Consider the following 72,089-nt stretch of genomic DNA (forward strand, 5'->3'; position numbering starts at 1 on the left):
GTGAAATAGTTGAGGGGTGAGATGGGACTAAAGAAGAGGAAAACTATCATCATCGTTCCCACAAGTCATCTTTCCCAGTTGCTCCATTCTATCCAGTTTGAATGACTTTGGGTGGCATTGCAGATTTGGAAACTGAAAAGGAAACCTAGAGAAATTAGTTACATATGAACACTAGCAGTCATGAGCTGGCTTTTCATATGCTTGGCCAAGGCCATTCCCTTGCCACAGCAGGCAACCAGAAACTTCTAGAGCCAGTTGGGTCTGACAGCCAGTCCCACCTGGATTATTGTACCTTTCACTATCTGTGCGGGCGGGGGGGGGGGGAGGTTGTTTGACCTCTCTGGTGGGGTGGTAGCATCTCTCAGGGGAAGGTGATGATGCCCATTTTTATGCATTTTGAGGTAGAATATATAATATATATATGGAGGGAGGCTGTGAGGAGCCACACATGCTTGTTACGTAATTGAAAGTCAATAAAAAGTTTCCCATTAAGTTTATTTTACTAAAAAAATTAATGTGAACATACTAGATTTTTTGAAAACTTCTCTTACAGCTTTTGTTATACTACTATCAGAACATGAACATTTTAAAAAATATGGGTAAATACTTATTAGACCCTTGACATGGAAAAAGAATTTTTTTTTTTTTTTTTTTTTTTAGTTTAAAGGCAATGGAAAATAGACAAAACCTAGATTTGATAATGTAACATTTTAAGCTTCTTTATGGCAAACGAATAATACAAATCAAATTAAAAGGCAAAAAGACCAAGGAATAAATTTTCTTTTAAAAAAGATATATTTTTAATTGACATTAAGGGGAATATATTTTGAACTAAAATGATAAGCAATATGTTATTACACTTAATTTTAAAAAGCTGAAAGTTCTGAAAAATATGCTAAAACCCTCAATGTAAAGAAATGAATAGAGGAATAACATTGCATAGAAATAGAAATGAAACTTGTTAAGAAAAAAGCGTTCAATATTAGAAGTTTAAAATATGCAAATTAAAATAACAGAAGTTTTTGTTTTGTTTTGTTTTGTTTTGTTTTTGCCTATTAGTGTGGTTGGGAAGACTTGTGTTATTACATTTTTAAGGAAAGGATGTGCATTTCTAGTATTTCATGTGTACACACAAACACAAACTATAAAGAAATACAGTTTGTATCATATTTACAGTGTATTTCTAAGAGGTAAATCATGTATGTTCTATGACTACCAACATCTACCTCTCCATTTTACTATTGATAGGTATCTGGGTTGTTTTTGTTTTAGAGCTTATAAGCAATGCTGTTGTGAACATCTTTGTGCAGCTCCTCTCATTCACAAGTGCACACGCTTCTTTAGGGTTTGAACCTACAAGCAGAGGCTGTGTCCTGTGGTACATGATGTTCAGTGGCTTTAATGCTAATGCCAAACATTTTTCCAAAGTGTTCCTATGGATTTATATTCACCAGCAGCTCGGGAGAGTTCCCACTGTGGTACATTTTAACCAACACTTGATATTATCAGTCATCGCTATTCCGACCTGTTGAGTGGTTGGTACTGGTGTCTCAGGAAGGTTAGCTGCATTTCCCTGTTAACTAATGAGCCTGAGTACCTTTTCTTATGTTGACTGGCCTTTTGTGGGTGCCTTTTTAAGCCTCTTATCCATTTTAACACGTGTTACTTTTATAAGCAAAGAAAATTAAACAAACAAAAAGAATTGATCACTTTCTGCTCTGCCCTTAGTCTACTCTACACAGGCCATTTGACTGAGTGGTGACAGACATCTTAAACAGATGTCCAAGAAGGGCCCCAAGCTTAAGCAGAAATTGCTTTAACTGTTCCTTTCTGGAGTTGTTTACCATTTTATCCAGTGCTGATTGTTATGTATGTACATATCTTACATCTTCTATTAGATGATCCACTCTCAAATGATGAGAGCTTTCCTGTCTTACTTTTATATTCCTTATTATACTTGGCATTGTCCACTGCACTTGATAAATAATATGTATATATTTTTTGATGAGTTCTAATGGGTGGCCTTGAGGAGTATGTAGTACTTTAAGCAATGGTATGCAAATTCAAATAGTCTAATCTACACTCTCATTTCAAAGGTGACCAGATGGAGGTTTGGAGACCCATGCCATGAGTGACAGGCCAAGCCAGGTCCCTTGATACTTCATCTCCTCCCCTTTCCTTATAACATGCTACCTTCTATGAGATGAGAAGACCAATAATGAATGATAGGCATAGTCACCCCCAAATTAACACCATGGAAACTCTTCTTACTGAATATTTTTTGAAATCAAAAGAATAAATTGACTTAGGAGAGGCACTGGAACTGCACTTGCACCAAAAGATGGTATCAGTGGTCATGCACAGCCTTTGTCATTGGGTTTTTCTCTAGGATGAGGTTTGTTGCAAAGACGTCTTAGGCTCTTAGGAGAAATGTGACTCCCCCGAAGACGAGGAAGAAGAAGAAGAAGAAGAAGAAGGAGGAGGAGGAGGAGGAGGAGGAGGAGGAGGAGGAGAAATGTGTCATTGTGACCAAGATATAAGCACAGACAACAAATAGAAAGTGGTGAGAAATGGCAATATTTCAGGGTAAATTGGAAGAATTTTTGGACAGTGGGAAAGAGTCTAAAAGACCAGTAGTGAACCATGCAGCCTATGAAAAGTGATAAATTCCTGCACTCTTCAATAATCTGTAATAGAGAGAATAAGGAACTGATGAAATGAAAAAAAGAAAAAAGTATATATATAATGTCATGCTGCTTACAGCAAATACAAGAGGCAGCCCTGCTCAAGTCCAGGCCTAGATCCATGCCCTCTCCGTTCCCCAGAGGTACAGCAAATGTAGCGAGTGAGAGCCCTCAACGCCCATGCCATGCCATGTTTCTCTTTCAGACCCCTGCTGGGTTGGCTTCCTCCCTGGAGAAAGGGAATGGGAGACCAAGCAGGAGGTTCCTGGAGGCCACATAAGGCCCTCTAGCAACTGACTCTTGAAGAAGAGGAGAGGTCAGGTCAACCTCCTGTCCTATTAACTTCCATGAAGTCATTGTCATTTCAGTAGGGACTTTCCCAAGGGTAGAAGGTTCTCGTGATTCCTGTCTGGAAACCTTGAAGGCAGCCTTTGACCTCAGGCTTGATGTGGGAGAAATAAAAGAGGATTCATCGTCCCTGTCCTCCAGCTCCAGGCAAGGCATGTAACCTAAGGTGAATTTAAAAGAAGTCTAGAGAGCAGCATAAAAACTCCGAGGTTTTTATTTTTTGTTTGCAATATTGGGGATTGACCCCAGGGCTTCACATGTTAGGCAAATGCTCTATCACTGAGTTACACTCCCAGCCCCTATAATTCCAAAGTTAAGCATGATAAAGATGTGACTGAGGTTCCCTTGAAGGTAATACCTATTGGAATTTACATAACATCAACATGTAATTGCAAAGGGATTTCATAAGACGCTGGGAAAAAAAAGAGAGATTTTCCTCCACTGGTCTTGGTATTCACGGAAGCTGCTTTGTTTCAGCAAAGAGGTGCCTGCTGTGACCACAGACTATCCAAGTAAAGTGAAAATGACAGGACAAATTTTAAAGCATGAAAGAAATCATTCCCACTTTTATTTGGTGAGAATTCATCAAGGAGCATCATATTTAGCATCTTTTCTCTTTTTACTTATAAATGAAAGAATTGAGGAATGAACTTTAACCTAACCTGTTTTTTGAGAACCTTACCCTTACACTGGGAACTTTTGCAAATGCTTAGCCATTTTGTAAATTAAACTGGTTTCTCATGACAGTGACCTAAGTTGAGAGAGGAGAGACTGGTCTTATGATTCTTTGTCTTTCCCAACATGCGAATGAGGTAGCAGATCTTTGATAAATCTTGTTTGCTGACTGTGCAAAAGGAATGGTTCTTTATGCAGCTTGGAAGGAAATGACCACAGAAAGGAGACATTAAGACTCCTCAAGTCCATTTAAAGTACAGAATGTTCAGGAAGAGGGGTGAAAGTACATTCAGTTTGTTTTCAATTCATAAGTTATCCAGCTTCAAAAGCTTTATCTATGTATGTATATTTTTTTGCTAGCACAAGCAAGATATGCAGGCTTGAACTTAGGAGTAATAATCTTTGTTTTTTTTTTTTTTTTTAATCTTTTACTTGATTATTCCCAGACTTTAAGTTGAGGATTTTAGGACAAAGTCACCTTTTCACTGTGGTCAACCATATCAACTCTGAAGTAGTTTTTGACCCACTCATTCATTTTTTCCTCCAATGATCCTTCAGGGGATTGAAAAACCTTTAAATTCCACTAAAGATAGAGAAATGCAATAGCATGTGAAGCAGTCCACATCTCTGGTAAAGAGAAGGTTTTTTTTTTATTATGACTTGTTCTTCTCAGCTTCTTCTATCCAAGGAGAAAAAAAGTATGTAATGAACAAATAAAGAGTCCAGTGCTAACCCAACTCTCATTTCTTCTCATTTCTAAGAGTAGGATTTAGAAGGCCACCAGATCATTGGCCCCAGCCATTCAGTGGAAATCAAAGCCTGTCTCCTGTGTATGGATCCTTTTCTCTCTTCCCATCTGCCTGCCAAGCAAGTGATATGTGTGTGCATGTGTGTGTGTGTGTGTGTGTGTGTGTGTGTGTGTGTGTATGTGTGTGTACCCATAAACACTTGTGAATGAATGTGTGTGTTTGCTTTCTTTACTTCTTCAGCTAAAGGATTAATTGTCAACCTCATGTTTGGAGATATGTTTGATTGTTACCACTAGGTGTGGTCCTGCTGTTCCATGGGTGGAGACCAGGGATGCTGCTAATATCCTGCAATGCACAGGAAAGCATCCACAATATTGAATTCTGTGGCCCCAAATGTCAACACTCCTGAGGTTGAGAAGCCCTGAACTAATGGATTAGCTGTAGAGGTTTCTGGTCATAGAAAGGCATATGGAGAAGCCTTAAGTAAAGAACAGGTGGATACTTCAAGTTGTTTCTTGTAAAGCAAGATAGTGGGGGGTGGGGGCGGGTAGGCACATGGGCTTTAGAGCCAGTGACCTGAGTTCCCAGTGCAACTCTGCCACTCAGTAGCAGGTGCCCTGGACAAATTATTTAACTCCTTTGTACCTATTGGGGAAATATAATTAAAAACAAAATTTCCTCCCAACTCTACCTTACGAAGGTAGAAGAGAAAGCAAACAATTTTACGGTGGCGTAAGCATTAAACCAGAATGTGATGCATGTTCAGGGAACTCACTAAAGGGTTCATAAAGACAGAAAGAAATTTCCCTCTTTTACACATACTAAGTGGATCTAACCCGTTGCCTGCGGTAGCGTTTGCAATTTGGAGTCAGGTGAAGAGTAGACCCTAGTCTTCCAGGACACCCAGAGACTGGCATTGCTGATTACATTTCAAAGAGGCAGTTTCCAGGTCCTTGAGGAAACATTCCTGATTTATATACATTTGAAAAGGATGGTGAAATAAACTATAAAAAAAAAAAAACTGTGTGGGGCATAGAGTGTCTTTTCCCTTATTTTTCAACTGAGAGTATTTCTCAAGTTACTTGGTCTATAAAAATAGATAATAATAATATCTACTTCTCAGAGCTGTTGTAAGGACTAAAAGATTTAAATATGTTTTAAGACTTAGGCAAGTGTTTGTCACTCAATAAACCTTTGCTATTAATATGCTACATTAAGGCCTTGTGATAGGCAGGAATTTAAGATAGTCCCAAGATGCCTGACCTTAGAATTTGTGCCTTGTATAATTCATTCCCCTTTAGTGTGGGCAGAACCCATGACCATAAAGGGCTATGACTTACGATGAGATGACCCCTCAGTTGACTTTTAGTTCACTAAAGAGAGGTTATCCAGTGGGCCCATGAGAGAGCCTATGGAGGAAGCCATATGACCAGGAACTGCAGGCTCCTGTAGGATCTCACGGTGGCTCCCGTGGATAGCCCAGTAAGAGGGCTACCACCTCTGTCCTATAGCCATAAGGAACTGCATTCTGCCAACAACCATGTGAGTCTGACAAAGGACCCTGAGGTCTTGGGGAAAATGTACCTCAGGCAACCTCTTTATTTCAATCTTAGGAGACCCTGAGCAGAGGATCCAGTTCAGCTGGGCTGGACTTTGAACCTATAGAAACAATGGAGAAAACAAACGATTGTTGTTTAAAGTCATTAACATTGTGGTGCTTTGTTAAGAGTGGTAGCAACTGGCATAGACCTTAAAAGAAAAAAAAAAAAAGTGACATTTCAAGCTCTGTGTCACCAGCTGAATCAGTAGAAAAAACGTGACCCAGAAGTTCACCTGTCACAGCCTAGCTGCATGAAGCACCTCAAGTGCTTGTGGAGCAGGAAAACACATCAATAAACACATTAAACAAACCAACTGGGTGTGATCGTCAGGGCAAGTCCCTTTAGTTCAGTTTCCCTTCTATAGTTAGTAGAGTGAACCGGAGGGTGACTAGGTGGCTATGTTTACTGTGATTCTGAATTCTCTCAAGATCCCAGCTAGTGAATGTGGGAGGAGGAGGGAGGGCTTTGTAAAAGAGATCATTTTAAGCCTGAGCAAACAGGACGGAACATCTCATCTCCCCTGTGGCCTGTACACTTCTGTCGTTCCCATGAGAGCAGACCAAGATTCAGGTCAGGCAGGCCTCCAAACAGTTAGTGAGTTTGTCTTAAAATATCTTATTTATAGATACTCTCTTTCTTTTTTTTTTAATCTTAGAAGTTCAAGTCCCTTGAAATACATGTTATCAATCTTGGATTTATTCTTAGAGAATAAAGAAAGGTTTTACCTGAGGGTTCTGGAAGGCTACTGATGGGTCCAGGAACACGTTCTCAGATGCTAGCTGACTCCCAGTGAAGTCCTTTAGTTTTGGCAGAGCACCAGCCTTCTCAGAAGTCGATTAGAATGGGGATGTGCTGATTACCACACATCTCTCCCAAAGATTCTGACCAGGAAGATGCTGGAAACTGGGAGTAGGAAATTGGTTTCAGCGAGTACCTATCATGGTTTTGAAAGCAAACTTTCTGTGGGTTGAACGGTGAATAGCTCAAGGCTTGAATGAAGCATCACAGTGAACAGGAGATTACGTGGAGTATCCAGAAGGGTCCCAACAGGAAGCTGACTCCAACTCTTGTGATTAAATAAAGATATTTCAGTGAAGAAATTTTAGAATGTGGGCAGGTGTTGGGGAAACAGTAGGGATTATTCAGGCACACAGTGACTGGCAAAGGCAGGGAGTTGTTATAAACCACAGGAGTGAAGGAGCAAGGAAAGTATAATATTGTCACTAAATCCCCTTGAGCCAAGGGGCTGATAAGGACAGGCCCCCAGCAGAGGCTGTGGATAAGAAAGGACACAGCATGTGCCAGGGAAGCTGAATGGTAGAAGGGAGGGTAAGAGGGCACTTCCCACGACAGAACCCAACTGGAAGCCAGCCAACAAGAGAGCCTGCCCATATTACTCAAAGGGTGAGCTTCCCAGGGCACCGAGAAGAGCAGTAAATGATGAGAGACTGGTGGTCATGGAAAGTAATCAACACATTTTAAATCTACCTGATAATAAATCAATAGATAAATAAATAAATCAATAAAATCGCCAACATGAAGAATTTCTGGGCAATTAAGAGTGAACTGACCCAAAGGGAAACAATACCTACTACACAGATATTTAGTTGTATGAGATGCCCCAGGCCAGATGTCTTGGCACCAAGCTTGAAATGTGGAACGTATGAGGAATGCGAAACTGGAAAGCACAATGGAAGAGCATCTGCACTGTGCACCTGACAGGTTCTTCTTTCGCAGTCTCACTGAGAACTGTGAGCATTGCACCTGAGTACCTGTAAGAGCTTCCAAAGACACCTAGAACACTTCTCTCCTTGGCACGGCTTCAATGGCTTTCTTGACTAACAGTATTGCTGAAGCTCACTGCTGCCCTCTGGATAAAGCAAACCAATGTAACCAACACAGAACACGCATCATGAACTGCTGTGTCACTATGAAGAATCAGGAGGCATCTATGTCCCTCACTGGATTGTGACCACCATTAAAAAAATATAGCCAATTAAAAAAAAAAAAACCCAACTATGTCACTGCTTCAGCTAATAGCACAGCTGAGATATAGATTAAAAAGGAATTTATCTTTTCTTTAACTAAATTGACTTTCCTCTCAAATCTCTGCCCATTGGTAAATATAGGAAAAGCTAAGTGGTCAGTCTGATTTAAAGTCTAGCACTCCTGTTATTTAAATGGTCCCCTAGGCTATCCTAACTCACTCTTGGATAAAGTTGCTCAGTGACTCAATTAGCCTGGCCTTACCCCTGCATGTTGAGCTAATAGGAAAGGTGGACTCTAAGAGTAAGTGTGGAAAAGAGGTGACTTACTCGTTCCTCCTGTGCTATGGCGTGTGAACAGTCCCCAGGCAGGCCTCTTGATGGTTCATGGATTGCATTGACTGGAATTTGTGCTCTTCAGTGGGCAACTCTGTGTTCAGAGGCTGATGTTCTGCATCTCTTCAGGACTTGAAATCTGTAGCTGGTAAACTCTGGCTCCAGATTTTTTTTTTTAAGTCTTATGTAGCTAATGAGCTACAGATTCCCAGATTTCAGCTTATGTCTTCCCTCTAACTCCTTGGCTTGGCCGTCCATCTGCAGCCGTTGGTAGGCGAATAGATAAACTGTGTGCATCTGTCCATTCAACCTGGCAAAACAAAGCACCACAGTCTGGGTGGTTTAAACAAAAGACATTTGTTTTCTAGTAACTCTGTTAGAAGTCCAAGATCAAGGACCCCACCAATTCAGTTTCTGGTGAGGTTTCTCTTCCTGGTTAGATGACTGTCTTCTTGCTTCATTTGAATATAACCTTTCCTTAGGATAGCAAGCTTTCTGGGACCGCTTCTTAAAAGGACACCAGTCCCATTGGATTATAGCTCCACTCTTATGACCTCATTTAACCACATTTACATGTTTGAAGACCTTATCTTCACATACAATAAGTCATAAAGGGGGTTAGAGCATTAACATAAGAATTGGGGGGACACAGTTTAGTGTAAACATTTTGAAAATCCAGATAATGGAATAAAGAAATGAGCTGTCAAGCTGAGACATGGAAGAAACTTAAGTGCATGCTACTAAGCAGAAAATGCCAATCTGAAATGACTGTACAACATATAATCTGAATTATAGGAGATTCTAGAAAGGTATGGACACAGTGCAAAGATCGATGGTTGCCAAGAATTAGGGGATAGGGAGGGATGAACAGGCAAGCACAGAGGACTTTAGGGTAGTAGAAAGACTCTGTATGATATTGTAATGGTGAATGCATGTCATTACACATTTTGTCCAAGCTGTAAAATATACAGAACCATGGGTGAGCCATGAGTATACTGTAGACTTTGGGCAAGCACGATGTGTCAACATAGATTCATCAACTTTAACCAATGTAGCACTCCCTGAGGGATTTTAATAGTAGGAAGGATGTGTGTGGGCTGGCATTAGACAAGGGCTAGTTCTCTGTATTTTCTGCTCAATTTTGCTATGAACCTAAAACTACTCTTAAAAAAATAGCCTATTTATAAGCAAAGAAAATATTGTGAAGAGAGGCTCATGAGAGCATAACTCTTGGTGTTTTCCCTAAGAGCAATTGTTAAATATTCACTAATTTAGTGTTCATGGGAAGAAGACATTTTTTTCTCTAACCCCCACAGTTTCATAGTTGAAACAAATCCCTGTGCTAAAATACAAATCAATAAGAGAAAAATAAACAGAAGTTTATTAATGTTTATTTCAAGTACCCTTGGGAGTCACCTGGGAATGAATGTTTGTCAAAGAGGTGGCTTTGAATTTCTGCGTGCATAACATTTTCAACAAAGAGCAGTGAATTTTTGGATAAGTGACAAGACAAAGATAAGGAATTTGGAGTTTTTAGGAGTAGCATTTTTGGGGAAAATGAATAAATGGCAGATGAAGACTAGTTAGTAAAACTAACTAGTGTAGATTCCTGGGGTACAATCTCTAGGTTCCCAAGGGTCCAAAATTGTCCGCGGTGGTTAGCTTTCTTTTCTCTCTGGTACAAGTGGGGCAACTTTGTGTTTAGAAATCTATATCCTGGTTTTAGGCAAATAGAGTAGGGAGAGAGAGTTTCCCTGCATCTTCATCGTCTTAATCGTCTATGGCTCAACAAAACCTCAATTTCAGGGCAGTGTCTTCTGGTCACCCAGTAGCGACTGTAATGAATATAATTCTGGCCAATAACACAAAGACACCATATAAGTGCCCACATTAGTTGGAAAGTCAGAAAGGGCTAGGGAACACTCATTTGGATAACTTGCATCTCACCTCGCTTCCTCCTTCTCTTCTTCTTCCCACTTCTTTGGGGTGGTAAGTGGCAGCGGGTGGAGGACAGTTTTATGTTTATAAATCTTCGTCCTGGTTTTAGGCAAATAGAGACAGTCCCTCTTCCCCGCCACACACACTGACCTTCGCTAACCCACTTCCTGTTCTTGAATTCCCTTATGTAAAACTCTGTGATGTGGTTGGTCAGTCAGACACATTGGTAAACTAAAGACATGAAAACGATCTTTTCTCAAGATATTAGGCAAGTTTGTAAACCCAACGTCATGCTGCAAATCCTATGATGCTCCTCCAGAAGAGATGATCACCCTCTCTCCCTCTGGAATCCTTCTCTAACAATCTCCCTGATCTCCCTAAGGACCCCTCCCTGGCTCTAGATATTTCATGCCAAAGAGCAAAATTGGATGTGCAGGAAATGCCAGAGGGACACAGTTCATTAATTGCTTGTAACAAATATATCATCCTGATTTCCCCTGATACCCTCACAGAGCAGAACTCTGCACCTACCTAGGATAGGGGCTCGGTAGGACTGGAATGAACTGGAACCTGCCACGTGTGAGCTATGAGATGGGGGCCACACCCCCAAACTACAGGTGTGAATTTGTATCTTCTCCCTTCCTTCTTCCTCCTCCAGTTGCCTTACTTTAATGACTCTGTAACCAGATAACCCTTTAAGGGGGAAAAAAACCACAGATGCACAATCATCTTGGTCACTGATACCTTCTCCCTCCTTTTTTAGAACGTCAGCCCCTCCCAGGAACTAGCAACTCTCAAGGAAACACACAGTTCTCATCGAATATCTTCACAAGCTTTCAGAAGGTGGGTGGAACTTGGGCTAAGAGCCCCCGGACAACTTGAAATGAGGCTGCATTCTATGAGTGAATTCCAGAAATCAGTACACCAGACCAGCACAGCCGTAAGAGTAGCCCTGTTGACTGCTGTGGGTGAATTTAATAGAAAGTAGTAGTATAATGAAAAAAAATCAACTGAAATGAGAATTAATCAGCAATGGACAAAGTCTGAAAAGAGATTCAAGAATGCATGGGTCTGAGTGCAAGGAGCTCTAACAGTTGCTGTGTGTTTGGTCTTTCTGGCAAATCCATCTTTAATATGGAGATGGACATTACAGGCTATCAGTGCCTACTGCCATTGTGCTGTGATTACCTTTGTGGGCACACCACACTTACCAAGCGATTTAGTGTTAATGTAGCTTGGTTAAAAGGATGGAACTGGCTACTCGGTCCACCTTGAGTACAAAATTCTAAATTAGTATTCTACCTTTATATATCATTATCTCCTGGGATTTGTTGGAGTGAGTAAGCATCTTATTTCTAGCCAACCTGAGGACACTGAACGAGATCACATTTGTACCTAGATTATGATTATGAGCCAGATTTTAAAGAGCAGTGAGTTCCACAAGGCAGATGGCGATTGGTAGGGTCTATTTGGAGGCTTGTCAGTTTCCCCACCATCTACTATAACTTTTCCCTTCTTCTTGAGTTTTCTCAGGCTCAGGAGTTATTAGGTAATGCACGAGAATGATGTTTCCTTTGCTAAATGATTGTATTGCTTCTTGCTGCCAGTCTTGTTGGAAATACCCTGTGGCCTTGTAATCCCACAATATGGGACACTTCTGCTTCTGGTGAGACAGAGCTCTCAAGAACAATGTAAAAGTAAATTCATCAAAAATTACCAATAGTTTTACAACTGCAGGAAAAAAGTTTCTGGGGAGTTTGCATTTAAGAGGAACTTCTACCCCTATTCCTGTCCCTCCCACCCAGTGTTCCTATCTAGATGGGGGACCCTACTCACATGCTAGAAATGTGGGATTTCTTTTCTAAGTTTTGCCATATTCCTTGGTATCAAATAGAGGTGGAGATTGGTCAAAAATTAGGTTAAGTTTTTTTTTACTTGAAGAGTGGACAGAAGCTACCATTTCTACCTTGGAATTAAACCTGGAAATGAATGTGAAATATACCCATCCAGATCTTGGTTGATCGCCTTGGCCATTTTCTAGCAACTCTTCATTTCGTACAGATACTAGTGTTAGACCTTTGCATTTTGCTCTGGTGCCATGAGGATACTTGAATGGAGAGAAACCTATTTTCTTTCTTGAAAAACAGAAAGAATAGCATGCCACCAGCAAATGTTAACCACACATATTTCAAATACGATTCTGATCCTGTAACAAGCATGTCTTAAAGGGACTCGTCATTTGTTATAGGACTCAAAAAGTCCTACTCTTGATGATATGGCTCTCATAATACTTAACCATTCTCCACAGAGATTTTGGTTGACATATTTTTTGTTTTATACTAGAAACAAGAAATAAGCCAGTCAGGACCCTTTTACTTGAAAGTTTTCCTACCCATAAAAGTTGTGAAGATCATTGGCAAAGGTCAAGTTTTATGTTTTGCCTGTCATTTGACTATGATAAGTCTTGTGTCTTTGTACAAAAAATAGCATTTACAAGAATATTATATAATAGTTCCTAAATAGGAAATTTAACATGATCTGGAACCATTTTGATAATGGATAGTTGGTGGACTCAAATACATATTTATATGGGTTCATACTAAATTCTAGTTAATTGAGAGTTACACCTTATTTCTTAGTCACCTAAATGAGAAGATGGCACATGGAGCAACTGCTTTTTGTCCTGTGATGGTTTGCTGCCAGTACCCTATTTCAAATTTGGAAAAGTTCTGAGATGTCAACCTTGGTGACCCCAGTGATAGGAGCTAGTGTTTTTCCCTTCACTCCCTCCCCACAACACCCCATCAGTAAACCCAGTACTAAATGAAACATCTCTCATCAGGATGATATCAGAGGACTCTTTTTGAAAGTAGTGATAGTATCCATGTAAATTTTATTTTTAGAAAAAATATTTAACATTGATGGAAAAGGGGATGATGATATCCCATTTTGTTTAAGTTCACAGTTGCTGCCATCTGCAGTATAATTAATGCTTGTACTGACAATTTTCTAAGGCAAAAAATCCTCCTGTAAAGTACCTGATGTGCTAAGCAGAGAGGGGAAATCTCTCCTGTCCTATGAAATATGATGTTAACTTATTCTTATTTTAATTAGCTGAACAAGTTACTACTGTAACACTGATGTGAGCTTGTCTTTGTGTTAATTTGTTCAGATCAGAAAACAATGCACTTTGATCTTTTGGAATCTATGGTTCTGTAATCAAATGCCTCCTAGATATTAAACAATTTTAGGCTTATTTTGTGTAAAGAAAACTTTACAAAGGCAATACAAGGAAGTTTTAGAAGTTATAAATGTATGTTTTCAAAACACTCATGGTTTTCCCCTAAATATGGTTCTAGTAAATGAAATAACTTACATGCTTTCTGAACTAAAGAATTAGCCAGCAATCTAATTAAACAAAATAATGCATGATATTTTCTATGACATATTTAAAAAATGTATTTCTGACTTTCATTCAGTTCAGAACTGTATTAACATCTCTTGACCAGCATTTCTAGGAATAAGAAGAATTCTTCTGGCATGAAAGAAAATGTATGTGTGTTTTAGATCAAACTTTAGATTCTCAAGTTTTTGGATCCCATGCATGTATCATTTATCTGCCTCTTTATATTCAGACCCAAGAAGAGCATGTGGGAGGGAGTTGGAAATGACTAAAGGGATTTGGTTTGATTGGTGAGTCAGAGGCCTCTGAAGTCAAGTTCAGATCCCCTGGAGAAAGCTCTAGGTTGACATGGGACAGAAGCCTCTCCTCTGGATCTCTATATTGTTCATCTGTCTGTGTGGTGGGCACACTGCCAGCCTATGCTCAGGTCATGCAGGGATGTTGGTGTTTCTCACAGGAACACAATCATATCCCAAAACTTGAAAAAAAAACAAAAAAACAAAAAAAAACTCATACCTTTTTTTAAAAACTTTGGAAACATTACTGAATGTTTAACACGAAACATTATCAACATGAATGTTAAAATTGTATGGATCTAAGGATTGGATGTAGTTTATCAAGTCTACTACTTAATCTGTGCAAAAGTAACAACTTAAGAAAATAAGTTCGGTGATTTCTGTCAAATTCCATGGTTTGTAACATCCAGCAAGAAGAAGCCCATGCACATGAAACTCTGGAATATCATAAGCAACTCCTTAAATGGTGACTTGTGAAAGAGCTCAGCTTCTGGGCTCTACATGATGAATGAACAAACAAAACTGGAAGGTTCTGGAAGGCAGAGCCCACAGAGCTTCCCACAGCCTGCAGGTGCAGAACGGTGGAGAACACAGGTGCTCAGTCCTGGAGGAGCCCAGCAGGGGCCACTGCATTTGGAAGTGTTGCTGCTTGGGCAGACTCTGCCTCATTCTCTCACTACTTAGCACTGTTCAGCTGAGAAGGGGATAGGCCTGGGAGAGAAACCCAAGGAAATAAACGCAAGAAGTAAAGCTGCACCACCTTTCAATGCAGGAAAGTTGAACCGGGACAGTTGGTGAGGCCCCCTCCACCTTCCATTCTGCTTCTGGTTGTTAGTGGCAGCCCCACATCCTCTCAGGCCGCAGGCTGTGGAGGAACTGCCAGACATCCGTAACTAGTTCAGACTGGGTCTGAATTCCCCCAGGAAGTAGGGCCCTGCACGTCTCTCTCTGTGTGTGTGTGTGTGTGAGAGAGAGAGGGTGGGGTGAGGAGCACTATCACCCATCAATTGCCTGAAGTCACAGTTCCTGGAAAAAAACGGAGGAAGTAGGTGGCTTGTCGTTAGGGAACTCAGTTTGTAGTGAGCTTTAGGTTGTAAATTATGTTTGGGTGGAGAACATGCCTTCCTTTGGTTCTCATATTTGTGGGTGCATTTAAGGCAGAGGAGGACACAGATGGCTTCAGTTTATCCTCCTTATCCACTGAACTTTTGTGTGGTAAATAAGAATGCAGCAAAGGCTCTTCCTGCTGTGAAGTGAGAAAGTTAAAGCAAAATGAGAGCAGGGGTGCAAAGGCTGGAGGCCGGAAAATGAACACACTTCCACCACCTTCACCCACCACCGCCACACACACTCCTGTGCACCCCTGCACCACCATCCATGCTCTGGTTCCCAAGAATCCAGAGTTACATAAACATACCCTTCAAACTCACATTTAAATGCATTTAATTTGCAATATTAAGTATATGCATTAAATGTACAGTTTGGCAAGACTCGACAGATCTAGACACCCAAGTAACCACCATGTCATACAAGATAGAGAAATTCTCCATCACCCTAACGTTTGCTCGTGTCCTTTGATGGTCGTTCCCTCACTTCTCTTCACCCCAGGTGTCGTGCAATCCTTGACTTTAGTCAGCATACATTAGATTTTCCCATTTTAGATTTTCAAATGCATAGAATTACATAGTGTGTACTTTTTTGTGTTCAGCTTTTTTTACACATAAGGGCTTCAAACCATCTACATCGTTGCATAAATTAGTAGTTCATTCCTTTTACTTAGCAGTATCCCAGTGAGTAGATGTTTTAGTCAGATTTTTTTGCTGCTGTGACTAAAAGACCTGACAGGAATAATCACTTAATCATGACAGTCAATTAATTTACTGATTAAGGCTCTCATAACCCAATCATTTCTCCTCTAAACCTCGCACTGTCTCACACATAAGCTTTGGGAGGACACCTAATCTCTAAACCATAACAGTGGACATACCACATTCATTTTTCCACTTATCTCTTGGTGAATATTTGTCATATTGTCAGTTCTGGGCTTTTTTAAAAAATAAAACTTCTATGAACATAGGAGTAGCAGGCTTGGTGTGGATACATGTTTTAATTTCTCTTAAATACTTCGGAATAATAATGCTGGATTATTTGATTGTACTTTTTTTTATTGTTGCTTACATGTTTTCTATTGCATTAATTTCTACTCCTAATGATTGCCTTCATTAAACTTTGGGTTCAATTTGCTTTTTTAATTTTCTGACTCTCAAGGTGAAACTTGAGATAATGGACTTAGAATTTTCTCATTTTCTAATGTAAGCATGTAAAGCTATAATTTTTTCTTTAAGACTGCTTTGACTCCATCCACAAATTTTGATATCCAGGCTGCTCTCTTACCCAGTAGTGAAGGACCATGAAAATGAAGATGCAAATTGAAATCATGCAAAGTGAGCTTAATAATAAGTGGGGAAAAAATCACAACTGTCATTTAAAATTTTTGTTATGACTTTAAAGACTCATTGTGTAATAAACGTGTAGGAAACATTTTAAAAATAGAAAAACTACCAGAATGCAGTCTGTAAAAATAAAAGATTTTAATTAAAAAAATGGCAAAACTAATGTTTTTTCATTTAAATTTTTAATTTGTTCTAATTAGTTACACGTGACAGTAGAATGCATTTATGCATTTTGACAAATCATACATAAATGGAGTATAATTTCTCATTTTTCTGTTTGTACATACTGTAGGACCACATGGGTCATGCAGTCATATATGTACAAGAGGTAATCAAATGTTCTATGATTTTAAATACTGGATGCATTGAGAAATTATTTCTCTTCTTTGTAAAAGATTAGCAGGGAATGGATTGAGTTTCAGCATTTCAGTTTGGAAAAATGAAGAATTCTGAAGCTGGGTTGCGTTGACAGTGGCACAACAGGCGAATGTACCTGATGCAGCTTCACGCCACACTTACAGTGGTTGACATGGCAACTTTTACCTGATGCATGTTAACACAATTTTAAAAACTTATCAGGAGTCATTTGAACAGTACTGCTGCTTTCTTGTGGTGTAATTTATGATACAGTGTAAGGAGTTTTTTCTATGCCTCTATGAATTGCCATACTCCTTATTTTTAAATCAGTGCATTGTAATTAGAGATAGTAGTGGGGCATATTCTGCCATATTCATACATGCATATAACATATTTTGAGCAATCTCACTCCCCAGTACCTTCCTTTTCCCTCTTTTCCTCCCTCCATTGGATCCATTTGCTCTACTCTGCTGATCTCCCTCCTATTGTTGTTGTTATTTTAATTGGTGCATTATAATTATATGTGAAAGTGGTACTCATTGTGGTACGTTTGTACATGAACATAACAACTTGGTAGATGTTGTTCCCCAGTGCTTACCTGTGTCCTCCCCTTCTCCCTCCCTCTTGATCCCCTACTCCATTGGTCTTTCTTCTCTCTAGCTTCCACCTATGAGGCAATACATCTTTGATTTCACTCAGCATGATGTTCTCCAGTTCCATTCATTGATCATGGACAACATACTGTCATTCTTTATGACTGAGTAAACTCCTGCCTCATACTTTCTAAGTGTGGATCAGCTTCCAACATTTTATCCTCTGCACTTTCCATAGTGTAAAATATCTGACAGTTCTTTTAATGTAAAGTTTTTGCTGGTGTCAATCCTTTTGGGACATCTTTATTCTTTTTCTCAAAAGCACCCTCCTTGTTTGTATAACTTGCACTAAGTGTCTCTGACTGGCAAGTCTAGTCTCTCAAAATGTGATGATATTGACATTCCCATGCTAGTTATTTTTTTTCCAGTAATTCCATTTACATTAAAGTCAAATGTTTCACTTCCAACATTACATTTTTTTTTTTTACTTGCTGCCTTTTCATCTTTCTTGGCCAATTCTCTCTTTTAATTATTCATTTTGGTAAAATATATGTATGTTTATTAGTGAGAGACAGAGAGGAAACAGCTTTATTTTATGTGTGTGAACTGAGGGTATGAGATGCACAGCAACCAATGACCACAGATTGAAGAACTGATGTGACTTGTCACTGATCATTACATACACCTGTTTCTGGAGTAGTGCTTCATTAAGTTCTTCTGTGATGGAGTCAGTTATAGTTGATATACTGGGGTAACTACAATCTGAGCCATATTGTTGGAGGACTGTGTTAATTTGGTAACTGAAATCTGTACATCTTAGAAGCTTTGCAAAGCAAGGAAAACCTTCACTGTGTTTTATTTCTATTCAATTCTTTTAGATTAATGAGTTATTTGGAAATGTGTTGGTTAATTTCCAAATATTGGGAAATTATTCCAGATATCATTTTATTCTTACACTTTATTTTAATTCTCTTTTGGGCAGAGGACACATTCTGCACGAATAAAGACCTTTAAATTGTTGAGATGTGTTTTGTGGTCTAGCATATGGTCTATATTAACAGATGTTCCATTTACACTTGCAAGATGGTGCTTTCTGCTGTTATTGGGTGTAACATTCTGTTAGGTCAAGTTGGCTGATAGTGTCGTAAAGTCACCAGATCTTTACTGATGTCCTATTTTTATTTTTCTATTCAAGTTCTGAGGAAGAAGTATATTGTGTAATATACTATAAATGTGAATTTCAATATTTCTCCTCACAATTCATCATTTTCTGTTTTGTGTATTTTGAAATCTATGAGTAAGTATTTCTCGGGTTCTTATACCCTACTGTTGAATTGGTTATGTTATCATTGTGCCATGACTTTTTTGAGCCCTGATAAAACTCATTCTCATTTTCTTGTGAAAAATATTGACATAGTATCATTTTCCCCATCCTTTCAACTTTTCCGTATCTTTGCAGTTAAGGGTATTTTCTGTAGCAGTTCATAATGGGTTTTGCTTTTTATTGTACCTGGCAGTCTGTTTATTTTATTTGGGGTGTATATGAATGCAAAAATGTGAAACCCAAATGTAAAATAGAGACTACTTATATTGAATGTAAACTTTCTATAAGTAGGTTTAAGTCTACCATTTTGGTACTTTCTATCTGACTCATCTAGTCTTTATTCTGTGGCCCTCCCTACTCTTTTCTTGCTATCTTTTGGATTAAGTACTTAATCTCCATAATCGGCTTACTTACTGTACCTCATTTTTTGGTCTAGTTTTTATATTGTGACCATGAAGTTTCTCACAATCTTTGAATGTTTTATCATTTCATGTTTAATGTAAGACCCTTACAATAGTATACTTCCATTTCTTCCTTCCTATCCCTTTTGATGTGTCATTCTTTGTATTTCTGTGTAAGTTATAAACCCTGCAACACAGGTTGTCATTATTTTTGCTTTAAGCAATTTTCTCTAAAGAATTTTTGTGTTTTTGAAAAACAAAAAAAACCCTTATACTTACATGCTTGTCAATTCTAGCCTCTGTTGGCATAGATTCAACTTCCATCTATTATTTTCCTTTTAGCCTGAAGAATTTTAGAGCTATACTCTCTCTGGGGACAGTTTTTTCAGTTTTTGGTTAAAAAATAATTTTGGAAGATGTTTTCACTGGGTATATAATTTTAAGTCGGCAGGCATTTTATTTTACTGCCTTCTTACTGTTTATGATGGTATTTCTTATCATTGTTCCCTATTTTTCCTGGATGTTTAGAAAATTTTTTCTTTATCACAGATGTTTAGCAATTTAATTCTGATGTTTATTGGATGTGTGTGTGTTTGGGGGAGTTGTTAGGTTCTTGGGTCTGAGGATTTATAATTCTCCTCAAATTTGAATTTTTTGGATGGTATTCAATGCATATGTGTATAAAATGTTTATATGTCTTCTCACTGTGTAAGACACCTGTTATCCAGTAGATTGCTTGACAGTGTCTTGTAGGTCACTGAGCTCTGTTAACTTTTTCATCTCTTTTTTTTCCTCTGTGATTCAACGTGGAAGATTTATACTGCCATGTCTTCATGTTCACTGATCTTTCCTCTGTACTGTCCAATCTGCCATAAATTCTGGCTAATGAAATTTCATTTTGCATGCTATATTTTCAGTTCTATAATATGCACACTGGCCTTTTAACAGTCTTCATTTGTCCTCATTACGTTTATATTTTCCTTTAGACAACATGAGTATAATTATAACCATTTTAAAAATCCCCCTATGTTAATTTTATTATCTATACTGACTGGTTATTCTCTCCTGATTATGGATCATATTTTATTACTTTTATTTTGTATACCTATTAATTTTCATTGAATGCTAGACATTTAAATGCTATATTCTTAAGTGTTTGAATTTTCTGTCTTTCTTAAGAGAATGCTAAATATTATGAAGCAGGCAACAAATTACTCAGCATTAACTTGATTCTGAATACTTGTTTTTAAACTTTGCTAGCATAGGTATAAAATAGGCCTTATTCTAGAGTTATTCTAATCTTACTAATAAGACATGGTTCTTACTAGTAAGACATTATTGAACTAGATTTCTTCCTCCTGGCTGGTAGGAATCCACATTTTTCCCAATTGGTATGAGCTTTCAAAGTTGCTCACCTGGTAGTATCTGGCAGTCATTCTTGGTACAGCCTCGTGGAAACTCAGCTTACATAGAGATTAACATTCAGCCAAGCATTATTAGGATAAGGGGATCCTTGAAGGAGTTCTTTCCTTATGTAACTTCCCCCTACAAATGAGCTATCTCAGACTTTCCAGGGCTCTGTATTCATCTTCTCTGTTCAGAAAGGCCACCAACCTCTACCTAAGATTCCCCCTCCTGTGCTCTGCAAATTGCCTCCATGCGGAAGTTGGAGCAACCAGAGGGTCACCTTGTTTGTTCCCCTTCTCTCAGTTCAGAATTACGGTTGAGTCAAACCTGTTGTCCAATGTCTAAAAACGTTAGTTTCATGTGTTTAGTTCATGATCTTTGTTGTTTATTGTGAGAAGGAAATTGGCATAATAGTTCATCCTTCATAGGCAAGAGAGGAAGCATATTATGTATTTTTTAAAGATAAGTTTTCTTTTAAAAAGCTTAACTTAAACTGTTTTTCATCAGCGTAATGAATAGTCCCCAAATTCCCACTATGAACCAAATGGAGAGCAAAGCAGATAGCCTTCCCTAGTCCCCTTGTACTTACAAACTAATATGCATTAACCAGATGATCATATAAATATTGAACTATGACTTATGATAAGTTTTGGGAGTGAACAGCAAAGGGTGAAACAAAAGCTAATTAACCAGGTGATCATTTAGAATCAGTCCCCTGCAGGGTGCTTTGAGTCAGAGACATGTAAGCAAAGGCTTAAAGGAAAGGTAAATGTGAGCTAAGGAAATGGTAAGGGCAGGAGGGCTCCAGGTAACAGATAGTAAACTAAATTAAGCAAATGAGATTCTAGCTTCACATGTTTTAAGCGAATTAGATGAATGAAGGGGGACATTCTGTAGTCTCTGGAGTAGGCTGGCTATGGCCATAGTTACCTGGATGTAATGAGGAGCTGCTTTTGAGTGGGGTGAGTGACACACACTAGGTCTAGCATCAAGGTTGAGAGCAACCTTGTGTGTTGTGTGTGTTTAATGTGTGGTATGGGGAAGGGGTGGAGAAAGGAGAAGGTTTGGGGGGAAATATTAGGAGAGATGGGAGAAGAAACTTAGGAAAACAGAATATCACTCTAAAATATGTCTCTTTGATCAAATTAAAGAAAGGGAGGGAGATATTGATTGATTTTAGGTAAAGGCAAATTAAAAATAACAAAAGAAGGAAACACGCCCCCTATTTTCCTACCTTTCTGCGTAAAGATAGGATGTAAATTCACCTTTACTGGGGACAACTCTGCACTCTCTTCAGGCCAGAGATGGCACCAGAGGCATCTACAAGCCAACCTGACTCCATTAGTTTCCTCTCCTCCATTCATCTTTCCGTAGTTTCCTGCTCTTGGAAGCCTAAGCCTTCTCTCCTTTGTCCTGTCATCTCTCTGTAGGTTTATTGTCTTTGTTGAAGATGTTCTGCAAGCCAGAGTCCAAGCTGCTGCGCTGAGATAATGTTCACTGAGGTTTCTCCTGCTCGGCTCACACTTGTGTTTCAATGAACTCTTCTGTTTTTCTCTTGTTTAGCTGCCTTTGGTGCAAGGGTTTGTCTCAACTAAAACTCAGGGGAACTGAGTAAAGAGTCTATTTCCCTCCTGACAAAACTCTCACAGTTCTAATATACATATGTACTGTTGATACCAAAATTACATCTGCATGTTAATTTCATTTTACTTCCAATGGTGAGCTTCTTCACCTAATTATTTCTCAAGTACTTCAAACTCAGTATGTTCAAACTTGAACTCAGTAGTATTCTCACTCTTTAGCTAATAATTTACCTACTTGAGCCAGAAACCAGGCCATTGCTCTGCTCTGCTCTTCTCTCTCTCTCTCTCTCTCTCTCTCTCTCTCTCTCTCTCTCTCCCCTTATTGTGTGCGTCACCTCCCCAAACTCCTCTCTCCACCCTTCCTAACACTATTCTAATTGAAAATGTCATGAACTCTGGCCTCACTTCTTCAACAATTTTCTGACTGTTTTCCTGGGCTATTTTTGGTGCCTGTCAAATCTATCTTTCACCTTGTCCCCTGGGGTCTGAAAGGCAGGTACTAGAGAGTGATGTGGGCTGACTGACTATGAAAAATTGAAAAATGAGACCAATTCAAAGGGAGCAGCACCCCTCAGCTTCAGTCATTCGGGATTCATTTGTGAAATCTCTTAGGTTTTAGGTGTTTCCAACTTAAGTCTACTTGGACCAGACAAAAACGGCTTTAGAGTTTTGGCATCTGCTCACTGTCACTCCTCCTCTAAGAAGTCTTCTGTGGCACCCAGTATTTTCAGGATAAAGTTCCAGTGCCTTTACGTAGCGTGGTGATTTAATTCTCCTTCCTGCAATTTGGACTTTTTCCTCAGTGGCCTTTGTACTAGGAAGGTCTGGCCCCAGGGCAGAGGAGGATAGAGATATCTGGAAAAAAAGAAACTGTTTGCACAGTTTGGAGCTTAAATATTTAAAGTTCATAAGAAAACAAGGGTTATGGAAATCAGGTTTCCAAGAAACAGAAGGGAGTTTTGTCAGACCAAGAAATTAAACTTAGAGAGGACCCACTACAGGGTGATCACAGATCTGGAAGAATATAGGATATGAGGAAGCTTCTGCTCACACTAGAGGAACATCCCAAGGGAGTTGGGTAGAGGAGTGCAAGGGAGGCAGAAGAGAGAGGAGGATCCTCTGGGAGTGGGGTGGGGTGGGCAATGCACACAATTTTGAGGAAACACGAGAATGTTCTGGAATTCTATTTTACCAGAGATAGCTGGGGGCCTGCAGGCCTTTCAGAGAAACCCAGTGTTAAGCTGATGCTCCACCTGCAGGACTTGGGAGTGTATGGTTGGGAGGCTAAGGAAGGTTTCACCATAGCAGCCTTACCAAGCTCTCTGCAGCCATTGCTTGGTACCTGGCTCTCAAAGTAGGAGAGTGTAAGTCTGTTATGAGAGGTCAGTAGTAAGTCTGATGGAGTGCAGGAGATCAGACTCCACTCTCTGTATAGATCCTGACTCTGGTATCCTGTGACCAAGATGACCATCCTGCACCACAGCAGAAGCCACTGGGAAACTGGCCCATGACAGTTGCATCAGCAGCGAGTGGAGAAGTGGACAGTCACCTGATGCAGGACAACACATGCCAACCTCTCAGTTGTAGAAACTTTGGAAAAGAGCAGCTGAAGAGGTGTTCAAGAACAAATGATTCATGGCATTTGTTAAAGAGAGTAATGCAGGCTTTATTCATGGGGGAACAATGGAGTTAGGTACAGAGGCCTCAGCAATGGGGCCCTGCAGAGGGGGAAGAGATTGAGTCACCTCTGACTTCAGCAAGGACAAATGGAGACTTATCCGGAGGAGCAGGGTGGGAGTTTTGTATGGAAAATTACTAAGAGGAAACATCAGGGAGAAGGGGAATTCTTTTGAGACCGACTCAACAGAATTCTTGCCCAAGGCAGGCCAGGGTGATAAAATAATGAGGATGGGGAATGGCGACTGATACCAAAGCTTGGGGATTTTTGCTGAAAGGACAGAGTGGTATTCTACAAAGCCAGAGAAGGAAGCCATACATCAAGGTCATCTGAAAGAGACTCAGAGACCTAACTCACATATGGTGAGGAAAAGCCTTATTATCCGAGGGAGGAGGAGGAGAATTCTAAATAACCAGGTTGAAATAAAAAACCCACAGCAGTCTCCATGCTCCCTCCCCCACAAGGCCACATGTCATTCTCCCATGTCTCCCATTGAAGTTCCTGTTCATCTCCTTGGTGTCTGCTAATGTCAGCAGAAGGAAGTGCTTCAAAGGCTGGGAGCAAATGTCATTTGTCATTGCATTCCCAGAAATACAATGCACCATGCCTGGCAAGTAGTAGGTGCTCAATAAATGTTAGATGGATTTATGGATAGAAACATTCCAGTCCTTATGGCCAAACCCCAAAGGACAAAGGTAAAAGATTATGAATTTGATTAAAAAGGTCTAAGTAACACCACAGAAGCTTGTCCTAGTGCCTGAAATTCTGCCACCAGAGAGTTCATACAGAGTTAAAATGAAAGTCCTTGCTATATACATTAGTCCTTTGTTGACTTTAGCGCCTCATCTCAAATTCAGTTGGGTAGAGGCAGAGAGCAGAGTTCTGGAGGAGAAGGGGGCTATGCAGGACACGCTGGGGAAGGGGTTCCCCTGGAGCTGCAGGATGAGGCTTCTCACAGAAGCTGAAGGCAACTTGAGGGTACTCAGTCTGGCTGAGTGGGTGGAGAGCAGAGCTGATCTCGCCAGTATGTGACCAATGCATTCTCACCTGAACCCACACTTAACAGGGCCCCCCACTTACTTCTAAGCTCTGCTGTTACCATCTTGAAATTCCTAGCAATTTTTTTGAGAAAGGACCCTTTATTTTCATTTCATGTCTATTTTATTTTATTTTTGACTATATTGAAAATTGAACCCAGGAGTATTTTACCCCTGAGCTACATCTCCAACCTTTGTAAAAAATATTTATTTTGAGGGGCTGGGGTTGTGGCTCAGTGGTAGAGCCCTCACCTTGCATGTGTGAGGCACTGGGTTTGATCCTCAGCACCACATAAAAATAAATAAATAAATTAAAGATATTGTGTCCATCAACAACTAAATAAATTTTTAAAAAAAATATTTAATTTGAGATAGGGCCTTGCCAAGTTGCCCAGGCTGGTCTTGAACATTCTCTTGCTGCCCTAGACTCCTGAGTAGCTGGCAGAGGCCCCCCTCACCCAGCTAACACCCTGCATTTTCATTCTGACTTGAGCCCCCCAAAGTTGGTAGTTGGTTTTGATTGGGGGACACCAAAATGGAAGGAAAGAGCACAGAGAGAGAAGGTGGGAGGAGGCACAGGGAAGGTTATTCCACCTTCATGGCTTTGTAGCAGGTCCCATGGTGAAACCTGACCAGGTCAGAGGCAACGAGAACCTCAGAGTGGACACCATCACTGCTTCCTGTGTCTCATAATCAATCAAAACAGGCTTCTGAGATGTCGGGCAGGGTCTTCAGAGCCCTGTCACCACAGTCTCTGCCGTACCATTTTGGTCAGCCATCTGGTCTTGCCATGAATGGCTCAGTCTTCCTTCCCATGAAGCTGATGACCAAGAATGGAATGTCCTCTGCTGATGGCATGTCACTGAAATTAGTGATGCTCCAGGAGGTAGCCAGGCAGCAAGGGTAACCATAGTTGTGCTGTACACAAAGGAACAGTCACAGCAGAGATGCTGGAGATTATTCAATACACTTATCATAAGCTGAGCCCTTTGGGTAATAACAGTGGTTACAGCCTGCTGGGAAACAGCCTCGATCATTAGTATCCCGTCTAGGAGTCAGTAAAATACCATTTTGGTTAACGCACTATGGTTGGGTATGTCCCTCTGTCCCTTTTGCATGATTTGAAACAAAAGATGACAATCTGCTTTATCTCATGCACTTCCTCGATGCAGTCATCGTTAGCAATGTCACCTTCCTTCCCAGATAAGCGTTCTTCTTGTACAACCAAACGTTTCTGTCTTTACACATATTTTTTTTCTTTAGTACAGACTGCAACGAGAACTGCTCGAACACTTTGTTCAACCTTCTTCCCTCGCTAGCACAAGGCTGACAAATGACAAGTGCTGCGAGAAGGAAAGTCCCCTCTTTGTCATTTTATGAACATCTTTATAAGCATTTCATCTGTTTGGCTCTGTGCTAGACATGAAGCAAATCCAAAGATAATCCTTGTCCTCAGGCAAGTAATATAATATCTAGAACACATGGGAGAACACACACAAGTGTCTCCTCCCTGCCGCAGGGGGCCGCAGGTCGCAGATGCAGAGTGCAGAGTGCTGTTACAGGCATTTATTATGCTACAAACAAAATATGCTAAAGATCAGAGGAGATTTTCATTTTAATTTAAAGGGGTTGAAAGGAGACAGGGATTTTGCTAATCCTCAAATTAAACAACAAGACTTTTCTGGAGTAACTTGCCAATGCAGTACCAGTGGCCAAGGGAACGCCCATTCGTGGTTTATGTGTGTTCTGCGCCACGTCCTCTACAAACAGTCTCTCATTTCATCTTCACTAGACACTCCACATTGCCAGCATTGGATAAATATTTGTTTAATGATAAGGGATATGAATTAAAATGCTGTGCTCCCAAACAGAAATTTTATTTTAGATCTTTTAGTCCTATGGAAATTACTGAGTGTCTTTTAATCCTGTGGAAATTATTGAGTAAATGTGTTTTAGTTCCCTGGAAATCATAAGATTGAAAAAAAAAAAAAAAAAAAAGTAAGGATAAAGGATCACCTTTCTCTAATAAACTCCTCTCCTCTCCTCTTCATCCCCAAGATCCTTCTACTTAGGATGGAGAGAAAGAAGGAGGCAGCCGCGGGGGTTGATCTTGCTCTGGTTGGAACTGGCTTTTCGTTGTCCTGGAAGGTAATGGAGACCTAGATGCTTAGCTCTATGGTATTTGTTCCCTCCCACTGGGGGGATTGTCTGTCAGCCTCAGCTTGACCGGTACAGTAAAAGGAGCTCTGTATTTCCTGGAACACTCAATTTAACTTTCGAAACACAAGTTTTTAGAAAGTTATTCCTTATGTTGAATTAAATGCCTGTTTCTTTTTAATTCCTAGACACTGGCGTTGTACTTCTGGAGGACATTCCATCCCTTCATCTCTCCAGGGCTTCGCCTTGGCCTGCTAAGGAGCACTGTTTGTGGAACAATGAAGAGCTGGGAAGGGTCCAGGTTATGAACAAACAGGAAAGTTGGGATGCTGTCCCAGTCAGAGAGATGAGGCTTAGGAAAAGGGGCGCAGATTCTGGGGGAGGCTGACAGGTTCAAGTTTGAACATATAAGTAATTATGGTTATAAATCATGGGCTAGAAAAATCTACTACATAATCTGCAGTCAAGAAGGAAGTGATAAAAACAAAAGAATAATGAGATCATTTATGATGAGTGTGTAGTGAAAGAAGAGAAAAATGAGATCATTGTAGCCCAAAGCAGTTGTGTTGATGGAGTTATAATTGGCCAACAGGATTATGACTATAGTTTTAGTTATAAGAAGATAGAAGTTGATATTTTGCTGCTAAACCAATCAGAAAGAATAAGAATGTAAAGTTTCAATGAATGACTGATAAAGAAAAAAATGTGAAGTGAGAAAGGGAGAGTGTTACCAGACATTGGCCTGAACTTGACACCTAACCATATGGTGGGTGTGGTGGAATAAAAGACTTCATACCTAATGGTTGATCATTATTTGCCAAGTACATTCTTAATTATTACAACCTTATAAGGTGATGGGAATTGACATCTTCATCTTTCACAGAGGGCGATAAGTCACCTGAAGGGAACAAGGAAGCTATCTGAATTGGACTCTAGTATCTCACTGCTTCCCCAAATGCCATGCTGTTCCCTTCGATTTGGAGCCAGAACTCCCCAAAAAGTTACCAGTTGATAGAATTTAGGAACCTTCTGGTAATTTTCTATAACCTTAGTCCAGTGCATAGCTTGGTATGACTAACTGGAAGACAGGATGGATGGGTGCTCCACGGATGGGTAGAACAGAGGATTCTGATTGTTTAAAAAATTAAAATATGAAAGTCTCACTTCCTGTTACTCAGGTGGCCTTTTGTCTTGACCCGTAAGAACCTAAGTCAGTGTTCAGGGAGAGGGACTCCAAATAGAACTAAAGGACAGTTCCCTAAGATGATTAAAACATAGGATTGGGTCTCCCCAAAAATAAAGGTGACTCTCAGGATGGGGAGAGCTATTCTCTTCACCACAACACAGTCCAGAACCTAGCAGTGCTGGTTTTGTGAGCCCGGGTACAAATGCTTCATGTTTTCTGAGTCTTTTGCTCAGTTCTTCAGAGCACTGATGACAGAAAACTCAGAGGGGTGTTAATAACAGATGATAGTAGTGCTTCCTGAATGGTGACTTCATACAGAATTGCAAAAGGTACAGAGTACTCCTAAAACATACAAATAAAATTGAACTTAAGACTCTGTAACTCATTTAAGCCTCTGTAAGAGTCTCACCCTTCATTAACAAGCATCAGGAAAAATTGTGACAGGCTTTGAAATGGGCAAAAAGATTACTGTCTGACCTAGCATACCCTTCTGGAAGATCTCTGCCTTTCATTGTCTTTGAACTATCTTACAACTCTGTAAGTTGTGGAATACTGAGAGTAATGCAAATCAATCTTGCAAATTGTGTCACTGAATTTAATTACTGCCTGTGGATATGGACCAGTGTTTTTGATATTCATTTCAATCTCCCTGATAGACTGTATATGTGTCTGTTTGAATTTTCCTTTGAGCTGGTTTGAACGTCTTATCGGTTCCCTCATAAGTTGAGTTAATGAAATATAACACATGAGAGTCTTTTTTTTTTAATATATTTTAAGAGGTACGTCCTTTAACACAAAAGGATACTAACTTTAAGCTTGACAGTTTATGACATCACTATCTGATTATATTTTGTCTATTCCAGAAAACTGCTCAGTGTTTTATTTCCCACTGTACCTTCCACTGCACCTTTCTAAGGTAACATTTTGATATGGGGGCATGAGGTTCATGTGCCTTGTGGTGGCGGAGCAGACAAGACCTGAGGACCATCAGGTGTTTATTTGGTCGTGATACTGGCATACTTGTACAGAAGACTGTGGACCCAGGAATACATGTTGCCTGCCTTTTTCACTGTAAGTCTTGATGCCCCTCAACATGGCACATGGAAACTTCTAGTTACAGTGCATGACCTGTTTAGATCATGGGAAAGCTGGAGAGCTGCCTCAGATGCAGCTGTCTAGTCACTGTCCTTCACCAGTGCTGTGCTGAGGCTCCTCCGTGTCAACATGACTCTCAGACATGGCGTTAGGCCCAGAATGAGCTCAGTCTTTCCCTTACCCATATGGATATTTCTGCCCTTATGGAGATAGCTTTCAAGTCTTATCCTTCTACTCAGTCTTTCTCTTCTCCTTCCCTTCATCCATCCAGAGACTAGATGGACAGGCATTCCCTTTGTCTTCCTTTCTAATGGCTCCTTCCCCAAAACAGACACTGTGCTTTCTCAGATGTCACTTGCTTGGACCATAATGGTTGAGTGACTGTTGGGGAACATGAAGTATGGGGAACGGAAGTGAAAAACCAATTAATGTAGCAGCTTCAAAACATTTTCACTACTTTACAGGCTACCGAAGGTCTTGAAAGTAGACATCATCACAGGGAATCAGACTCAGCAGAAGAGAGAGAAACTGTGGAAACCACAATGAGTTGAGAAGGCTGAACAAGGATATATCTGACAACCTCTGGGACACCTCTTGCAAATTTGAAGAGAGTAGCATCTTTATGATACATCTCATGCAAAAAAAAAAAAAAAGCAATCATCTTGAACCAACACTAAGAAAGTCTAATGCTTTATTTTGAGATTTTGATGTTTCTAAAACCTGAGTTGGCCCCTTGGGAAAACTGCTTTTAAAAAAAAATTGCTGCAAAACCATATACTTAAAAAGTTTAGGAAGTCTACCAAGAATAAACATTAGCTCACTATTCCATAGAACTCAGTTTCTAGCTTCTCCTCATTAAAAGAAAGAGAGAGAGAGAGAGAGAGAGAGAGAGAGAGAGAGAGAGAGAGAGAGAGAGAGAGAGAGAGAGAGAAAAGAGAGAGAGAGAAAGAGAGAGAGAGAGAGAGAGAGAGAGAGAGGAAGAAAGAAAAAGGACATTTTGCTATTTCAGCCTTCTAGAACTTTGCCTTTTGCCTCTTAATACCAGAAATTAAAGGCAGAGATTATGATAGTATATGTACCCTTAAAAAGCAAGTAGTTTTCTTACAAAGTATGAATTTCCATCAAGCTTAGTCTACTTGGATGAAGTATGAGTTCAAATGCATCACACAGGGAAGGCTGTCTGGAAACTGGTATTGGGTATTTGAAAGCCATCTTTTCTTTTTTATCTCAAAGAAAATTGGCATTGTCTCTGTCATAGAAGATTTTGACTTTGGGTGGTAGCTAGGATAATACTTCTTTAGATGGTTCTGTAAACATGTACAGGTTAAGCATCTACTTACAGAATTCCACTGTAAAAATGGTGATGAGGGGCTGGGTTGTAGCTCATGGGTAGAGCACTTGCCTAGCCGGTTCAATTCTCAGCACCACATATAAATAAATAAAATAAAGATCCATTGACAACTAAAAAAAGTTTAGAAATGGTGATGAAACTGGCATTATATAATTTAAATAGAAAATGATTATTGAATGTAGCTTAACCACTATTGACCTAGACATGATTTCCTATCAAGCACATGATATTGTTAAATAAAGTTTTACACACGCACACACACACAAAAACACACACACACACACAGTCACACTGGAAATAAATGCTTGGCTCATTCTTTATGTAGAATGTATGTGTTGGACTCATCTTCAAAGGAAGTCAGTAGCAAATGGTTCTGATTACTAATGGTAAAGAGAGACACAGGAGTACTAGTTCCTTGGTAGTTTCTGCTGCACCAACTATTCCAGTTCTTATTCTATAAAATAAATGCAAATTTAGATCTTTATTGACTGTATCCATACATGTTTACACATTTACAGTTGTCCACATACATATCTCGCCACATAAGAGCATTAATTCTGAAATCTTTCTTGTTTGAAACCACAAGATATCTGCTATCATTTTCTAGCTTTCACAAGGATTTATTCTAAGCCAAACACCGAATATAAAGACAGAAAGAAGGAAATATCTGCACTTCAGGAGAATGTGCTCTTTTTAGGCAATGGCTTACTTTCCTGGAATTGGAGTCATTGTCATCTATAGTCCTTGTCCTCAAGTCTCTGCTCCACCATCACAGCCCTGGGTGAGATCTGCCTTTTGGAAGCTATGGGATTGCCAGTACTTAGCTCCATTTATTCTTGGTGACTACAGGGATAATAGTGCTCGATATGGTGACAATTACTCTATCATTTGATTCTTGGTGAGCCCATGTTATGGACTGAATGTTTGTCCTCCCCACCTTCAGTTCAAGTGTTGAACTCTCATCTTCAATGGGATGGTATTTGGAGGTACTTAGAGATGGAGCCTTTGTGAGATAATTAGGTTATAACGCTGGAACCCTCATTCATAAATGGTATAAGAAACCTTATAATAAGAACAAGGGAGATGTTCTCTTTCTCTCTCAGCCCCATGAGGATCCATCAAGTAGGCAGGAACCTGCAAGAGAGACCTCACTAGGAACTGGACTGGTCAACACCTTGATCTTGGACTTTTTTGCCTCCAGAACTGTGAGATATGTATACTTGCTGTTTTATCCAGCAAGACAAAGACAACTGGGCTCTTAAACACCATCTCATGAGACTAGTGCTCACTGCGGTTAGATGCTCCTCCTCAGATGATCTCATGCTGAATCCACAGCAATGGAAGAAAACCCACAAGGTAAACCCTCAACCTGGACACTCTCATTGATTGTTGGGACCCATGCTGCCTCAGGTGTGAGGACTTCATGGCTCCTAACCACAGCTCAAAACTAGAGGTGCTTTGGATAACTCATCAGCCCAGGAAAAGGTGAATACAGTGACAATAGCTCTGTGGTGTTCTGATTGCAGTTCATGCTTCTCAGAGAATAAAGGTGTCATTTTGAAGGATTTGGCAACGAGAGGAGCTATGTGGTCTGGTAGACAGGAGGCTGGTCCATCCATGTGCCGCATTTACTGAGTGTTCACCATGTGCCAGGTCGGGCCAAGGGCTTTGTATTCATTAGGCCATCAAACCCTCATAAGAACTCAAGGGAGGTGCAGTTGTCATTTTTACAGATGAGAACCTTGAAGTACAAATACATTTACTTGTTCAGGGTGCCGAGCTGGGGCAGTGCCCGGTTGAGAACCCCGCTGCCTGTTCTTCATCACCAAATTCCCTTCATTCAGTGAAACCCACTCTTACTGCTCACAGTGCTGCCTTGCGTGAGTCACTACGACAGCTCCTTTTTACATTCCAGGACTTATGGGAAGAGAGAGGGACTGTATGTGGGGAGTGTCCATTGGAAAGGCCCTTTTGGACATGGGTGTGCTGGACTCTAGAACCTGCTTCTTCTCATCAGTCCCAGGCAATGCTTCTACCCCTCCTTCTGAGACGCCCTTCAGGAATTGAGTTGCCCTTCGGGAATCGGGGTGTCGGCATAATCACTCCCTTCCTACTCTCTGCTTAGGAAATTGCTCAACATGTTTGGGATCCAACGTTTCCTTTCACCATTGCCTCCCCCACTGTTCTCTAAATGCAACTTTGTACCTGTCCCTGGCAGGCACAGAGCATGCACGAGGCACACAACTGTGACCTAAGAAGAAATGACAAGGAATCACGTGTTGCCCTTGCAGAAAGCTTTGCAATCAAAGTTGCCCACAGGGCAAATCACCTGTTGCCCTTGCAGATAGCATTGCATCAACAGTGGAAAGGAAGGCAATAAACTAGAGGAGACCGAAGATGAGGTTTCCGGGTGCCAGCCCTGGAGCATCTCAGATCCTCCCCTGCTTCAGAGAATGACTTTGCAGGAAGCCTTCCCTGGGGCCCAGGGCTGGTGTGTCTGTGGCAACAGAGGGGGTCTAATAGGTGTTTGGGGTCCCCAAGGTGAATGTGCTGAAGCAGCTTTTCAGGAAGAGCTGATAAATGCCTTCTCCTGCCCTCTGTTTCCCCCACCACACTCCAATCCTAGTTTTTTGGGAGAAAGATCATAGGGTTAGAAATCAAGGGAGGATAGTCTACAGTGTTCACCCCTTTATTAGCTGTGCAACTGTAGAAGTCGCTTGACCTCCCTAAACATTCATTTTCTCATCTATAAAATAAGAATTTTAATAATATATGGACTGACTACCTCTTAGAGTTCTGTAGATCAAAAAAGATTGTAAAACGAAAGTTCTTTGTGAACCAAAGCGCTCTGCTTGTTTAAGGAATTATCTTCATATACATACTTCATCTTCAGTGGGGGTGGGGGGTGAGGGGTTGCCTTTATAGCCTCTTTTGATATGTTTCAGGAAATTCCTGGCAGTCCTGATACTCGGGTGTAGTTTGCTTGTCTCTGCATTTTAAAATATGCTTGGGAGATTCTCCTTATAAATTTACTGTCTCTCTGTGGCTTCCATTTTTTTTTTTTCAGCATCAGTAAAATGAATGTATAATGTGCCTTAGGGCCAGTAAGTGAAAACCACATCCCTTTATCTCTTTCTTCTGAGAAGGAGGTCAGATTACAGGTTCTGTGAGAAAGGAACATCTTGGTTCCTTTTCTTGCTGAGGTCTGAGACCGCTAAATCATTCCCAGAGGTGCTTGTTGGTGCTAAAGGAGGGGTCATTCCCGTGGGCTGATGGAAGGGCAGGCAGGGTTGCTGCAGGTCAGCAATTTGTGAACAGAAACAACAGATTTGTTGCTTACTAAAACAAAGGGAGAGGGGCCATGGAAGAAAAGCTACTGGATTTGCCAGAGAGGGCAGGAGAACTTGTAGTGAGCTGGAGAGAGGACCAGGAGGACCCGGATGGAATCATTCCAGAAAGGAATTTTGGTGGTAGTTCAGTCATTTAGTCTGGGACCCCAAGATCATTAAGTGATTGAGAAGCAAGTTTAGTTCCTTGGATCATCCTTTTACTACTCCCTATTTCCATTAATGAGGACTTCCCTCTTGCTGAATTTTCTTCTTTCAGACTCATGTTTTCAATGATGTAAAATTAATTATTTTTTTTGCAGTAACCAATGAAGATGAGAGGCAAGTAGAGGGGAGGAAACATTTTTTTTCTCCTGCTCAGGTTCAGTACCTGGGCAAATTAAACTGACAGAAGTCAGATTAGTAGGATTTAATGTTTATTTCATATGCATAACAGAAGTGTCTCAGAAAAGAAATGAAAAATTCAGATTTGTTTGGCCCTTTAACAAAGGGCGATCATTTGGGGAGAAGAAGCTAGACAAAGGAAAAGGTGTTTAGGATTCTAAGGGTGATAAACTGGGGGAAAATAAAAATGGAAGAAACTAAAACACAATTTCGTAAGTTATGCTGGGCCGACTCAGGGTGGTCTCCAGTCAGATGAAATGTCTCCATGAATAAGGGTCACTCTTCCATTCCTAGCACAGGAAAGGGAAACCTATATGAATGGAAATTTATGCTACCTTTATGCCCTGCTTTTTATTTATTTATTTATTTTTTGGTCCCCTCCATAGGATACGCACCTTGTTTCAATTCAAGCCTCTGCAACTTATGTGGACTGCAAAGAAGAGCACAGGGAAAATGCATGCTGTGCCTCACCAGCTTCAGGGTCTGTATGTGGAAAGGTGGTGAACAGGAAAAGCTAACCCAGCCAGCAAATGCAAGCCTCACCAGCTGTTTGAAATCTGCCCTTGTCCCCAGAAACCTGAGGTTCACTGTCCCTCCTTAGACCAGGCTAGAGACCCAGTCTCACCCTGAAGGCAATCTAAAGACCTAGAGAAAAAAAATGACAAAATCTTTTAAAATAATGAGGGGATTTAGAGAGTTCTAACTTAACATCCCCCCAACTTTCCTCCCCCTGGGACACCATGTTTCCTAGGCAGGACCTCCATAAAAGGCCAAGCAGGCTGGATACCAACTGTGCTACTGTTACAGAGGCCTTTTTTCCACTGAGGGTGATAAGTGTCTTGAGTCAGGGGAATCTTTCCCTAGTGAACATAGGAGTACCATATGAATTAGCAAGTATGTTGCTCTGGAAAGTACAGGGAGAAGAGATAATGACTCCTTCCAGTGATACAAAGGAGGGAGTATACCCACACCATTCTTCTGGGCAGATTAAAATCATTCAGTCTGTGGTTTCACAACATTCGTGGAACATTGGCTATGTAAGTACAGCTTATCACTATTTCACAGATGGGAAAATGAGACACAAAGAGCTCCAACAGTTTTCTAAAGGAGTCACAGCAAGTAGGTAGCAATCCAGAATTTGAGCCCAGGTAGTCCTGGTTCCAATGTCCACCATCTTAATCAACTTATAATCCAAGACTGTACTTCATTTCAGTAAGGACATTATTAATCTGCAGAAATCTCTGGTAGAATAGGTTGAGGGAAAGCTGACTCCTGCCTAATTCTGAGTTGTTCAGCGAAGAGAGTAAAATGAGGTACCTCATAGCTGAACCCAGGCCCCAGTGCCTCACTTTTAACCCCAGGTGTGGATTTAGGTGGCTTGTCTTTTGTAGATAAGGCCAGAGTATCAGGGAATATAGACTGAATTTACTTATTAATGATGAACATAATAATGTTGTATTTGAATGATTATTTACAAAGTGCTTTCACATTTATTTCCTTGCTTAAACTTCATTACAGCTTAAGTAAGGAGAGCATTATCATCACTTTTTGTTTCTTTTTAATTTTTGTGCATTGCCGGGGATGGAACAAACCCAGGGCTTTGCACGTGCTGGGGACGCATCCTACCACTGAGCTGTAGTACCAGCCCAGAAAGCATTATCATGTTTTGCAAATAGGAAATTGAAGTTCTAAGAATTTCCAGAGGGAGAAAAGAGGAGATGACTCTTAACGCTGGTAGCCTGGTTCTTAATTCTAAACATTCTTTTTGCTACATTCTATATGGATAGCTATACAGAATGTGGGCATGGGTATCTAGTATTTTTATTCTATTTTGGTTGAAAATCATTTATCTTGAAATGCACTTTGCTGAATGCAGTGTGGATTTCTGTTATGTTTTGTTGTGATTTCTGGAGTAAAATTGGTCCAGTCTCTGGGGATTTATTGGTGACACAGGCCTCTCTGGGAAATGAATTTTCCTACTCTGTTTATTTTATGTGCTTATATGATCAGTTCCCTAAACCCTAAGACTCACTGTTGTCTGCCTCTGCTGGGACCTCTGTGAAATTTCCCCATTGAAGAATTTCAAGTTGGTTACCACCCTTTGCTTTTGGTTTTGCAGTCTTATACACCCTCTCAATGGCACACACAAAAAGAAATCCTCACAGAGGAAGCTCCGGGCCTGCTGGCGGCTAACTTCTCCAGCTCAGGGGTGCTTGAGTGACTAAGCCCCTCAAGGTGTTTTTAAAGTGTAGTCTTTGAATAGGAACTTGAAATTTCCTGTAGACTTCCAGATTTCCTGTATTGGTTTTGCTCACTCTCTCCCATTTTCTACAGTCATGTTCATTGCGGGCTAGAAGACTCAACATCAGAAAGCCTGAGTCTTCTTAGGAAGGACCAAGCAAACTGTACTTTCCCCCCCTCCCCGTTAGTATCATCTTGGTCATTAACTGATCTCTCTTCTCATTCCTCGCTATTTTGTGGAATGCTCCCATCTGCTTTTTCCTCACAACTATTGACATATCATTGAAAAAATAATCTGGGGGTCCTGAAGTCCTCTCCCAACTTAATTTCTTCTCAGAAGTTTAATTGGGGTGGGGCTCATTTCTAGTTCAGTGCGAGGCACCCAAGGGAACTCCCAGAGGACTTAGGAAATGCTGTTAGTAACTCAAAAAATTATACTAATTTAGTGTTACTCAAGTGTTTCTAGTTTGAAGTAATATAATTTATCTAGTCATCATAAAAGACACACGATGCCTCTTCGTGACCTGGGTTAAGATACTTGTACTACCTCCCTCTGGTTTCCTTACTTGCAAAAGACGAGGCCAGGCATGTTGAACTGATTACCTTACCTGATGAGGAGGGTGATTGAGTTCTTATTTATAACATATCCTGAAGATCAAAGCTGCATATGGATAGCATGATCAGTAACACTCTATAGTGCTTGCTGTAAACTGCAGAGTTAATGGCCGTGAAATGCTGTGTGACTCATCTTGTGCCTTGTGTTCAGTGGAGTCATTCTCAAAAGCAGCATAAAATACAACATGGGTCCAACATTTTGACCACACAGCAAATTGGAAAGGCTCCAGAGGAAAAACATCTTCTTTGGTAGTGGATATGGTTTCAATAGACAGAAAATAAGCAAGAGGGCTACATGCTGGGGAGATGGAAGACGTCCTCAGTGCTTCTGAGACTACTTGATCCATTGTCATTTTTCCTGGAAAGGTCCCCATGACACCACTTACGCAGATCCCGAGAGGTGGTCATCTATCCACACAGGCATGCGGGAATCTTTCAGCAAACAGGGGTGGGAAATCTTTGGAGGGAAAAAAAAGTACCAGTGGCCCAGAAAAGAATAGTCTTAGTAATGGAATATACCAAGGGGAAGGGCTGATGGCTTTGGGCAAAACTTTCTGAAAACTTTCTTGTTCAATTGGATAATGATGGGAAATCCTTGCACTCTGCCAAGTGCCTCATGGAACAGTGTTTATTGTGCTTGTGCATTTCAGCCAATGCCCTTCTTCCAAAAATAGCTTTAAAACCTAAGACACATTTATATGGTCAGGGAAAATAAACAAAAGGAAAGATTCTGCAGTAGTCCTGGGACCCATTGCTAAAGGAACCAAAATCCACCAGCATAAGAGGCAGCTGGTTGCGAGCTCTGAAGGCCCAGCAGAGCTGGAGCCGTGCAGTTGCTGTTGGACTATGAACAGCCACCTGCCTCCCAGGCCTCTTCGTTGCTCTCAGCAAACAAAGGGGTACACAGCGGGGACACGCATGTACGTCTGCTTTTGGCAGGAGTCCCATTCCTTTCTCATCCTTTAGAGTAGGAGTGAGGAATGTTCTACTGAGGGTCTCTGAAACACACACACACATACATGAGTAAGTGAAGGGAGACATGAAGAAAATTATTAGAGAATTGTTAAGATTCAAGAAATTTTGAGGGGAGAACAATAAATGCCACTTATACTTTGTTAAAAAAAGTCTCATTTATTGATTTTATGGATTTATTTAAAAATTGAATTTTAAGAACAAGCAAACTTTTAAAGAGTCACACATTTCTTGTTCAAATAATAAATCAAAACCATAAGTCCCTGAACATTCATGCATTGACTATAAATTTAAACACATCTAAACCAGTAAACTAAAATCACAAATGTATAATAGACTCTTTTAGGAATGTTCTGTAAGAGGCTGATTCATCGCCACCAAAAGATACCAAGTCCTAATCCCTAGAATCTGTAAATGTTATTTCACAAGGAAAAAGGGTCTTGGTTGATACCATTAAGGATCTTGGCATGTGGAGATTATCCTGGATTACCTGGGTGGGCCTGAAATACAATCAAAAATGTCTTTGGAAGAGGAAAACAGGGAGACTAGACAAACACACAAAAGGAGGAGGCCTTGAGACTATGAAGCAGAGACTGGAGGATGTGCCCACAAGCCAAGGATTGCCACAGCCTCTAGAAGCAGGAAGATGGAAGGCTCTCTCCTAGAGCCTTTGGAGGCAGCACGACCTTGATTTTGGACTTCTGCCCTCCTCCTGAACTGTGATAGAATAAATTCTACTGCTTTAAGCCACCAAGCTTGTGGTAATGTGTTACAGCAGGAAACTAACATGCTTACTAATACCTTAAGGAGCACACAGCATAAAATGTTGCTATGGTTACTATTTAAACACTTTCACATCATTCTTGGTTTAAAAAGTGTGATGAATTTGACTTTGTTTTGTAATCTTATTTTTTTATTTTCCTAGGTTTTCATATATCGCCTTCCTAGTATTTTAGTAATTTACTATAAAAGTATAAGAGATCCACAGTATAAAAGATCCACAGGTCAGGCTCTGAGGTTGCAGACACTGAGTTTGTTGACTAGTTATCTCTGCTGGGCCCTGGAAGCTGGTTGCACAGGTCAGCATGATTCAAATCTGAGCAACTATTTGTTGACTTCTATTTGTTTTTCAACCTGATATCTGGTAAGTTCATTCGGCCTCTTTCTATACCACAGTGACACAGACTGTGTTTTCTTTTTCTGTACCTTTATTTTATGTATGTATGTATGTATGTGGTGCTGAGGATCAACTCCAGTGCTTCACATGTGCTAGGCAAGTGCTCTACCACAGAACTACAACCCCAGCCTGGTGGAATTGTTTTTGAATTGATTATGTCACTTTTCTCAGCATATGAGACAAACTGCAGGCAACAGTTGTACCTGCCACTCATGCCCCTCCAGGATTCCCTGAAAACATCAACATGAAAGTGTTCCCAAAATGCTCTCTCCCAATAAAGCAGACTTCTAAGTACCTCTTATTGGCCAAAGATATATTACATGTCCTTCAAAGGATGCTTCAAGGTGCTGAGAGCTTTTTAACCTCTGCTAGCATGAGGCAGGCCAGGGAGAAGGGTTGGGAAAGGTGCTGGACCAGCCTGGTTCCTGCTGCCACACGGCTTCTCTGTGAGTCTGCCTGATGTTTCTTAGACTTCCAGCTTCTGCTTTATCATTTATACAGCAAAAAATACCCACCTTATCTCTAGAGAACATCCCAGTTGTGAGGCCTGTTTCTCAAATTGGATCCACGGCCTTCTCGGTTTGGACTTACCACAGATATAGTTAAAATATTGACTCCCAAGCTTGAAACCTGCCACACCAGACACGTCCTGAAGATCAAGGATACTAAAGAGCAAAGATCCTTTGGCTCTAGTCATGAAAATATCAGGGCAGAGTTTAGGAATCTCCTATAAGTCTTAAATATGCTGACCTTTGAAAGTCTGTGGAGTGGTCTGCTGTGTCGCAGTGCCACGTTTCCACTGATGGGTCTGTTTGGGTCTGATGTATGGGACATTCTCAGTCCATTAAGCTGAGAGTGCTGTTGGAAGACAGTGGATGTGGGGTCCATGGTGGGGACTTTTGAGAGTAGATTCTCTAAGCACTACAAGCAGGGTAAGGCAGGAAGGGCAGACACATTCATGAGCCAGTCTGCTATAGTGCTTACAGTTCCCAGCAGGTAAGTCCTCACTTCCCAGCTACACTCTGAGGTCTCCCTCAGTAGGTTTCTACTTACACCTGCTCAGGGGTTGCCTTGACCCAAGGCCCCACACTCCCTTCCTCTGGCTGGGCTCAGCCAGCCTGGGAAAAGGCCTCTCTTCACCTCCTTCCCAGTCAGTCCCTGCTCATTCCAGGCCCCACTCACCTCGCTCACCTTTGAAATGCTCTGGAAACTTTTGTTGGTGCATCTCAATGTGTCACCTGGAAGGAGTTCAAAATTCATAGCTGGAATTCAGACACGAAGCAATAAAACCTTTTTAACATGTTCTCTGGTTGAACTCAGTTGAATTCCATTTGCAGACTCCATTTTTACTGACAGCCTAAAGACCTTAACTTTTCTATGTTATGGTAACTTCTTACTTCGGCTTTAAAACTGAGACTTTTCCAATAAGGATTCTATAAAATTCAGTCCTCCTTCCTCCTCCTCCTCAGGAATGATCTCCTGACCCAGGAGGCCTAGGGGTATCCTCATATAGTTCTCTGCCTTTGATGACCACAGTATGTCATGCTTTGGTCTTTGGGAATTGTGACTGGCACCCTTGAAGTATCACTGACCCCTCCTGTGCTGTCTATGAACCAGGAAGCTGGCCCTCACCAGACACACAAATCTGCTGGCACCTTAATCATGGACTTTCTAACCTCCAAAATTGCAAGAAATAAATGCCACCTATTTTATGGCATTTTCTTACAGGAGCCTGAGATGACACTGGCTGTCCTCTTGGGGTTTGATTTGGAAAGTACTATTCACAGTTTCCTAAACACATTTGAGTGTCTTTATCATATTCCATTTAAGGTTTCCCCGCAGAAAGGAACAGATTTCTACCAGTTATCTTGTTAGCACTTCTATCTTATTCTCTCTTACGAAAATTACCAGAATCAAAATAGAATCCCTGTGTCAATCCCCAAGAAAAATATACAATAAAATAAACTTGAGGTATTATAAAGGAAGGAATCTCATGCACCTAAGCCTGATAACAAGAACTATCACAAAAATCTTTGCCAGGACAACAGCCTTGCCCAAAGTCCACTGTAACCTTACACAAAGAATAATACATCTGCAGGAATGTCTGTCCAGTAACTGTGTGTTCAAGTTTAGACTTGGGCCAAACTTGTCATTAATCCTTGAGTATTCTTGTTACAAATACTTGTGACCAATGATTATTGCTTATCCCATTCTTTTAAATATGCTCTTGGTTTCCATGGCATATACATTCTGCATTCAATATTCCCTGCTTATTTCCAAATGGATATCATTATTCTTTAGAGAGTCTCTTTCCCTGTTTGTTATTCAAGTGTTGACACTCTAAATCTCTTCTTGTTGCTCAGGGGCAAATCTCCCTTTCCTCTTCAGGTAGAAAGATTCATGCATTAAGTAGTATTCTCTATTCTGTATAGGTTGGTGACAACTCAGTGTTCGATCATCCAAACTTAGTTCTTTTTTTTGGGGGGGGGAAGGGTTACTGGGGATCGAACCCAGGGCCTTGTGCTTACAAGGCAAGCACTCTATCAACTGACCTATCTCCCCAGCCCCCCAAACTTAGTTCTTGATGATTAAAGCTCAGCTTTTAGAATTCCCTGGAACTGATTCAGTTCACTGAGCAAAATCAACTGAAAGTTCTTTGACTTTCAAATTATAGCTCCTACTCTGCATTCTAGAAATCCAGTCACAATTTTAATAGACTTTGTTTTAGGCTGGCCTGCCCTCCTCATATAAAAGTATCTTTGGCGCTTGAAAAATCTGGGATTGGGTAGGACATGAACAACCAAGAACATAGAGCAACCCTTTCCTCAAGCCTCCCAACTCAGTCTTTGCTTTGTGTTTCATTGTGTTGTTGGCCATGAGTTCACTGTTAATGGATTGAAAATATACATGAAATAATGTGTCTTTAAAGAGAAACATGACAGAAGGTTGTGAATTGAGTGGGTGATAGAAATGTCTTGACCAGAGGCTCACAGGAACTTAACCCTGTATATTCCCTAAGAGCCTTCATAGAACTTGAACCATTACAAGTAATTAGAGCCATTGGAAAATAGGTACAGTCATTGTGAGAACTCATTTCTAAATTGTCAGCTTGTTTGTTATCACTGTTAATTTTCCATAATGTCGGCCTTATGATGGGCACAACTTGATAAATGAGGCAGAGAACTACATCAAGACCTCCACACAACAGTGTCTAAACCCAAGGCCCACCTCTGGGCAAGTAACAATCCCTTTGAGCCTCAGTTTTATTATCACTAGAGTAAAAACCTTATAAATTTGTTGTGATAATTAAAGTGCAATAATGTAGGAGACTGACAGTAGACACTTAGTGAATGGTACGTATCACTGCAACTGGCACACGGCAAATCTTAGAGTTCCCAAGATAAGTTAGAGACAGGTAAACTCGGTCCCTGCCTGATGTCACTTCTACTGAAGTTTTGTTACATAGTATCACAGTTAGATTTATCACCTAATATCACATCTCTGAGATCTTGGGAATGGGTTAGCCATAGTGGAACACAGGAGTTCAGCCAAAATCAGTTTATCTAAATCAGTATCAGGCCAGCTTAAATGCCATTAGGATATCAAGAAAAATACAACTGCAAGGTCAACCTCTCCTTCTTTTTTTTCTTCCAGAAGAAAGAATTTTTAACTACATCCATCAAAAGATCTGAGACCATGAAGCATAATTTTATGTAGAATCCATGACTGTACAGCAAGAGTTTTGTTGATATGGAAACTGTGTTTCTGATTCTGCAACTGAATCATTACTTGCTTCTATCAGGTTTCTATGACCACAGAGAACTTATGGCTTTTACTGAAACTACTCTTATGTGTTGATAAAGATATCTTAAAAATCACTTAAATAAAGGTTTCAAAAAGATCTAATTTCATGAAAAACAATGAATACCATCTTTTAATAGGGTTAAGCTTTTTTTAAATTTGGTAAAACTGAATTGAATTTTTGCATAATGTAAGCTTACATTGTACTTGATGAAAATATTGTCTGTCAGATGTGGTCATGATCTACAGTCCCCATGCCCAACTGTACACTTGGCTCCTCTACTTTAACGCCTGTCTTTCTTAGCATCATCCATCTCACACCCTCCGTCCCCTCCCTCACCCACAGATCCATCTTAGCAAAATGGCATTGCCTTACTGGTCTGCCACAGGTCAGGTCTAATATCTGGGAGTGAGCCCAATCTCTTTCTTCCCTTCAGAACCAATTCCTGGGGAAGTCTTGTCATCTGCACCTTCAAAGTAGATTCTCATTCCAACCACAAGGCACCTCCTGGGCTGCTGCAAAGCCAACAAGCAACCACTGGTTTTCATGGGAACTGCTCCCAGCCTCCTCTTTGGCTGCTGACTCTGTGCTTCCTCCAGACAGATAAGCCCTGCTTTCTCTGTACAGCACCAGAATGTTCCTCTTGAAGACTACAGTCAATCATATCCCTCCATACTTCACACCCTTTTATGGTTTCCCATAAATAAATAGTCTCTAAACTCAATTAGGGCCCTCTAGAGCTTGCTGGAGCTGGTCCCACCAGCACCTGAGACCTAATCGTGTGTCCTTTCTGTCACTTTTAGCACTCCCCTCATCGGACTTCTCTTGTCTCTGAAAAATTCTGGAATGGTCTGCTCGTGCGGGCTTTCTTCACTGCCATTGCCTCTGACTGAAATGCTCCTCTAGAGATCTGAACCTGAGCTGGCTTCCTTCCTTGTCATTCAGCCTTCAGAAAATGTCACATCCTCAGAAAGACCTTCTCTAGCTGCTTAGCTAAGGAGGTAGCCTTGCCCCAAGACCCCTGCCCCATGTCCACGTCCTAGAAACGTCACTCTCAGACTTTTTCCTCCCGCTCCACCCTCTTCCTCCTCCTCTTTCCCACTTCCCTGCTTCTCTGCTGGCTCTTTCCTCCAGCACAGCACACACCTCATGAAGACAAAGGTTTGCTCCTTCCCCTCTCCAATTCCAGCACTTACAATCTTGCCTGGATAATTGTAGGTGCTCAGTTAATGAATATCACTTATTGAGCGCCTTCTGTGTGCTAGGCATTCGGTATCCATCTCTATTTCTCACAGCAGACTTTCAGATATGCTGATTTAAAATTCATGCTTTTTTCCCTGTTCTTTAACCTTTCTTCACTTTTCTTAATTTTTCAGGCTCCACATTTGTGACGGAGCACTCTTTTGTCTGTCTTTCATATTTGGCTTCTGCGAAATGATTACCTTGATAAAACAATTGCTGTCTAGTGTCTTTTTGCTGGGAATGATATTAATAAATTTACTAATCTTTGAGATTATTTTTCTTCATAATTTTAAGACAATTTTAATCAAATATAATGAAATTGATGGCAATTAGTACTACTGAAATGTGCTTCTTCTGAAATACTAGTAGATATAAATAATAGTATTTAGTAGTTTTAACTTCCTCTATCAATTTCTTTGTGATTAACTCTATCATAATAATTATGTCAACTGGTGTTTCATTTTCTATTTCAGTTTACATATTGGTCTATATATAGGTCAACATCTGTACCTCAGATCCTTTTGATCCTTTTGGGTATGGGCAGGTGGAGAGTTGAAAATATAAGACATAAATGAATAAATATATTTGGAATTGTTCTGACCATTGAGCTTTGTCATTCTGAACATCTTAAAGATAAGTAGTGAGAGCTGTGAATTAGAAGATAGAGTTGATTGGTTGAGGGCAAGTACTCCTGACCAGGGCCTCTTATACTAGCTGTATTCTTGTATCTCTATTTGGTGGGGAAAATCTGAACCCTACTGAGAATTACCCCAGAGCAGTGGGGTATACTGTAGACTCCCACCAACAGACTTCCTTCCTCCCTGACTTTGCCCACAGACTCTCCTGCATCTTCTCAACCTACACATCCCTGTTGAAAGCCTGTGGGTGACACCCAGGAGCCCAGGCTTCCCAGCTGTTTGATGGTATCTAAATGGGCTGTCGTGTCTCTCAGAGGAGAAGGCAACCAGAGAATACAGAAGAGAAGGTCTAGGGAAGACCCAAGACTTAGTAATCATAATGTGAAATAAGACTATGAGGTCCTGCCATGAGTTCCCCAAATCACCCTAGTTCCAATTCATCAAAAGTGACCACCCCGTTCCTCCTTTCTTCTTCCTTCTGTAGCCTCAGCTTCTGGGCACAGGCTCACCCCTCCTTTACCTGGACTCCCTGAGGATGCTGTGCACCGCCTGTGCCCAATCCTAACCCACTCACCCATCAACCTGTAATTCACGCATGTCCCCTCCCCTGGACTTTGAGAACATCAAAAAGTGTCCTATCTTCTCTTATCTACTACTAGTGATGTATTCATCAACACCTACCTCCCAACCACCAAAGGTGACCGCTGATGCGACTGTAGTGCCCATAGCCCACACAATTTAATTTCACACACAAGGTACTTGCATAGGATATCACGTAAAACAATCACACACAAAAGTGTGGGCAGTTCTCTGCTTCACAGTTCCAAAGAAATCTTAATCACTTAAAATTTTCCTACACTAAGAGAAAGTTTTACCACTCAAAACTGTTTCAGACAATGAAATTATGCTTAAAGAGGTTTTTTTATTTCCCCCACAGGGAAAATAAAATAATAAAAATTTTTAAAAATAACAAAAATATTTAACTATTTCTATTTATATCTATTATAAAAGTAAAGGTTAATATGTATATCTACTATGTAAAAAATCGTACATGCATGAAAAATTTAGTTTCTTTGGGTTTTTTCAGTACTGGGAATTTAATCCAGGGCTTCACACATGCTAGGCAAGTGCTCTACCTCTGGGCTCTACTCTCAGTCCTTTTTACTTTATTTTGAGATAGTGTCTCACTAAGTTTCTGAGACTTGGCCTTGAATGTGTGATTCTCCTGTCTCAGCCTCCTAAGTATCTGGGATTACAGGTATGTGTCACTACACCTGGTGAATGATTGTAATCTCTATGTGGTAATTTCAGTTTTACAATTTTTACTTAGTTCCAAAAGGAGAGAAGTAAATTAACTTGCTCAGAGTCTAATCAGAATACGGTAAGAGTTACCATAATTTAGCTTTCAAGATTTCTAGACATCTCAGATGACAGGATTTTAAAAATTAAATTATATGAAAGTATTATGAGAGTAAGCAAACATTTATAAACAAAAATCTTGACTATTCTTACAGTTTAATAGTGTCATTAACTAGGTGTGGTGACACATGCTATGATCCCAGCTACATGGGATCCTGAGACAAGAGAATACCAACTTCAAAGTCAACCTAGACACTTAGTGAAATCCTGTCTCAAAATGAAATGCAAGGGGCTGGTAATGTAGCTCAGTGGGAAAATGCTTGTCTGGCATGTGTGAGACCTTTGGTTTTCTCCCTAGTACTCACCCTCAAAACTGTCATTAATATCATGTAGTGGAGAAAATGAATTTATTATGCCAAAGAAGTCTATATTTTCAGTGCAATTTCTTTATTACACTTTGGTGCAATTTCAGCAGGTTCAGAGAACACACTACTATATTAGTCTTCATTTTGTCATACACTTATACTCATTTCCTTATGATTGTGACTATAAATATTCTTTGGAGATGGGGATATAACTCATAGTTAGATCACTTGCTTATATATTTACAAGGCCCTAGATTCAATACACACACACACACACACACACAAACACACACACTTGTGTACACACATGAGGGGATCTAATGAAAGAAAGGAAAGAAAAGAGAAAAAGAAAATAAACTACTAATAAAAATTATTAATAAAAAATAATAAAATTATTAAATAATAATAAAATCATTCTAATTTTAATAAAATAAAATAAATTAATAATAATTATTTATTAGTTAATTATTATCAACTAATAATAAAATTATTCCTTGAAAATGTGATTTGTGATGACTGCATACTATTTGATCAACTGTTGTTTCATATTTTTATTGATAACTTCTCATGACACTTTGGTTGTTTCTTTTTCTATATATTAAAAAAATTAAGCTTTGGGTATAAACCGAGGAGTGGAATATCTGGGTCAAAAGGTGGGACTTGGACTCCATTCCAAGTTTTCTGAGGTATCTCCAAAGGATTAAAATTAGCATACTACAGTAACACAGCCACATCAATGTGTATAGCAGCTCAATTCATAATAGCTAGATTGTGGAACCAACTTAGAGGCCTTTCAATAGATGAATGGGTAACGAAATTGTGGTATATATACACAATGGAATATTATTCAGCCATAAAGAAGAATAAAATTATGGCATTTGCAGGTAAATGGATGGAGTTGTAGAATATCATGCTAAGTGAAATAAGTCAATCCCAAAAAAACCCAAAGGCTGAATGTTTTCCCTGATAAGTGAATGATACATAATGGGGCTCGAGGAGTGGGGAGTAAGAGAAGAATGGAAGAACTTTGGATTATGTAGAGGGAAATGAGAAGGAAGAGAGGGGGAATAAAGGATGGCGGCATGAAACAACATCATTACCCTACATACATGTATGATTACATGAATGGTGTGAATCTACTTCGTGTACACCATAGAAACAAAAAGTTGTACCCTGTTTGTGCACAATGAATCAAAATGCGGTGTGTAAAAATAAAAAAAAATTTTTTAAATTAAGCTTTATAATTTCTGAGCTTAAAGCTTATGTTACCTGGCCTGAAAGAGCAAGGATTGGTGCCAGGTGAAGACCAAGTTTGAATGCTAGTGTTGGACACTCAAGTCTTGTCACCACCGGTCGTGTGGATGGCCTAGAGAGGTTTTTGGCTTTTGATTTCCCATTCACCCTGCCCAGCTATGTCTTCCCTTCCTGGCCTGTACCTGGGTCACCTGACCACAGCTGGGCCAGGAAAGGAAGAAACAGCACAGCTGGGCTCCCAGCTCCAGGATAAGTTAGAGACAGATTCAACATGTCTCCTTGCCCCTTCCCCAACTCTTGGCCTCCTGTTCCCATTAGATAACTGACCTCCCACTTCCCTGTGTAGTTTTGATGGCTTGATTTCTTTTGGTTCAGTTTTCAAATTCCTCTCTGGGAAGCTACACAGACAACCCAGAACGGTTTCAGTATTACAGTCCACGCTGGGCTTCTGCATCAACCCCAGGAATGGACTCTGCCCCTGTAGCCAGGGCCTGCTCTCTGCTCCGTGCACCCGCTGGTCACGTGCCTGCCCCGTGGACCCGAGGATGGCTTCTCCACGGGTTCTCCTGACTGCGGTTAATTACTGCTGCCAAACTCACCAGTCTTAGGACTTTGTCTTTGAAGATGGTCCTGTGTCTGAAACACAGAGCTCTCATCTGATGCCTGACCCTGTACCTATTCTCTGTTCCTGTCTTTGGCCTGTCATGGTCAGGACAACGCCTACACAAGGAGCTTAGATCAGTGGCACATGAGTGTTTAATATATTTCTAACTTTATTATCAATGAGAAATTTCTCTCCAAGTACTCTTATCCCTGGTATGTTGAAGCTGATGTTTGCCTTGGTTTCCCAACACAGGGACAGATGAAGAGGCAAGGAGGAGAGCCCATGGATTTTTTTCACTTCCCTAGTGGGATGTGTTAATTGGTTTCACTATATCGACTGTTTTACTACCTCTATGGATCCCATAACATCATGTTATAAATCTTAAGCACATACAATAAAATTTATTACAAACAAATAAATGCATCACAGATTTTTTTAAATTTCAGAACCAGAGATGGATTGTTCCCCTTTACCTATGTGAAACAAGGGAACAGAAGGAGATTATTTCTGTCTGCACTGCACACAGTAGGGTTCTAGCAAGTGGATAGAGGGCATGGACAAAGGCTGGCCTTGAGCTTCCTCTTCCTCAGTCTCACATTGGGGCTTAATGAGAGGTAGAGGGAGGCTGAGTAAAAGCATAGGAAAATTCAACACATTAGGTAACTCTCAAGACATGACCACCAATAGAAGTGGGCTGAGGCTCTTTCTCAGGTGGGCCTCCAAATTGTGATCAGTTTTCCAAACTTATTGGTTGCAAAAACAACTTATTTTTGTGAAGTCGATTAGTTGGAACACTGGACCAAGCTCATTAGATGATGTTTAATTGACCATGCAGCTTAATTGGCTATAAGAGGTAAGAGAGCTGAATATTAAAATGGTATGATCAGTCTAAAGCCTATTAACCAAAATATGCAAAAATGGTGACTTGTGGTGTAAGAAGACACAATTAGGGTAACTGTCCTTACAAATGAAAAAGAAAGGTAGGTATGTTTTTAACCGGCACAGAGACACTGTTGTGCCGTGTGGGTTGTTGTGTGGAAATCATGTCTGTTTAATTTTATTTTGAGCCAATTAATCCTTTCTGAGGTGTGCCTAAAATTCTCGTGCTGAATTAACAACAACAAAAAAGATCACCACCGTAATATTCTCAAAGTGGGCAGGAAAGAAAGATGTTTCAAGTACACCCGAAGCACAATTAGAAACTTCACAATGCAGGTGACAGGAGTTGGAGATGACAGAGAAGGATGTCAAGCAGAAAAACTCCTGGCACCGTGGCTGGCGCAGCCCTAGAAATAGCAGCAGGTCCCGGAAGCCGAGGTCACCCTGTGAACATGGCATGGAAAGAGGAGGAAGCGGGATGAGGTAGCAGACTATGCCTCATCACGTCAGGACGCCCTTACGTCCACAGGAAGTAACAGCCGGGACTGTCATCCTTAGGACAAAGGCGACGGATGGAAAAGGAGGCTGAAGAATAAAGATCTAAAACAATCATCCATAAGTCATGCAGATGGCCTGTGGGACACCTCATCCGATTATTTTTGAACCTTGCCATCTCATCCTGTAATTTCCCTGGTCCTACAACTCCTTTTGTTCTCTGAGAATGACACACACTCTCTTTTCTTTCCATCAGGATCCCCAAATCAGCAGGATGGGATTGGATCCTTTCCCCGGAGGGACATGGCAGTGTTACTTCAAGGCCTCTTTTTGACATGGTTCTGTGACAAAATTTGGGGCTTGTTCTGAAATTCAGTTTAAACACAGAAAGAGATGGTGTCGTTTGGTTTGCTGGTTTTTTTTTTGTTTTTTTTTTTTTTTTCCATGCAAACAAAACACAGTGGACCTGAGTGTCCCTTTAAGATCATGTCCGTTCTGATAATGTGTAAGCTGCCTGGCTCATCTGCCCTCCCTTAGAGGCTGGTGTTTGAACATGTAATAAAATTACATTGCTAGTGTTCCTGAGCATTTCTTATTTGTAGTTGTAACAGCTACTTTTAAAAAATTTATACATACCCTTATATTTTGGAAGATCTTTTTTTACCAAGCACCAAGTAAACTTATAGTAAGTTGAAGGTTTTGAAGCTTTCTTTAGTAATAACACCAAACTGTAGTTTCTTTCTTTTCTCTCTTTCTTTCTTTCTTTCTTTCTTTCTTTCTTTCTTTCTTTCTTTCTTTCTTTCTTTCTTTTTTCTTTCTTTCTTTCTTCCTTTCTTTTCTTTCTTTCTTTCTTTCTTCCTTCCTTTCTTTCTTTCTTTTTCTTTCTCTTCTTTCTTTCCTTTCTCTCTTTCTTTTTCTTTTCCTTCATTTGTTCGTTTGTTCCTTCCTTCCCTCCCTCCCTCCCTCCCTTCCTTCCTTCCTTCCTTCCTTCCTTCCTTCCTTCCTTCCTTTTCTCTCTCTCTCTCTTTCTTTTTCTCTCTCTTTCATTTTTGTGGTACTGGAGATTGAACACAGGGCCTTGCACATGTTAGGCAAGTACCCCACCACAAAGTGACATCCCTATCCCTGCTTTTCTTTTTTATTCACCCTTTGAGAGACTTTGGTAGACTACACATTACCTTGGATAGATCTGGCATCCGATATAATAGCATCTAATAGATTTCTAATATCTGAATCCTTGAAGAGTAATTTTTTAGATTATTTCTCACTTGTTCCTTCATGTACTTAATAGGAGAGGCCCCTGTTTTGCAGTTAACCAAAATCCATTTGTAACAGGAGCATGCAAAGGAAGGACTGCTCCATGCTTTTTACATTTTTCCTTTTATTTTCTTTTTAACTCATCAGGATTCAAGCGTCACTTTTAGAAGATCCCAATACACGTGTCATTGGATAGAGCTGGCATTTTTCTCAACATGATTGAGAAGTTATTCACATTGCCTTTACCAACATACAGTGCCTCCATTAATGCCAGACTTGATCTACTCTCAGAGGGTCAGACAAACACAGTGTTTCTCCACACCTCCGTGATCTCCGGAATGTCTTCATTAGGATTCTAGCCCTTGGTCAAGTTCTTCCCAGTGTTCACAAAAAGAGTGAGGACAGCCCTAAGTGACCCTCTGCGTCCCACAGGGTCTCTTGGGCTCCCAGGCCACTGGTGCAGCAGCCCCCATCTCTAAGGAGCCTGGGGAAACGTGTGCAGACCCTCTTACCAACCAGACCCTCTTACCAACCAGCCCGGGCACACACTGCTGCTGTCCATGCATCACTCTCCAGTGCCCATGTCTGTCTCTGTCCAGTTGGTTCTGTACTGAGACAAATGAACACTACTGTTAGTATGTGCCTCGTGAGTGTGTCACAAGGATAAAATTAAGTGCCTGAAATGCACTTCGCATTTTCTGGGCACATACTCAATAAATGCCAGTAATTATTATTGCTATGTTGTATGCCCACAGGAGGTAATTGCAGAGGTTTGCAGTCATTCCCTTATAAGGTATCAAATGTCACTTTCAGGAGCAATTCAAAGCTTCCATTCTAATCTGATCTGGGCTAACTGTATCAGTTTCCTGTTGCTGCTGTAACAAATTACCTCAAAGTTCCTGGCTTAAAACAGCATGAATTTATTATCTTCCAGTCTTGAGGTCATAAATCCTTAAGTCACAATGTTAAAGCCCTTTTTCTTTTTGGAGGTTTCAGGGATTAATCCACTTTCTTGCCCTTTTCAGTTTCTAGACACTGTATTCCTTGGCTTCAAAGCCTGCAGCATAGTATCTTCAAGTCTTCCTTGGCCCTTGTCTTCTGTTTCCATCATTACCTTTGCTTTGTTAAGTTTGACACTCCTGTTTCCCTCTTCTAAGGAAACCTGTAAGTATACTGGGCCACCCACATACTCCAGGATAATCTCCACATCTCTCCATCTCATTGGCTCAGGTTTTAGTGAGGAGGATTTGGACCGAACTGAAGGCCCATTAACTGTCCACCATGACCACTTTCAAGACTTCATTTCTCATCTTCAATAAGAAACAGTGACAGGTTCACACTGATGTTTTAAAGCCAAGTGGCACAGAACCATCAATGCTATTTGTTCCCAAGACTGTTTACATATTACCATGTTATATAAATACCCAAATGTTCTGAATTGGATGATTCATGAACTATCTTCCACTCTCTTCTTCCTTAATATCATCTACTTAAAAATCATCCTTTCTTAGAGTGGTCAAAGGACCAGCTCTTAAAGTAAAAATCTCTTGGGGACTTTTAAAATTTTGCTTTTATTTAAAAGGATGTATATCTTCCTCTTTTTTGAACATAGACCAATAGCTGGAGCTTCAGTAACTATCTTATAATCACGAGGGAAAAGCCAAATCTAAGATATCACAGAGATATTGACCCTGCCAGTTTTGGGTTACTAAAATAATTCCAGCAGCCACACTAAACAACCTCCTGACGTATGAAAACAAATAAACTCACATTGTTTTCACTAATGTTATTTGAGTTCTCTGTTACTTGTTGCTGAACAAATATAACTGCAGTTCAAAAAATTACCTAGTCATAAATACCTTATCCCACAGAGACTACTTGTAGGTTTGGCAATATTAGAAATAAACATTGATGATATTTTAATAGATTATGACTTTATTATTTGATAACATTGAGACCTATTAATTGAAAAACCTTATTAGAGAAAACTTATTAAACTTAATGAAAAACCCTCAGTTGGATCAAAGCAATAACTTCAAAAGATCAGAAATAAATTGACTAATGTAGATTGGCTCAGAAATCTTAGCCAACTGTTTTTCTTTTTAAAAGCACCTCTCGCTTTTATGCTTAACCCTACTTTCCCTTAAAAATAGCATTTCTTAATATAAAATACATTTTTCCGTCTCTTTGCACTAAACTTAGTTTGCTTATTCTCTCCCCATTGGTTTTTCTTGGGTCATTGAGTTTTGTTCTTTTTGGTTTTCAAATGCTAAGGTTCTGTATCACTGCAGAAGTAGAAGTGCTTGTTTTTGAAATCTAAAATGCTTCTCTGAGAGGGGCTTTCCAGGAGAATTGAACAGTGTACACAGGGGTGCAAATCATAGGGAACTTCCTTAACTTCTTATGCTCCCTTAAACAGCAGCCATTTTCCAGGAAGCTAACTGCAGACCTTGAAAGAGCTGTGCACACCTTCCCTCTCGAACTACACTCGGTTGGGTGAGGGCTAGGTAGTCCATGGTGCTCACTGAAAGAATAGTAAGTACAGGGTTAATATATCAATTTAATGCCTACATTTCTGCCTTGTCCTTAAACATTGGCTATGTTCTCAGTGTCTGGGCTAGTGTTAAAGAGACAATTATTTTTACAAAAACTCAGTCCTAATAATGACATCTGAGAAACTTCCCCTTCAGATTTTTGACTTGACATGATTCAATAGGCTTGTGATCAGTCATGGCCCTCTCTAGCTACAGAACCAATGTGAGGTGGGCTGAGAGCATTGACTGACTCACATCCTTGTGTGTATATGTGTGGGGGTCCATGTTACAAAATCTAATTGTCTCAGTCTGTTCTGTGTTGCTATAACAAAATGTCTGAGGCAGGGAACCTTACGAAGAAAAGGGATTTATTTGGCTCATAATCCTGGAGTCGAGAACTGGGCAGTCCATGGTGCTCACTGAGAGTCCTTTGGAATGTGAGGAGCTCACCTGCAAACCAGGAGAAGCAGAGAGAAGGTGAGAGAGAGGCTCACCTGTCCGCTGGTCTTCACAGAAGCTTTGATCATCAGTAAAACATCTACAATCCTATCTAAAACATGTTACTTAGCTTTCAAGAACTGTCCTGTCCCAGATGTCATTCTTGTAATACTAGAAAACTCATGAAAAGTTCTACAATTTCAAGTATGTCAGTTCCATTTGCAGTACACACATGTCAGAGATGGTCAATATTTTTCCTTTAATTTTAAGATGACACAGATTTCACAATATACCATCAATTTAAAGATGGTTTTAATGATTTAGTGAGCAAACCACATTAAATGGTTATATCAAGTTTTACACAGTCTAATCTCAGAAAGATGAAACGTGCAAAAAGCAAGAATTTTAGTCTTGAGGGAGAATGATAATTCTTCTAAACTCAGGTCTCATTTTGAATGTGCAAATGTGAGCTATGGTGGTAAATGTGATCTGGAGTTGGGTGGCTAAAGAAAAATCCCCAAAGGATTAGAAGAAAAGAAAGATCATAGCTTGGTTGGTGTTTACAACCAATTTAGAACTTGAGTATCCTCACAGGACCATACACATTTCCTGGAGAATTAACTTGTCCCAGTTTATTTGAAGATACACAGGGCCTGCCCTTGGCAATATTTTGAAATTGATGAAGAGCCATTATAGCTTATGGGAAAGCCCCCAGGAAAATCAGGAACCTGAGTTTGGTTCCAACCTTGCAATTAATTTTTGCCACATTCTATAAGCTTTGCTGGACTGTAATTGCCTCTTGTGCAAAATTTGCCTGGATAGAATCTTTATCTTTCACCAAATAACTGAGGGGATGGGATCACAGAGCTGCATTTCTTTGGGTTTATCCAGTGAGTTGGGAGCAGGGGTAATCCTTCCTGGTTTAACAGTGACCTAAGGACCTGATGGGTGTAGTGCAACCTCAGGGGCAGAGTGGGGAGCAACACTGGGGGCAGGATCAGGCACCTGCCACTCACCAGTAAGGTTCATACTCCTTAAGAACAGGCAAAGGGGCTACAAAGACTACCCAGAGGCCCAAAGAACAGAAGCACCTCCACATTCACGTCTTCAGGGCAATGCCAGATGGTAAAGCCAGACGGTCATTTGGCCTCTGCCATCAGGCCATAGCTGCCTCGGTATGTTCTGATGGTATGTTCTGAGTCACTGATATGCACTATTAACCAGATTTATCTGGTATGTAAACGAGAAGTGGGTAAGAAGAGTTTCAAGATCACAGAGTGACCACAATATGAGATAACAAGTTGGAAAAAAGACACAAATACCTGCTGGAAATGCACATGGAACGAACCTTAAAATAATGAAAAGAATTCTGTCACAGTCACATCAGCAAATACCCTGGGTGATGCAATCAACAATAGTCATAGGGCTGAGATGTGGCTCAGGGGTAGAGCTCTTGTCTAGTAGCATGCCCGAGGTCCTGGGTTCCATCCCCAGCAGCACGAGACAAACAAAATCGACAAATTAAAACAGAAACAAACAAAAAACAACAACAATCACATGCTTTTAACTTACAGATAAATAGAGTCAGGAGGAATCTTTTAGAAACTTTCCTGGTCATAAGCCTACTCACAGGATAATCCCAAAGAAACAGTTCTGTGTCCCCAACTGCTCAGCTGCCTATGGGAGGTCAACAGACTACCCTGGCAATTTTGAAAAAAAAAAATTGCAGTCTGATAAGCTTAACAGGAATTTTTGTACTTATTCTAAGGCGGTGATTATCAAAATGTAGGTCACAACTCATCAGTGGGTCATTATCAATTAGCGGTCATGACTAGCATTTTTTCTACTTAACAAAATAGGGTAGAAATACCAGGTTGCGTCACACCAAGTCTTACGCAACGTTTGCTTCAGTGATGTGTGGCATGTGTGTATGCCGGGACATGATGTTGTTTCTTTCTTCCTGTGAGTAGTTGTCGATAAAAGGTGAAAAATGATTCTCGTGGGACATTAGGTGAGACTTTCGGAAATTTGAGGGCATGCTTTGTGTTATGAGTTGAATTGTGTCCCCCTCTAATGTATTTTGAAGTCCTAATCCCCGTGCCTGTGAATGTGACCTTATTTGGAAATGAAATCTTTGAAGGCCTGCTTTAGAGACCGAGCTAAACATAACGCAAAATTTGAATTTGCTTATGTGCAATTTATTCTGGAAGAAACACTTAAGTGAAGGCATAAAGCTCTACCCAGTAGAACCAAAACATATAGGCCATGTTTTAGTCAGCTTTTTCTCTGCTGTAACCAAAAGAAAGAACAAGAACTGACAGGAACAATTCAGAGGAAGAAAAGTTTATTTGGGGTTCATGGTTTCAAAGATCTCTGTCCCTGGTCAGCAAACCCCATTGCTCTGGGCCTAAGGTGAAGCAGAACATCATGACAGAAGGGGGGAGGACCAAGGCGGGGAAGCAGTTCAGGACTTGGCAATCAGGAAGCAGAGAGCGCTGTTCACCAGGGGCAAAATATAACTCCCCCCGGAAATGCACACCCCTGATGACCCAACTCCTCTAGCCACACCTTATCTGTCTACAGTTAATCCGTATCAGTGGATAATACACTGATTAGGCCAAAGCTCTCAAAACCCAATCATTTTACCTCTAAACTTTCTCACACTGTCCTATACATGAGCTTTTGAGGGATACCTCATGTCTAAACCCTAACAGGACAACTCGAAATACTCCCTGGGGCTCACCTCAAACATCTTCCAGCTGCTCAGCTCATCCTGGGCTGCAAGCACGTCTGTCACGACTGAACTCCCCGCTAGTTTCAGAAAATCTTCCTTCCACTGCTTCACACTCACGAGCTGCAAACTTTCCGCAGACAAACTTTGTCAAGGTAAATTTCAATACTCATTGTAGCATCTAGGAATTTCTCAACCATTTAATATGTGTGGAATTGCTTTTTTAAATTGGGTTCTTATCTCTGTTTTTACTGTGTCACTGACAGTTTTTAGTGTTATGCTCCGACATTTGCTTGTGTTTTTGTTTTAGAGACAGGATCTCTCTATATTGCTCAGGCTGGCCTCTAACACCTGGGTTCAAGCAATCCTCCTGCCTCAGCCTCCTGGGACTGCAGATGCACACCACTGCACTCAGCTAGCCAGTCACATTTTTCCTATAAGCTCTGAGGTTGTTATTGCACAATGTGGTTGTCATTATGTATATTTTGCAAGACAGCGATTTTCAGGAGCATCAGGTCATCTGATTGTAGAGTGGACTATATGGTACTTAAGACCATGACACTAGATAAGATCATTCAATGGTGAGTTTAGACATAGAAGAGAGCAAGGGTTTGTCCAGGGCCACTCCAACTTGATCAGACTAAGGACAACAGGAGCCAGTCAAGGGGCTATCTAGTGAGGCAGGAAGGAACCCAAAAGACTACGGAATTCTAGAAGCCAAGTGAAAAAGGATTTTCAAGGGGAGGCCCAAACAACTTTGCTCAGTGCTACAAGGTGATAAAGTAGAGGACTCACTGAGAAGCGCTTACTGAATCTAGTGATGTGGAGGTCTTGAGTGATTTTGAGAAACATAAATTTTGGTGGAGTAGCAGGGATGAGCTTTATTGGAGATAGTTTAAAAGAAAAGAGAGAAAGAGTATATTTTAAAAACAATCATAGAATAAATCTGATTTTACCAGACATCTCTTTCAAGTATGCTTCCTTGTGTTTTGTATGGTATCTTATAGGTTAGGGCCTGCTTACAATTTTTAGAGATACTATGGAGTTCTCACATGCCTGGTTGTACTGTTTAAAGGAGCAGATGCTAGAACTGAGGCCGACTTCACTGTGAATTCTGCTTCCACTGTTTAACTAGTTGTGGTTTTTTTTTTTTTTTTTTTTTGCAGTACTGGGGATCGAACTCAGGGCCTTGTGCTTGCGAGGCAAGCACGCTACCAGCTGAGCTATCGCCCCAGCCCCTAGTTTTCTGAAGTAAGCCTCACTCTTTTGTTTTCTGAAATGAGGCTCGTATCCTCCCTCATGGTTATGATTATGTTCATGGTTAGGATTAGGTAGGTGAAGCCCCGAGAATGGTGTGGGACACGCCATTATGATTAGTTCATGGTTAGGATTAGGTAGGTGAAGCCCCGAGAATGGTGTGGGACACGCAGGGTGGGCTCACGAATGTTATTCTTAATACTTTCACAGTGATGTGTAGTGAAGTTTGGCCTCGAATTCAAATGGATTTGGGCAGATGAGACAGAAAAAAATTAAATAAGCACATAAATGGTCTATGTCAACCATTTATATACTAGCTATCAAAGGAAGTTTAGACCCTCCAGAGTCCCAGTAGCCAGGCAAAGTGAGGATGAAAATGGAACGTCAAGGGGCAATAGCCCTGAGAAGGGATGTGTGCCTCTCCCTGCACACCTGCCACCCTGCCGGGCCACACACACTGTCACTTTTTAACCCTCACGACAACATGAGGAGGCATCTTCACTTCAGTTCATGGAGGAGAAGACTGAGGCTCCAAGAGGCTCACCTAGCTCCAGGTCACCAGTCAGTGTGACGGCTGGAGTCAGCCTGCGTGCGCTGTCTCCAAAGTCTATGCTTGGTGGCAGAAAGCACAGCTGCAGGGAGGTGTGTGCAGTCCTCCTCGCTCGTTCTGCTACCTGCAAGTGACAGTAAGAAACAATCAACCAGCCAAGAACCCCACATCATTGTAGCCTGGTATTATGTCATCTAAAGAACGGTTTGTTTAAGCCTCAAACCCAAAGGGAAGCCAGTCACACATTCTTCTTCTTGAAGTTCATATTAGCTATGTTAATATTAGCTTTATTAGCTGTGTGCCAAAAGGGGTCCGAGGAAAGGCAAGGGAGGGCATAATTGGGAATTATCAGCAGGTGCGTATCAAGAGGTGCATATAAAGAGTTGATTCTCCTGTAATTCCAGCAGTTCGGGAGGCTGAGGCAGGAGGATCACAAGTTCAAAGCCAGCCTCAGCAAAAGCGAGGTGCTGGGCAACTCAGTGAGACCCTGTCTCTAAATAAAATACAAAATAGGGCTGGGAATGTGTCTCAGTGGTTGAGGGCCCCTGGGTTCAATCCCCAGTACCCCCCACTATACACCAAAAAAAAAAAAGGTGATACTGCTTATGGGAACCGCGGCAGTGTAGGCATGCATTTGGGTTTCTAGAGCAGGTCCACCTGGTTGAGCCTGTCATTCAAGCCTGCGTTGGTTCGGGGGCCCCAAGCACTCTCTGCTCACAGCTGGTCTGGAAGAGATGTATGATGTCACCAGGCATTACTTGGCTGATGAAGTAAAGATACTCAGTTCGTGTACCTTCTCTCAGCTTGTAAAGGCGGTGACCTTGAAGGGTAAACCCAGAATAAATTCTGAGGGGCTCAGAGAAAAAGCCAACATGGGTCTCTGGAGGACCTGTCTGGGCCTTTGCAGGAGGGCCTTGATGAGAGGGTATTAGCTGCCCAGAGCTGTCATAACAAATTACCACCAACCACAGGGTGACTGCAAACAACAAAGATTTAGTCTCACACAGTTTTGGAGGCTAGAAGTCTGAGATCAAGTGGCAGGGCTGGTTCCTTCTGGGTTTTGTGAGAGAATCTGCTCCATGCCTCTCCCTTAGCTTTGGGGGGTTACCAGCAATCTGTTTTTCCTGGGCTTGTTGGCACATTGCTCCAGTCTCCGTCACTGTCTTTAGGGACTATTTTGCTTCTGTCTCTGTGTCTCTCTCTTCTTCTTATAAGGACGCCTACCGTATCCCATTAAAAGCTCCAGTATGACCTCATCTTAACTAATTGCATCTGCAATAAGCCTATTTCCAAATAAGGTCACATTGTGAGGTTCTAGGAAGGTTGTGAATTTGGGGGAAGACATTTATCAACTCAGTAAAAGAGGGATGCATCAAACCAATGGGTGTTATTGTTTGTGGGTAGAGAACAATGAGGAAAATCAAAGACGAGTATTAAAGGTGTGACTGGCTAAAACAGGCAGAGGTGTGACAGGTAACAGCTGTCCCATCCAATGTGAAGATTAACGAAGGCTTAAGTTAACGAAGGGCCTGTTAACAGTAAATGTACTGGTTAAGTAAAAACAAACAGTTAAACAAACAAAGTGGGAAGAGGTGCACCCCAGAGCAAAGATGGCAGGACTCCATTCTCACAAATCCCCTCACCCTTCCCCTTCCCAGAGATGTACCTCCAGCCTCTGCCATTGGTCTGCTCCCAGATGCAGGACCCAGCGGATCTCAGGACCCAGCCTGATCTTCTGTGATGCTTGACCTGGGCCACCTCTGGAACTGCTGGAATCTGGATATGGGGGGAGTGAGTGGGGAGGACTGCCTGCCCAGGATGAGGGATGGAACCAGTGGGTGCACGCTCCCCCATTTCTTCCCCACAGACTGTTCTAAGTTGTATTTCAAAAGGTCTGAAGAATTAGCAGTGACCAACTCAATAACTTGCTCTTGTTTTTCTTTTGACTCCCTTATTCCTTCTTCTGGCTCCTCATTCCTGTTCTCTGAGATAAGTTCCTAAATAAACCTTGAACCCACAAGGGGTGTGAAGAGTTACTGGGGAAAGGGAGGTGGGAAAAAGCTGAGGGAGAGAGCAAGAGCAAGCTGGGGAAGAAAAAATGGAAGGTTTTATAGGGGTGCGGACACTCAGCCCTCAGGTCAGGCGATGGGCATAGCCCAGATGAACTGTCCTCCCTCTGACTGTGTCCTGCCATGGCTTTCTGTGTCTGAACCAAATCCCAGAGTGTGAGGAAGGGTTAACCTTCATGCAGTTCATGGAGGTTCACCTCCTGGGCCCCAGAGCAGGTGGGAAGAATGGAGTATAGGACTGGGAGAATTTCCAACACAAAGAGGTTTGTTCACACTCCCGTTTTCTCTCTCACTGACCCTGGGTCTTACACAATTGGCACAACACGGACCTCATTAAAATGTGCTTGTGGATGAACGGACTTATCTCACTACTCAGAATATCTAACCAACTACATACACTCATTTATCTACCACCATTGAGTGTAATGATTATAATAACCTGGGTCATCATTGGGATTAGACAACCTAGCATATTAGGAAGAACGTGGACTTGAATTCAGAACATCCTTAGGTCAAATCCCAGCTCGGCTCCTAACTAGTCATATGCCCCCGAGTCAGTTTCCTAGCCCCTCTGACCCCGTTTCTCATCTGTAAAATGGAATTGGACTCTCAATTGCACATTCCAATGTTTTTGTGAGGATTCAATGAATAAAATATTGCAAATGACAGCTATTTTGATTACTGCTCATTTGAGCAAATATCTCAGTTTTCTACCCATATCTTTATATGGTAATAAACATTATTAGCAAATTATATAGAATTGGATGTAACAGTTTCAGAAATCTCAAAATCCCTCTAAAAATGACAGAACCCTCTCTTATAGTTGGATCACTGCAAACTGTGTCACCCCTGCAGTCTTTTTGTTATTAACTAATATCCAATGCTCTGGAGTGACTAGTAAGAACTGAATGAGCTAGGTGTCCCCCCGTTGCAGTCACACTCCACATGGCCCTTCAGCCAGCACTGAAAGGGGTGAAGTAAGGTTTGCTCAGACTTTATGCAACCCTTTTGTCTGATTGCTGTCGGGATGAATCATGGAGGGAAAGGCCCACATTTCTGAGCTGTTGGAGGCTTTTCCTGAACTCTTGAGTCCACCGGGCTGTGTACAAGTTCACTGGCCAAATGACTTCTGCTTTGTTGCCTGGTACAAAGTGCTTCTCACAGGGTTTGTCCTTAGTTGGGTTAAAATGTTGTGAGACTCTCTGACTTGCATTAATGGAAGAGTGTGCTCTGTCTGGGGTGCGTTCCATCTTCTTGCACCTAGGAATTTGTAACTTTGTGAAATAGAACATGTTGAGCTCTTTTCTTATCCTTTGAAAAAAGTGCCTTCCATGCTTTTGGAGTAATGTTACCACATGAAAAAAATACCTCTGCCCTACATTAATATATTTTTTATCAGAGTAAAGATAGCAAGAAAAAGAGGATTCAATGAAAAAGAAAATATGAATACAAGTTTTTAATAATATTTATCTTAGTTTTTAAAAAAGGAAAATAATAAGGTTTGAGCAAATTGGACAATCCAAAAGAAACTTGATGTATTATCAAAATACTAATGTCTATGGTTTCTCTCTGTATTACAGTTGCTAAACCATATTTGCCAAATATTTTGTGGTTATTGCTCTGTTTGGACAAATGATTGCCAACTTGATGTCACTTAGTAGAGCTAGCCAGGGGGCCTGTAAATGATATGTACTAATCTAATCCTAACATGATATTTAAACCTGGGGGCCCCTTAGCAGGTCACGGGTGTTATAACCAAACCTTAAGTTACAACAGAATTCAGAATCTACCCTACGTAGGAAGTTTGTTCTTAGCAGCCTACGTTTTGAATCTGTTTTCAATGAGCAGAAAGGCAAGGTGCTAGAGGATGCATTTCTAATCAGTGAGCTCTGAAGGGACACATGGAAGGAGACAGGTTAGGAGAACGATCAAATCTCTCCCTTGGAAAAGAAAGCAGAAAAGTCAGACTTGAACTTGGAGACTGGGCACTAGGAATACTGTTGCCTTTGGGACTTAGTCCACAGGACTTAATTTACTATCAATAACAGAAATCACTTATGTGCATCATGTACAACATGGCTTGAAGCACGTACACCTTGTGAAATGACTAAGTGAGCTAATTAACACACATACTACCTCATAGACTTTTCTTTCTTTCTTTCTTTTTTTTTTTTTTGTGGTGCAAACACTTCAACTAAGTGATTTTTACTAAATGATTTTTCCAGAATACAATGGGTGATTAGCTAGAGTAACTGTGTTGTACAAGAGATCTCTTGAGGGTATTCCTGGCATCAAGTTGACATTTTGTATCTTTGGCCAACATTTTCATGTAGTAAAAATTCAACTGGAATTTTTTAATCATGAGTGCTCAGGAAATCAAAACTTGACCAGGCTCCTCATTGTCTCAGGCTGCTCTTGCACACAGTAGGGCCTGTCATAGAATTCTTGGCACCCTCTATCTCCTGGATTCTGAGGACCATCGTGGGGAAAAAGGCAGGTGTAAGGATACACCCAAGTCTCACTGGAGCTGCAGGAGCACAGGGTGGCACCCGAGAGCCAGGCCTCCTTAGGTTTTGCTTCCTAGTTGCTTCTTCTGCCTCCCCTTGGTTTTGGCCCTGAGCACCCAGCATTGTCTAGAGGTCTGCGATTGAGGCAAGACAACAGTTTGAGCATCTTGAAAATGCAGGGACCGAGGTGAAAGCACCCTAGCTCAGGAGCTGCAGCAGCTCCAGGAAGAGAAAGTGCCTGTTGCTGTGACTTGGCCTCAAATGTGTAAAGTGGCAGTTTACCCTGTGACTGAAATGCTCCTCAAACAGCTCAGATGCACCTGCAACCGATTAGATCTCCCAGACTCAGCCCCCAGCGAATCCGCTGCCTGCTTAAGAACTTTCCACAACTATCTAGAGAGACTGCTTCTTAAGAGGTGCACAGATGACTGGCTGGGGCTCCAAGTAGGACCCGCCTGGCCTCCATTTGCTCTACTTTTGCCCAGCTAACCAATGTCCTGAGACCCACTCCTCTGTTCTGTTTGGTGATCTGGTCATAACCCTTGACATCCAGAAACCTAGAAGCCTAGACTCAGCTGGTCTGTGTCTTCCCCATCTGCGGGGATGAGGTTGTTTCTGGAAGACTGTAGCACTTAAATGTCCTGACTTCTTGGAGTTGACATTTTAGACAAGTCTTTCTTATCTCCTTCCTCTCTATTCCCTGAGCAGTTTGATTTACTGCTTCATCTGTCTATACCCTCAACGTGTGGCTTGGAAGCCTTGTCCTCAACAGGTCAAGAATCCAGAGCCAGTGTCTCATTTAGCTTGGTCGCCACAGTATTGAATCCAGCTTCTGGGGACTTCAGAAAGAATTCTTACCAGAATGAAAGAGTGAATAACTGAGTATTTAACTATCAAGGGGAATTCACAGAAATGTCTGCTTCTCACGGGACAGGAAAGGGTTCATGCTTCCCTTTTGTTAGTATAGGAACTCACTGTGGTCACTGAAGCATGGCCAGAGGGAGCATGAACACAGATCCCAGGAAGAGACGTTGTCATGAGTCAAACGTGGGCCTCGTTTAGATAATAAAGGGTAACACAAGTTAGTAATGAGGTAGGCTAGACAGTCTCAAAAGTACAAAATGAAGAAATAAGTTGGGAGTCTGTTGCTTTAGAATATAAGTAAAATGTGGGAAAATTATAATTTATGTTAGATAAAACCTTTAGGCTCTGTTATTCAATATATATTATAAATTTTTTATGACTCAGTGTAGCGTGTCCTCGGGGTTGAGAGGAGTGTCATGATGCAGAAACATTCTTTAGTACGTGTCCCACCAGCATCTGGTTGGCTGTTCTTGATTTTTGATATAAGAAAAAAAAAAAAAATAGAATAGGTTAAGTGATAGTATGTTCTTTCCAATCTCTACAATGTAATTATTTTACACCTTTAAATGGTTTCAAAAAGCACACGATTATTCAGTGCCCTTTACTTTTAAAAAAAAGATCTGAATGTAATTTTTCCATGAATATAATTTAAATACTTAAATGTAATCCATTTAAAAATTTAAATAGTAATACTAATTACTATTACTAGTAAAATTTTAAAATAGTAATACTAATTAGAAATTAATTAGAAACTCTGCACCATGACAATCTCATTATAATTTGTAACTCTGCACCATGACACTCTCAGTACTATTTGATGGACACCATTTTCTAGGGCTGGCAGGAGAGGGTCACTTCTCCAGCTCTGAAGCCTTAGCAGCCCTCACTGGAAAATGCTGAGCATGTCATGGGCATAAGTGGGCAAAGGGTCAGAGGAGGAGAGGAGCCCTTCATACCCGAGTGCCTCGGTGGCCTTGTTCCTCTGCCATGGCCACCTCCATAGGGCCAGGAGGAAATATGGAGAAGGCAGATTAGTCACCCATGTGTCATAAACAAATGGAACCCATGAGTGCCCCAACCTCTGTCTCCCATTATCTCCTTGGTGCTCCCCATCATCAACAGGTTGACCTGACTTCAGACACAGAAGGAAGAGGGAGTTTGGCACTAACTTAAGAAAACCTCCTGAGGAAAATATAATTCATTTTGTTTTACAAAACAATACAAATGTCCTGTGCAAAAGTATTTTTATGGTATAACTGGAGTATTAAATTCCATTGATACACCACAGGTGCTACAAAATTGTGTTTTAAAATGAGATTTTGCTTGTTTAATAATGAGGAAGATGGGCAGGCTTGGCTTTTCCCTGTCTTAATGCTAAAACTAGCTCTGATCAAAACAATACAAATCAACTTCCTCTTTCCTATGTTTCTCCTCTTTCAGAACTTTGGACCCTTCCAGAACATCTGTCTTTTCAGATTAGGTTGAGATTCCCTTGAGACAACCCCACACATGGAAAACTTAACTTTTGATGTTTTTTTTCATCTCAGACATTGTGTTAAATGACTTGCTCATGATTGTCATGCAAAGATGTTTATGTGGTGTGACGTCTCCATGATTGGAGTCAACATCTTATGTTTACGTCTATGACTTCTAACCATGATTCTTATCCAGGCAATTGTGCAACTGATGTAGGATTTTGTTTCAGAGGGAACCTGAGCTATGCAAGCATCCTTTGTTAGCAAATTCTCCCTGAAATCCCAGAAAGTCCAAACCATCTGACCTATACCATAGGCGTAAGATCTGTCATTAACCTGGTGTTATCTGATGTGTTGCTCACAGTGTAAATGAAGGTGTGGAGTAGGTGGCAGATATAGGAAGAAAGCAATTTGATGAATGACAACTACAAAATGAAACAAGGAAGGGACAGAGATAATTTGGTTCAATCTGTTTCTGCCCTGTGAAGAGGGGCCCTGACAAGATGATAAGGTCAAAGAAATTAATTACTAACTTGGGAAGTGCCAAGGTTGGCTAGAGTTCCCTCTGAATAATAAAATATTTTTAAAAAAATATTTTTAAAGTTTTCAGTGGATCTTTTTGTAAAATTTTATTTCTTTATATATAGTGCTGAGTATTGAACCCAGGGCCTCACACACGCCAAGCAAGCACTCTACCACTGAGCCACAACTCCAGCCCCTGCATAATAAAATCTTGATTGGACCATCAACATTGATTGGAGACAGAAATGAGATAGAGTTGGAGGAGCACCCAGAAAAAGTGGAATCAGCTTGGTATACATTTTACCAATTAGCATAGACCATCCTGAGCAAAACCTCTTGAGAAAACTCACACACTCTCTCGAGTTTCCCCTACTAATTTGCATTGCCTATCCATTTCATGATAAATGTGGTTTCTTTGTCCTTTATTAGAATGTATTTTCCCTTCTTTCTCTTAAGGAGTACTTTATGGAGAATGGGAAAGAAATGAGATTCTCACCTTTTTCTTAAGGCACAATACGAAAACTAAAATACTGAATCTGTGTCAGGTTTTCTTGTTTGTTTTTTGATTTGTTTGTGTATGCAAAACGAATGGTATGGCTCTACCTTGTGTACAACCAGAGAAATGAAAAGTCGTACCCATTTGTGTACAATGAATCAAAAAATTAAAATAAAATAATGGTGAGGTAGGTACTTTGAATGAGCTTGCAAATTCACGGCTTTGGGCAGAAGGATGTTTGGACTGCTCTCTCTCCTGACCAGCTGAGGAAGACATCCAACCTACAGCTGTGTGAAGCAAGGTGAGTTGGAGTAGACACAGTGACACCTACACTTTCCTGTCAAGTGCCATCGCTCTCACTGGTGGCTCCTTCAGCTCTTACTTTAAGCTTTCAAAATCCTCCTCAGGCATTGCCTTTTCTGACAGGCACTTCCTACTCTCTGCCCTCCCCCAGTGAACCATTTTCTCTGTAGTATGTCTAGATTTTGTGTATATCTCAAAATATTAAAGTCATGCATCTGCATTCTGTTTATTTCTGTGTCTCCCCTTCTCCTAGTAGTGTATGAACAGAGAATAGATGCTATTTTGCTAGTAGTCCCACCCCTCATAGTGAATGACAGATTAGAAACCAAGTAAGTGTATGTTTGATGACCTGGCTGTAGTGATTTTGATTTGGTATATAGGCAGCTCTTTACCCATATATTATTCATTTCAGCCTAGCAAAGCTCCCTCAAAACCAGCTCTGATCTGTTGTGAAATGTTCTCCTGAACCACTTCCCCTTCCATCCCCTGAACACACATACACACATAGTGCAGGCAGAATGCTTCTCTGTGGCTTCTAGGCAGTGACGGAAAATGAAAATACCATATTGCATTAATTCTAAAAGGCAGATTTTTTTCACCTTTTGAATTGAAATTAGGAAGTATTTCATAATCAATGGCAGTATAATGATTGGTAGTTTTTTTTTTTTTTCTTTCAAAATAGTACCTAAAATAATGTCTTACCATCGAGACTATCTTAAATTTGCTGACATGGGTACTTACAAAAGAAGCCTACTAGTGGCCAGCCCAGGCCTACCAGGGCATATGGCAAATATGTTCCAAGTGCCCTATTAAAAGCACATCAGAGAAGAAACAGACTTTGCAGAAGAGAGTGAGGGTGTCAGACCTGAAGGATCAGAAGGTAAGTTCATGATATCGATAGGTACATCTCTAGCATCTGATCTACTACAGCTCTAGCATATGTCAGTCACTAAATGCATAAAAATCATTGCTAACAGCTTTTGAGTGCTTTAATTGCTGTCCATATATGATCCCACTAATTCTCAGGGCAACTCTTTTTAGTGATTCTGACCCATTTTTCAAAAGCATAAAGTCAAACTGAGAGTTGATAGGCGAGTTGTTCCAAGAGCTAGAGATGGTAAATGATTGAACAGTAGACCATGCCCTCATGTTCTCTATAGTGATTTTTCCCAATGGATATTGATTTTGGGGGGCAGGGATACTGGGGATTGAACCTGGGGCGCTTAACCACTGAGGCACATCGCCTGTTCTTTTTTGTATTTTATTTAAAGACAGGATCTCTCTGAGTTGCTAAGTACCTCACTAAGTTGTTGAGGCTGACTTTGAACTTGGAATCCTCCTGCCTCAGCCTCCAGAGTTGCTGGGATTATAGGTGTGTACCACTGTACCCGGCTGGATATTGATTTTGAAAATGTGAATGGATATTCATTTTGAAAATATGGAATTTCTACTCATTTTTGATGGTCTTTCCTTAGTCAGAGTTGTCGCTTCTCAATTTTCTTTTCAAACTTTCAAATTTTAAACTTTCAAGTGGTTTCCTAACAAGACTTCTGGACCCTACAGTTTCCACTGGTCATTAAATAAGATTTCATATTTAAGTGCACATTGCTAACTTGCAAAAACTAGTCTCTTAGGAAAATATTTTAATTAATAATTGTAGGCAAATATCACACAAAAAAACAAAAGTCTCCAAAGAGCCATTTTGATGGTGCTTCTTTCACAAATGTGCTGTTGTAAAGGTAAAATGAAAATTTTCCTAGGTAGAAAAAAAAAATGCAACTTCCATTTTGTAGGATTGACACCTTTAAGTTCTCTGAGAAAAAAATAACCAAGTTCAACCCACTTGACAAACAACTTGAGACGGAGAACTATTTCTTTTTTCAACACCACAAGTCTTAAGGATAAGCTTAAGAAATTACTGGAGAAACTTCATTTAGGTACAAAAGAGTCTATTAGACCAGTTCATTTTCTCTTTTTATTCCAATCACAATTTGCTGGACCCACCCCCAGAGTTTCTCACCAATTAGATCTGGACTGGGTCCTGAAAATGTGCACTTAAAAAAAAAATTCCCAGATACCATTGATCCAGTGCTATATACTCGGAGACCCACTGATCCCATTTAGAAAATCTGGGTTTGAATGCAGGACTCCTCACTTTACCAGTTGTGACTTGAGGGATTTAAATTAGTCATCTGAATCTTGATTCCTTATTTGATAAACATCATTCAACTACCTATTCTACTTATTTTATGAGACTTCTGTGAGAATGAAATGAAATACAAAATGTAAAAATTATTTTAAGGCTTACTAATGTTGTAATTACTTGTAATATGATGAAAGGAGCTATGGATGTATGTCAGCCCAGCTGAGAGAACACTGGAATTGCATAAGGCCTGCCAAAGTAATTCACAGAATTTAAAGTAGCCATTGCCACCTGCAGTGTACAACACAGTGTAGAACCCAGGAGCCAGTGTGGAACACACATGGAAGGAGCATGAATTCTATTTTCTTCCAAATATACATATACTTTATTTTCCTCCAAACCTGACTTCACAGAGCTTAAGTCTGGTTCCCATGTAGAAAATGGAAAAAGGAAAACTCACATTCCCTGACTAGTGTGAGGGCTACTTGAGACAATGCATTGAAAGAACAGGCACAGTGCCTGGCACACAATAAATATTAGATCCTATGCACTTGTGAGATCTAAAGCCAATGGGGAGAAAACACAAGGCCTAGGACATAAGCATGTCCTAGGAAGTAGCCAACTCTCTAAGCCCTAAACTCTGTATTCCAGCAAGGCTGGAGTAAACAAACTGGATTAACTATCCTCCAAGTTTATCTCTAAATAAGATTCTAAGGTCAGCACAAAGCAAATGCATCTAGTCAGTTACCAGCAATGGGGGCTCTTTCCCATCATCTTTTTTTAATGGGTGACCTACACCACTCATTTCTTTGCCATGACCTACCACGTAATCATTATGCAATACTTTCTGGAATTCCCTTGCACTAACAATAGAAAAATTGAAATTACATGGAGATTAGTGCACAGAGCTCTTCATTTTCCCCCTGGATTATGTGACCCTAGAATCAAGGCTAGACCAGACAATGCATGACAGTACAGTGAGCTCTGCACTAATAAATGCCAGATAAGCTTCAGCAATCTGTTCTGGGTGGCTGGAAGTTCCAGGCTTGCAAAACCCTGTAGTTAATAGAAGCAACAACCGAGCGCAATTGCTGATCCAGCTGCCGAACCTGATGCCATGTCATGAGGCTGGAATGTAGCCCATGATGCCACCCTGGACAGACTTCCCTCTTACACCTTTTTCACGCAGGCTGCATGTCTTTGCACATTACCTGCACTAACATGTGGTCCACTCAACTTGACATCACAAGTAATACAGCTAGGGAGGGTGTCCTTGAACTTGATAGCAGGATAGCAAGTGATTGACAACAAAAATGATAAGAGAATTTTCTCAACTTCTGTCTTTCTGTTCTTCACTGGGTTTAAGTAGACTGGGTGGGTCTCAGGACAGGTGGGGAAAGGTGAGTGAGGTGTTCCAGGGATATATGACAGTAATGGTTTTATCCACTCGACTTTCCTTGCAAGCAAATATGGAAAGCATAGTTCTTTACATGATTAATGTCTGATTCTTTTTCTGATTTTTACATTAGGGCTGAGGTACTTTCAATTTTTTTCTTTTTTTCTGATTAAAATAGCCCCAGTGAGTGCAGGACAATGCATTTTTTAGACAACTCTTTTCCTCCAACTCAGCAACAACTGACTTCTCTTCCCTGTGCTCTGCTTCCAAATCACTCCTAGCTACCTCTGATTCTGAGGACTATTTCTCACATTCTTCAGTGGGTTCAGACTCTGGAGCACTGACTGCCTTTCCATGTAAGCTGCCACCTGCTTCCCTGATGACTCCAGACTTAGGATCCTTTGGTCTCTTCTGCTTGGATGAGCTATTTTTGCTTCCTCCATGCCATTCACTAGGAGGCCACACTATGTGCTTGCTAAGCTCAGTTCTGCTCTACCTTCTTGATGGCAAAATCTGAAATCTCTCTCTGCATTAGTCCATTTTTTGTTGCTAGTAACATAATATCACCGACTGTTAAATTTTAAAGAAAAGAGATTTATATTGGATTACTATTCTGCCCCAAGTTTGAGTGGCCTTGTGGAGTAATGACCTTTGGGCAGAGTTCTGAGGTGGTGTTGACAACATAATCCCACGGCAAAGGCCGGAAAGCAGGTGTGTAGCTATCCTCTGGTCCCTCCTTCCCTTAAAAAGTCACCAGTTTTCATTCATGAAATGCCATCGTTTGGATCTTAAATATCCCCTAATGGCCCATGTGTGGAAGGCTTGACATTTTGGGAGACTGTGGAACCTTGAGGAGGTGGAGCCTAGTGGAGGAAGTCAAGTCACGGGGACATGCCCTTGAAAGGAATATTGGGGCCAACCCTTGCCCCTTCCTTTCCCTCTTGGATATATTGGATATGTTCCAAGCACTCCTTTCTGTCTCCAATCAATGTTGATGGTGCCCTGTGAGTTGAGCAGGTGTCCCTCTCTACATACTCCCACCATGATATACTTGTTGCCAGGAGCCCAAAGCAATGAGACCAAGTGACCATGAGCTGAAGCCTCTGAAACTGTGGGCCAAGTAAACCTTTTCCATTATTAAGTTGTTACCTCAGGTATTTCACCACAGTAATAGAACGATGACTAAGACATGGGGCTCCGCCCTGATGACATTACCTAATCCTAATCACCTCCCAAAGGCTTTACCTATAAACAACATAGTTGGATTAAGTTTCCATTCCTCTTCATGATTATGATTACAATGGAGATAAACCCCCACATGAGTTCCAGGGAGGATAAACCGAATTTTTTTTTACTCTTTTTTTTATTAAAATCTTTTTTATTTTTACAGATTGCATTTTGATATTTAAATCCATTTCCATTTCCACCTCTCTTCCTCACTTCTATTTTGTCTTTCATTTTTATTAAGACCTCTAGCCCATGATCTTTCCCAAATCACCCCCTCAATCAACTGGACTTGGTTTCTTTTCTTCTACA

General features: G+C 40.7%; 2 long non-coding RNA genes across 3 annotated transcripts; one reads left to right on the plus strand and one right to left on the minus strand.

Moving 5' to 3' along the window:
• The first annotated feature begins 26,735 nt into the window (after window positions 1–26,735).
• On the plus strand, window positions 26,736–30,637 carry LOC124989053 (uncharacterized). The gene is made up of 3 exons (XR_007109549.1): window positions 26,736–26,996; window positions 27,194–29,262; window positions 29,751–30,637. It is a non-coding gene; the product is annotated as an uncharacterized LOC124989053 (long non-coding RNA).
• A 23,348-nt stretch (window positions 30,638–53,985) lies between these two features.
• Window positions 53,986–60,542, minus strand: LOC124988921 (uncharacterized). 2 transcript variants are annotated; one of them, XR_007109518.1, is made up of 4 exons: window positions 60,445–60,542; window positions 58,773–58,902; window positions 56,984–57,101; window positions 53,986–54,252 (listed from the first exon to the last, which is right to left on the minus strand). It is a non-coding gene; the product is annotated as an uncharacterized LOC124988921 (long non-coding RNA). The 2 variants fall into 2 exon arrangements; XR_007109519.1 differs by lacking the exon at window positions 53,986–54,252 and adding an exon at window positions 55,591–55,717.
• Window positions 60,543–72,089: the final 11,547 nt, after the last annotated feature.

Source organism: Sciurus carolinensis, chromosome 7 (assembly GCF_902686445.1).
Source record: "Sciurus carolinensis chromosome 7, mSciCar1.2, whole genome shotgun sequence".
NCBI lineage: Eukaryota > Metazoa > Chordata > Mammalia > Rodentia > Sciuridae > Sciurus > Sciurus carolinensis.